Source organism: Athene cunicularia, assembly GCF_003259725.1.
Source record: "Athene cunicularia isolate RWA chromosome 19 unlocalized genomic scaffold, athCun1 chr19_part1, whole genome shotgun sequence".
Lineage (NCBI taxonomy): Eukaryota > Metazoa > Chordata > Aves > Strigiformes > Strigidae > Athene > Athene cunicularia.
In genome coordinates, this window is record NW_020799124.1 from 1,045,701 (window position 1) to 1,115,775 (window position 70,075).

At 47.8% G+C, this 70,075-nt stretch overlaps 2 protein-coding genes across 8 annotated transcripts; one reads left to right on the plus strand and one right to left on the minus strand.

The window, feature by feature from the left end:
• The first annotated feature begins 371 nt into the window (after positions 1-371).
• Positions 372-19,641, plus strand: NOS2 (nitric oxide synthase 2). Of its 2 annotated transcripts, XM_026861699.1 has the most exons (27): positions 372-418; positions 1,832-2,007; positions 3,092-3,188; positions 3,774-3,896; positions 3,998-4,146; positions 6,164-6,326; positions 6,774-6,865; positions 7,266-7,407; positions 7,820-7,959; positions 8,535-8,709; positions 9,448-9,549; positions 10,194-10,388; positions 10,640-10,722; positions 11,029-11,173; positions 11,393-11,497; positions 11,654-11,703; positions 11,794-11,968; positions 12,409-12,541; positions 12,948-13,026; positions 13,936-14,114; positions 14,755-14,918; positions 15,663-15,873; positions 16,186-16,273; positions 16,727-16,848; positions 17,782-17,930; positions 18,627-18,821; positions 19,493-19,641. In XM_026861699.1, exons 2-27 carry the CDS (start codon positions 1,901-1,903, stop codon positions 19,604-19,606), a joined length of 3,477 nt encoding a protein of 1,158 aa, XP_026717500.1. In that variant the 5' UTR covers positions 372-418; positions 1,832-1,900; the 3' UTR covers positions 19,607-19,641. The 2 variants fall into 2 exon arrangements, with proteins under 2 accessions (XP_026717500.1, XP_026717501.1); XM_026861700.1 differs by lacking the exons at positions 372-418; positions 1,832-2,007; positions 3,092-3,188; positions 3,774-3,896; positions 3,998-4,146 and adding an exon at positions 4,596-4,699.
• Positions 19,642-24,351: 4,710 nt separating this feature from the next.
• KSR1 (kinase suppressor of ras 1) lies at positions 24,352-57,184 on the minus strand. 6 transcript variants are annotated; one of them, XM_026861771.1, is made up of 19 exons: positions 57,044-57,184; positions 46,799-46,946; positions 44,249-44,498; positions 42,869-42,873; positions 40,921-40,981; positions 40,364-40,447; positions 39,708-39,769; positions 39,494-39,600; positions 39,013-39,181; positions 37,713-37,754; positions 36,749-36,803; positions 36,006-36,051; positions 34,724-35,103; positions 33,713-33,809; positions 32,928-33,061; positions 32,388-32,519; positions 31,965-32,100; positions 31,510-31,643; positions 24,352-27,461 (listed from the first exon to the last, which is right to left on the minus strand). In XM_026861771.1, the coding sequence occupies exons 2-19, from the start codon at positions 46,905-46,907 to the stop codon at positions 27,383-27,385; spliced, it is 2,082 nt and encodes a 693-aa protein (XP_026717572.1). In that variant the 5' UTR covers positions 46,908-46,946; positions 57,044-57,184; the 3' UTR covers positions 24,352-27,382. The 6 variants fall into 6 exon arrangements, with proteins under 6 accessions (XP_026717572.1, XP_026717567.1, XP_026717569.1 ...); XM_026861766.1 differs by having other exon boundaries at positions 44,249-44,708; XM_026861768.1 differs by having other exon boundaries at positions 24,352-28,754; positions 44,249-44,708.
• Between the last annotated feature and the right edge of the window lie 12,891 nt (positions 57,185-70,075).

Here is a 70,075-nt window from a genome sequence, read left to right on the forward strand (position 1 = left end):
TGGGATGGGGATAGGGATGGGGACGTGGCTGGGGCTGAGGATGTCGGGAACATCAGGGCGAGTCCCCGCGCTTCCCCCGCCGCCCAGCCCTGGGTGACACCGCCCAGCCTTGGGTAACGGCAGTGACATGTTGAAAGTCCCGTTTTCCCCGCGTTCCTGCGGTTATAAAGCTCGGGCCGAGCCGCAGGGACCCAGAGCCGCGGGTCAGGGAAAGCTGAGCGGAGGAGCCGCGCCTCCCGCAGGGGCATCACGGCGACGCGGAGTTGCCGTTTTCTGCGTGTTTGTTTATTTTATTTTTTTTCACTTGGAGAATTAGAGAAGCAGCTTGGAATCAGTCTGCTGCTCTCCCTCCGGGCTGTTCCGCTGCTCCGAAAGCTTGCTCCCCCTCTGCGCGGGTCTGGAGGCTGGTGCCGCACAGGTAACGCTGGGAGGGATTTCGCGAAGTCGTGTGGACAAAATCCGGAGCGAGTCTGTGCTCGGAGTGCCAGCGAAAGGAAAAGGTGTCTTCTCTCTCCTCCCTTTTCTTCTTCTTATTCTTTTTTATTTTTTTACTTTTTATACTTTTTATTTTTAATCTTCTAATTTTTCTTTGTACTTTTTTTCTTTTTGTGTTATTGTTTCTCCATTTGTTTTTTTTTTGTTTGTTTTTTTTTTTTTTCTGGTTTGTCTTTGCTTTTTCCTTTTTCTTTCTCATTATAATTGTTTTTCTCTCTCTCTTTCTTTTAAACTTTCTCCTTTTCTTTCTTTCTCTCTCCCTATCATTTCCTTCGCACTCTTCCCCCTATTTTACAAAAATTTATAGTCACACTGCATCATTTTTTAATTGAAGAATAGTAATTTAGATCTGTTCATATTTTGTAGCTGGAGAGAAACACTTATTGCACACTATTTCCTTTACGTGAGTTACAGACAAGTCCTAACACCTTACAGTTTCTGTGTGCATTTATTTTCCTGCAGACAGCATCTTGGAAGCCCAGCAATATAAATTTTATTTCTACTGAAAAAATGTAAATAACAAAATAATAGATAATTTACATCAGGACTATGTGGTAATGTATATTTTTTTTCTTTATTTTTTGGAAACGTCTGGGTTTGATTTCTGTTATGAATCATATTCAAACGCTGAGGCTGATTCTGCTTAACCTCACAATTTACGAGTTTGCTCTTTTTCTCCCATCACATCTCACCTGGCACAAAAATCCATTTTAGGGTCAGAAATTAGCAGAAAACGTATGTTCACGTGAATAGCATTCATAGCTTCTAATACACACGTTACATTCAAATACACCTTAGCAAACACAGAGTTCAGAATCTCAGAATTCCATTTGTCTCTGGCAGATGAATACATTGCAAAATGTTCTGATTAATTTGCAGGCTTTTTTATTATTTTTTTTATTACTGTGTGAATAACACAGCAACACTTCACATCTCTTTTCCTAGCTAGCACGTAGTGATGTGAATTAACATTTAGTAACACTTAACAAACTTTTGAAAACACAGGACTTAGAAAGAAGCAAGCGTGAAGGCATGCCTTTCACAGAACTGAAGCATGCATGTGTTTTTCTTAGATACTGATATTTGCTGGTTTATGCAGCTGGTGGACATCTGAAATTCTCTTGACAGGATTTTAAAAGAAGGCGTGGCCGCAGCATTACACTGACAAAGAGGACTGTTAATTTTAGCATCAACACTCTGAGTCAAGTAACTTTTCCTTTTTTAAACAGGAGGTTAATGAGGTCAGATCAGTTAGTCTGGCGAGCTTCCGAGCCCTTTTGAAGGGAGTTACCTTCTTAGTCAAAAACCGACCTTGTTGTTTTTCTTCTCTTCTTAGGAGTGTTCCCACATTACGCAAAACGAGATTTCAGCACCGTGAACTGAAGCAATAAATAAAGCATAGAAAATGTTGTGCGCGTGGCAGTTCGCCTTCAGACCTCGTGCTGCTAAGAACCAGTCCCCTGAAGAGAAGGATATCAATAATAACGTGGAGAAAAACAGGGAGATCCATGGGTAAGATGCTTCAGTTCATAGCTCGCAGCTTCATAGTTTGTCTCTCATTTGCAAATGAAGTGGGATGGGTTCTAGAGAACCCTGTCGTGTGTTTCCAAAGCAGTAATATTAACCAAAGAGCACTTGTCCCCGGGGGTCACTGGGTGGTGTTGATTTGTTAAGGTACGTTTAAGTTTTTGTGACTAAGTTATACAACCATCGAGGAAGGAAAGCATCTTGCTTTCTCTTTCATAGTTCCGAATGTATTAGGTGTGCTGTAACAGTTCCACGTTAAGAGGCAGGTGTATGCTATAAAAAATAGCAAAGTGATTATGAATGCTGTAATTGGTGAAGTATTTCTGTGATATGATTTATACAAGACAATGTATAAAATAAGTTGCACGTGCATGTTAAATTTCTCAGTTTTCAGGCTGCTACTTTTTTCCATTTCCTATTGCAAACTGTCCCTTTCTCTGCCCGTTCCCTACCCTTTCCTGTCATTGCTCAAAGGAGTTTATATTCAGATGTGGAGATCTGTGAAGCTGGCCAGTGCTCTGCTCCCTAAAACACATCACTGCCCTCTCCAAACTGAGGCTGCTGTTTGGAGTTCGTGGTCCGGATGCCTCTTGGGTGTTTTTGAACATCTTCTGAAACCTGATACCCAAGTTAAACAGTAGGAGTTCAGAAAGTAAGACAATGCAGAAAGCAAAGGAAGTTAGTATAAAAGTTTGTTGTTCACTTAATAAGCTGGAGACTAGACCTAGCTGAAATTTTCACACATACTCCCTAAAGATTTCAACCTCTGAGTATTTTCTGGCCGGACCATAACTGCACAGCTGTCCTTTGTTTAGCTTACAGCAGTGATACTCAGCCTTTACCTCTGCGGGCCGTATCTGTTGTTTTCATTCCCACACACTGAGCTGGAAAGGGCGACTGTAGCGTTAGTATCGACTTGGAGCCCGCTCCACCCCCCGCGCTGCTGTGCATGGTTGGCTTGTTGGCTCAGCGCATCTTTCAGAGACAGCTCTGAGCATCTCCCTGCTATGCTCAAGGTAAAACTAAGTGCGTGGCGTTATGCTGAATTGTTTATCTCTCTTTTTTAAAGCTTTGAAAAGGACGATGCCGTATTCTACGAGCTGAGCAAGCAGCAGGTGGAGATGCCGCCCATCGTAACTTCAGCCAAGGCCGGCGACGGCAGAGAGGTCAGGGTCTAGTGTCCGTGTTTGGTACTAACAGGTCACACGGGTTCTGCTCACTGCTCAGAACTTCTCAGAGTTCTCTTGTGAGGCCTAACTGTGCTTACGTGAGGTTAGGGCTGCTGTGAGACCTTCGGGTGAAAGATCTTTTCTGAGCAAAAAGGAGCTTTGGTAAGACTTGAGAGAAGGAGGTGACCCAGTGGGGTTGGAGCGCCGGGTTCCTCTATTCACCTCTGAAAACCCAGCCGTTAGTAGCAGGCCTGTCCTTCCTCTAAAATTGTCTGGTTCACTGTTTTCCTGAGACTAACCGTTATGTTAAGAGGCCTTATTGAAATTTAAAAGGTGATTGCAGTGGCAGATATTGTTTGATTAGTACAAAAATACTTTTTTCCCATTTCAGATCAAACTGTGGATTAGGCCAATAGTTTTGTACTCGAATAAATAAATACTCCTGTTGGAGAAGATCACATTTATACCTAGTTTCTTGAATTTAATTTGTAGCATTTTAATGGTCAAATAAAATACAAATGAAGCTTTAAGATATTTAATAGTTCTGAAGGCAGCGTGTATTTCTATCTTCTCTCTGTCCAGAACCCTCCCCAAAACGGTATCAAAGCTTCAAACCAAGTATCCAGATGTCCAAGACACATGAAAATAAGAAACTTGGCAAATGGATCCAGCTTTCTCGACACGCTACACTTGACAGCAAAGGAGGTAAGATATGGAAACCTGAACAGTGACTTTTCATACTCACTCTGTACCTTTGAAAAGGCACAGAGTGCAGCATTGTTTTTTCATATTTTATTGTTTTTCAGGTTATCAACTGCCGGACCAAAGCCTGCCAAGGGTCACTCATGACCCCGAAGGGCCTGGTGAGAGGTACTAGAGATGGGCCAGTTCCACCTGCAGAGCTTTTACCTCAGGCCATAGATTTTATCAAGCAGTACTACAGCTCATTTAAAGAGTAAGCCAACTTTACCTTCATTTTCAGGACAAAAGTCCTCTCCCTACCTGCTTGGCTGTGAGACTATAGGAGTGTTTGGTTTCCTCACAGCTCTTGGTAACTTTGCATAGCGCGCGTTCAAAAAACAGATAAGGCCTGTTGGAAAAGGTAAATAGAACTGGTACTGCACTTCATAAGCTCTGCATGCCAGTCCCAGGCCTTGGGATACAGAAACGGGCTCTGTGCGGTGCCGGCCTCAGCCCGTCCCTCTCGGAGCGCGGTACGCTCCGGTACGTTTGGTGTAAGGAGCGTGGCTGGGGCTCTCCCAGGATGCTGCCTCCTGTTCTCTGAGCTGATGGGATTAGCTTCTGCTCAGATCAACCTTGGATGTGAATAATGGGGATAATTGTGCTGTTCCAAGTATCTTCTCTGCATTCTTTTGTTTTCTGTTTTGACTCTCAAGGCTTTAGCCAAAGATTGGAAGGCCGCTCTTGCTTCTCAGCCTTGGTCTGTGCTATCATCAACATAAGCTTGCTGGGCATGCTGAGAGGGGTGCTCTAGCTGCAGAAACAAGGTCTGGTTCTCACAGAAATGGACGTGGGGCAGAGACCTCTTGTTGCAGGAAAAGCTGGAACACCTGGTTGAGGTCCAAGAGTCTGCAGTGACCAAGTTTTCACATGCCAGGCTTTCAAGTGACAGTTCAGTGTTTGCTCATCCCATTATAAAACATTATCAGACTTTCAAAGGGACTCAGCCACATAATGGCTACTTCTTCAGACACTTTGAACTCCTCTACAAAGCTTTCTCCCATCTGAATCTTTCCGAAAGTCCCTGTCTTACACACAGGCTGTACTCACTTGCCAGCATTATTACATTTGCACTTCTCTGTGTTTCTGCTCGTGGCTATTTGATCACACTGATTTACACTATCTTACATGCTTGCCCTTGATCTTTCATCTTGCTGAAAATGTGAAAACTCTTAGACAGTGCAGGCTATTTTCATTCTGTCTGTAAGGCAACAAAACAATTTTTGTCTGTGCTGTGATAAATATTTCCTACTGTTTTGACTGCATTCTCTGTTATCAAACTAAAGAATTTTAGAGTTGGTTTCCCTGACAAAGGAGTTGCTCAGCACTTCCTATTAGGAATGAAAATCCCACTTGCCTTGTTCAGAAGAGCTGTGTCCCTGTGAAAATAAAAGAACTTTTAAGACGACAGTCACTATAATCCTAGCTGAAGCTAGCCTGTTCTCTAATTTTCATTTGCTTGTGATTTGACAATTTTTTGCAAACTCATTTAGAAAATCCGGAGTTCAACTGAAAACATACACAGAACAGCTCGTGATGGATCCACGTGTGTGTTGGGTGGCGGAAGGGTGGTGTTGCCACTTAGATTTCTAGTGTGTCAGTGTCTTCATTAGGCTAGTGAGCTCTGTCGCTTGCACTCAGTGAGGACAGTTCCGAAACTCTGAAGCCAGGAAAAACTCCCCAGCGGTCCTCAGGCCGAGTCCTGTGTACTTAACCCTCTACCTAGAACACCCTCTGCTTTTGGACAAAGGTCTGGGCCCCTGGGCTGCTGCGGGAGGTTACAGCTGTGCTCGGGGGACCAGAGTGTGATGCAGTAGAGGGGAGGTGGGGAACAGATGACGGTGATTTCTCATGCCTGAAGCACAGCGAAATCGCTGACTTCGTGATGTAACGGGTGTTTTCATCAAGAATATTTTATATTGACCCACATCCGGAGAGGGCAGATTTATAACGGGAACAGGTTTCGCAGTGTTTCTCCAAACTTGCCATATCTCAACCTCTGTAGATGCTGATTCCCTGCCTGGAAAATTACTCTACCTACATTCTGTCAGATAAAACCAGCAATGTAGGTAGAAGTCGTCTTGTGGAAAAGGATGCTCAGGAGCTTTATGGCTTCAGCAGTGTCTGTGCTCCTCTTGACCCAGAACACACGGAGAATATCTGCAGTTTAAATCAGTTCGAAGTAATGAAATTCTCATTGTTTCTTTTCATGGCTCTTTCCTGCTCAAAAGGCCAAAAATAGAAGAACACCTGGTCCGACTGGAAACCGTGACCAAGGAGATAGAAACAACAGGAACCTACCATCTGACAAAGGATGAGCTGATCTTTGCTGCCAAACAGGCCTGGAGGAACGCGCCGAGGTGTATTGGGAGGATCCAGTGGTCCAATCTACAGGTAACCTGCGAGTCTGCGCGGTGTGGGCCCCGGAGTCGCCCGCTGTAAATCAGAATAATGTCCTTTCCTTCGGGGAAATGTGCCAGTTGCTTCAACCGAGGACCACTCCCTCCTCTACGTATCACAAGATCAACTTTTTTCTGTAGATCTCTACTTCAGAGCTGAAGGAAAACCTGTAGAAGTGCTAGTGTAGGAGCCAGCTGTTGTGGAACCAGGTGCATGTCTTGGTCCTTGGAGGATTGTTACGTGTGGAAATGATGCATATAAGAACAACAAAAATGAGCCTCTCCTAGGGGCCCTGCAGTTAAATAGAGAAATACTGATTTTTTCATTTCACTTTTTTTCACCTTAATCTTTAATTTCCTTAAACGCATAAGAAAAATAACGAGCTTACATTACTGTTTCAAAATCAGTTCTCTTCTTTACGTTTGTTTTGGACACGTACAGGTGTTCGATGCACGTGATTGTAAAACAGCAAAGGAGATGTTTGACCATATCTGTCGTCACATTCAGTATGCCACAAACAATGGAAATATAAGGTAGGTCTCTTTAATTTTAATTGTAAACAACAAAAATCCCAGCCGATTCTGGATTCAGAACTCTACTTAAGACCCGAAATGGTCTGTCTAAATATTTTGACAGCTTGTCTCCGCTCTTACTTCTCCTCGTACTTACATGTTCCTCTCATGTGTACTGTCAACTGTTTAGAAATTCTGTAACCTTCATGGCTGGTGTTGCAAAATCTTTTGTAATTCTTGGGGAAAAGTGATGGTTTGAAGATTCAGGGAGGTGGGTAGAGAGGATGAATGATTTTATTTCTACTGATATTTATTTTAGAAACAAACAAGAATTGCTGTTGGTAACGATTTATGTCTTAATAATTAGAAGGTGTTTGGTGTGCTGCTGTGGTGTAACGGGGTTTGCTGTCTCGCTGGGCAGGTCAGCCATCACTCTCTTCCCCCAGCGGACGGACGGGAAGCACGATTTCCGTGTTTGGAACAGCCAGCTCATCCGATACGCCGGTTACCAAATGCCAGATGGGTCTGTCTTGGGAGACCCTGCCAGCGTGGAGTTCACACAGGTACCCTTCTAATCACACGCCTGACACCTCCTCTGACCCATCTGGCTTGTTTTTTTTTTTTTTCTTGCCTGTTTGTTTTATGCAGAGTGGGAGGGAAGTGTGGTGGTAAGGAGTGAATGGGATGTTCTGCCCCACAGGCTTTCGGTGCAGGCTGGAGCAAGAATTTCTTACAGTCTTGCTATAAAAATACAGTCCTCCATCTCAGGACAGGGTGAGCTAATGCTCCCCCGAAGTCAGGGACACAGTCAGTACTTGAACAACGTGTCCCAGCATTGTTTGAATGGGAAAGATAACCTTTATCATTAGAACTTACCTCAGCAGGTTTTAGAGGGTTAACATCCTTTTGTCTTCAAATCCAGGGGGGAGAAACCTAAAAAAAAGAAAACCCCAAATGTACTTTCTTTATTTACAGTTGTGCATTGAGCTTGGGTGGAAGCCGAAATATGGCCGCTTTGATGTAGTTCCACTCGTTCTCCAAGCAAACGGCCAAGACCCAGAAATATTTGAATTCCCTCCAGAAATTGTCCTCGAAGTGCCAATGGAGCATCCAAAGTAAGCACGCAAGATTTAGATAATTGCATTTTTGCCTCTGCCTCACCTTGGCAGGTTGTTAGCCTGTGCCTGTGGCAGTCATTTTATGAGTTCTTTGTTAGGGTGAGATTATAGTAAATTGTCCTGAAAGATAAAATGCCTGTCAGAACAATGAAATGAGATTTAAATTAAGGAAGGCAGTAGCAATTTTGTTGGAAATCTTTTTTTTTCCCAATCTACATTTCAATCGTACTCGGAATTTAAAAAAAAAAAAAAATCATTTCTTCTGCCAGTGTAACACACATGTAAAATATGTCTGCACTCATAACAAAATGTTTATTCCCTTCCTCTCTTTGTTTTTGTTTTCATGTTTTCTGTGGGACTGGCCTGCAGATTGCAGAACTCTCTAACACTGTTCTGCAGTTCCTTTAGCAAGCAGTTCCCAGGAGAGGAAAACTGCCCCCGGCTTTTGCAGACCATGCTTCACGGGTCATTCCTCCTAGAGACAGTACTCTTCCTCTCCCTGGGCTTTTCTGGTTATCGCCTAAAGGAGGAGAAGACACATAAAATCATAAATCAGAATGCTTGTTTAACAGGTACGGATGGTTTAAGGAGTTGGATCTGAAGTGGTACGCGCTGCCTGCCGTGGCCAACATGCTGCTTGAGGTGGGAGGCCTGGAGTTCCCTGGGTGTCCCTTCAACGGCTGGTACATGGGCACGGAGATCGGAGTGCGAGACTTCTGTGACGTGCAGCGATACAATATCCTGAAGGTAATCTGTGCAGGTGGAGACGCGTTGATCTGCAAAGAGAACCCGGTGGGTGATGGGGTTTTGAAAAAGAGACGCTGTCGGGGGTTGCTGGGATGGGTGTTGTGCTCACATCACACCAACGCTTCCGTGCTAATCTGACGCGGTATCCCGACTCTTGTGGGACATCCTGGATTGCTGCCAGGATGACGACTGCCAGACTCTGTGACTGGTTTTGCAGAGCTCTGGTAGTATCTGCTCCAAATAGCTGGATAGAACGGTGAAACTGCAACTGGGAGAAACAATAGCGCAAATGGTGTCCAAGGGAATTCTTCCCCTATTTTATCCCAGGTCCTGCTGATTCAGTACTTCTGGCCTCTGCCTGTACGTTTCTCAGAGGTTCCAGCTGCTGTTGACAAGGCGGTGGAGTCCTGGTGGTTGGCCACAGGCCTTGGGCCCCTTACCAGTCCAAAGTAACTGGTTTGTAACCAGTTGCTGCCACTGTGTAAACCATTTAGTCCAGGAGAGCCACTCCCTGCTTTGCCAAACTGGAATAGCCTCAAGAACCAGAACTCCCTAATTCAAGCTTAATGAACCTAATCTCAAGTTCTGCTGCCATCACTTCCCCCAGCGTAAGACTGGCTCTTCCCCCTTCTACAATACTTTCTCCTGCGTGTGATGTGATGAGGTAGAGAAATCATGAGGTCCAAGTCCCACACCATAAATTTGCTTTTCTCTTTTCTCTCTCTTTCTCACGTGCAGGAGGTAGGGAGAAGAATGGGACTGGAGACAAACAACCCGTCATCGTTATGGAAAGATCGAGCTGTTGTAGAGATAAACGTGGCCGTGCTTTACAGCTTCCAAGTAAGTCGGCGAGTGTGGCGTCTGGGGAGACACTGGATTCCGAGTGCCCCTTCTTCCTTTCACGTAGAGCAGCTCCGTACAAATGCAGTGCCATGGCCGGTGCTCGGGGGAGGTTGTCAGAGTGATTCCAATCGAGTTATTCTTGATTTACACCCGGGAAAGCAGAGGAATCCCTGTTTCCTATTGCTGCCAGAAAAAGATCTCAGGTGAAGGCAGAGGGAAGAGAAAAAGAAAGGGAAGTTAAGGGCAGGATTGTTTATCCTTTTAACACTTATGTCCAAGTGTCAACATCTATGTAAAGCCATTTGATTCATTCATCTTCTATTTACAATTACAGCTTATTTGACGTATCACAACGATGTGAAAGATGGGTAAAAATGAATCAGAGGCTTTTCAACATGCACTCACGGTGCTGGAGGGGTAAAATGCTGATGTTAAAAAAAAAAAAAAAAAAAAAAAAAGACGTAAGAGTCCTTAATCAAAGGTCAACCTTGATCTGTATCTGTACAACAGTTGCAGTTATATCCCAGCACTGAATAAAGTCCTTGAAATAATACCAAAAGCAAAAGGATTACTTCAGCTACATGGGGAAGAAGAGCAGAATGGCCTTTCTGATATCCGTCTTCCTTTTGCAATTATTCTAGAAACAAAATGTGACTATCATGGATCACCACTCCGCTGCCGAGTCCTTCATGAAATACATGCAGAACGAGTACCGCGTGCGAGGGGGCTGCCCCGCCGACTGGGTGTGGATCGTGCCGCCCATGTCCGGGAGCATAACTCCGGTCTTCCACCAGGAGATGCTGAACTATGTCCTCACTCCCTTCTATTACTACCAGGTACACTTAGCCAAGAAATCTGATTCTAGGAGCCAGCTTCAGCAGTGCAGATGATAATATGGGACCTGAAGAAGTCTGAATGAAAAGCCGCAGTTAGTGAAAGTGCTGCGGAGACCGATCCCGTATTTGTCCGCAGTGGATTGTGTCTACAGAGTCTGTTTAATCTGGCCCTTTCAAAGACGTACAAATTGTGTGTTTGTCATTTTACATTTCTTACCCAAAGCTTAACTGGTTTGGGTTTTTTTTTAAAGGTGGATGCATGGAAAACACATGTCTGGCATGATGAGACCCGGAGGCCAAAGAAAAAAGAAATAAAGTTCAGCATCCTGGCAAAGTAAGTTGTTCAAATAAAAGTCCTCATGCTTTTGCCCAGCTATTCTGTCCTTGTCATGTTTCTGTTCCACCTTTTTTTTTTTTTTTTTAAGAGTTATTACAGTGGGTACCACTTGATTTGTTTGAATTGACTTACCTGTCCTCAGTCATATCTAAGATTCTCATTCGGGGCTATTTATAGTCTTGCTTCTGACCAATCTTCCAAGGAAAACCCGTGCTCAAGATCAGTCTTGCCTAGCTTGTTTGGGGATCAGTCTGAATTACCGTGTAGCTATATGAAAAGCGATGTGATGATGTTTTTCCCCAGGGCTGTACTCTTTGCATCTTCACTCATGCGACAAACGAGGGCAGCCAGGCCCAAGGTCACTGTAATCTACGCGACAGAGACTGGCAAATCTGAAACGCTCGCCAACGGTCTGCACAGCTTGTTCAACTGCGCCTTCGACACTAAGGTGAGGACGTAGAAATCATCCACGCTAAATGGAGAAAGGAGTTTGGCGAGTTACAGCAGCTCCTGCAAGCTTTTTAACTCTATAAACCTACGTTTTAGTAAATACAAGTTGGGCTAGAGCTTTTATTTTGTATTCGGTTTAGTATCTGACAATCACAGAGACAGCTAATGCTGGTTCTCATGTCTGCGAGCAGTTTCTCATGAGGTTTATACCTTCCAGATTCTGTGCATGGATGAGTACAACATTTGTGACCTGGAAAAAGAAACAATCCTTTTAGTGGTTACGAGCACTTTTGGAAATGGAGATTCCCCAAATAATGGAAAGGTAACATTCACCTCCAAAGTGGGTGAGGCTCAACTCAAAGCCTGAGACTAAAGACAACCCTTTCACTTGTCCCATCTACTTGAGTAAGATAGATATGGACCAGGGTCTTATACTCTGATTTTTCTAACCTTAAGTATTTTATTAATTTTTATACAGACCTTGAAGAACTCCTTGCTCACCCTGAAATTGCTGAGAAAAAAAATTAGGTAAAAATGTTGTTTGGTTTGCTTGTGACTGAGTCCCTTTGCACTTCATTTAGCATAACATAGCAATCTTATTTTCATCTCCTTCTGCAGATACGCTGTGTTTGGTTTGGGGTCCAGCATGTATCCGGAGTTCTGTGCCTTTGCTCATGCCATTGACCAGAAACTGGCCCAACTAGGGGCTTCTCCGCTCACTCCAGTAGGTGAAGGGGATGAACTCAACGGGCAGGAGGAAGCCTTTCGCACGTGGGCAGTCAGCACATTCAAGGTGACTCTACGAATAGTGACCCCGTCTTTGAGTTCATTCATTCTCTTCGGGATTTACTAGCATCGCATAAAAATGGGGGGAAATGAAGGAAAAGAAACATGGATTTATATCTGAATTTCAAAGTCCCCTCTCTTCTACTGCTTGCCTAAACTGCAGAGGGAACTGGGCCCCTTTTCTATTATTTTTTAATATTCACATAATGTTCCACGAAACCTTCTGGATAATGGAATGCTCAGTATGAACATCACAATTTTTTGAAGTAGATCATTTTTTTAACTGTACTGCTATAGAAGTGGAACCTTACTGAACTCACTGCACCACTGAACTCACAGAATCAATAAAAACCAGCAATCTGTGAAATTGATATCCCCTCACTGGGATTAGGACAACGCTAAGAATATTTTAACTATGTAAGAGCTGTATTTTTTTCTTTTTTCTAGACTGCCTGTGACATTTTTAACATCCGTGGGAAAAACAGTATTCAGTTGCCCGAGATGTATACCTCTGATGACAGCTGGGATCCTAAGAACTACAGGATAGTGCGTGACTCTCAAACCATGGACGTGGCTAAAGGTATCACCTCCCAGCCTCGCTTCCTCTGTCCGTTCTGCTTCGATAGGTCTGAACCGTAAAGGTTTTCTAGAAGTTATACCGGTCCTGCTAGATGATAGAACACCTACAGTAAGGTACAGCGGTCAGAGAAAAAAAAGATATTGGTTTATACTGCATAAATCATTATCTTTTGCCGCGCAGTAACATCAGACCACCAGAACTGGTGTACGTTTTGACAGCCCTGGAAGAATGGAAGCTGAGAGACACTACTTTTAGCCAGGGAAGGCGTACAGGACACACAACTGCCTAGAAGTATATCACATTCTAGGGCAAGCGTGGTTCGGTTCTTTCCTGCTTATGATTTGAAGACGTTTTAAACAAACGTAATCACAAAACTGCCATGAGTCATGTCCTCTTTTCTCAACAGCCCTTGCAAAAGTTCACGCCAAGGATATAATTCCCATGAAGCTGAAATTCAGACAGAACCTTCAAAGTTTAAAATCCAGGTACGATACCTCGCTCTTTTGAATGTCGCAATACTACACTTTAAACTCTTAAACATCTGACATGCCTGGTTATAAACAACTTCCCCCGCAGTTATTAAGAAATATATTAATATATATTAAGAAATCTATATGAATTTTGTACCATTGTTAGAAGTAAATAATTATCACAAGACCACAAGAATACGTGGAGTCTTCCCTCTGGTTTAGATAGGAGCTGATACCCAGCAGGGTCTCTTGGAGCGTAGGGAAATAAATAACTTTGTGATACGGCCCGTGGATACCTACTAAATGGGGAAGATCAGGTGTATGGTCCCTCTCCCTTGCTTGGTGTGTTACATGCCAGGCAAAGTTTTGTTTCATTTAGGGGGAAAAAGTGTCCCTTAGCAGAAAAAAAAAAAAAAAAAAAAAAGGAAAAAGTGTAGTGCAAGAAGCTGCTGCGTTCAGCCGCACTGCAAAGCAAGCTGAGACGAGACAACAGATAAAGAAATACGAGAGGGAGTCAGTGCTAACGTCTGTCTGAGAAGTGGCGTCTCTGAATGGCTCCGCCGGTCTCCCCCAGCCCTCTTCTACACGCAGTCCTGCGGGAGATGCTGAGCCGCTTTAAGATGCGAGCTGCGCAGCTGCCAGGAGAGCTGCGTTTCCTTTCATTGCCTGGTTACGGGCACGTTTATCCTGTACTGGACAGACAGACAGCACTTCAGCGTCTTGTTTTGATACAAGGACTTCACATTTCTGGACTATTATTTACTTAAATCTCTGTCAAGTGCTAAGCTGGTCTGATAGTTTGTAATGAACACAAGTAAGCCCTTGCCAGCTGCCACTTCAGATTTATTCCTTTTCTGCGCAATTCAAGGGAAATCCTGTCAACGTAACCAAGATCTGTCTGGTCTCTTTTTTTCCTATATCTAGTCGTGTTACCATCCTAGCTAAGCTTTCCTGTGAGACCAATCAGGAAGTGCACTACCTGCCCGGAGAACATATCGGGATTTTCCCAGGCAACCAGCCAGATCTAGTCCGTGGCCTCATCGCACACGTCAGGGATGCTCCTCCCGCTGATCAGACTATCAGACTTGAAACCTGCGCCGATGGTAAACTGCTTCTCTTTAGATAAAATAACAGAGGAGGTTTGACAGGTTTCTTTGAAATTCCTGAGAATTATTGTAGAGTGAATTTGATTCCATTATACTTTTCCTAAGTTTCAGGAGTATTTCGACGATGCTTTTAGTTAGTCGTGTAATTCTGGGTTCTGGTTCTGTGCACTCTGGCAGCCCGCGGTAACCTCACCAGCGTTCACAGAGTTATCCTGGGTTGACACGGTAATTCAGTTGCTGAATTGGCCATTGACTACCATGAAAATAATCAGCGGCGTTCGTTTATTGCTGCTACGTATCAGAGTCCTAAAACAGATTTACACGTCACGGCCATTGTTTCCACCTCGGTAGGAACAATCTGCTAATTCATAGTATTCTGACACACAGGAAGGTGATTTCCTCCAATGAAAGGCTTTTTGGTTTAAAGTGGTGTTTTGTTATCATGCAGTTCTCTGCATCAGATCCTCCCCTTACAAAAAGTTTGAACCCCCCCATTACCCTCTTCTTGGAAGGGTGTGGTCTAGACCTGCTCCAACCTAGTCTGAGATATTCTGAAGGACACTCAGTTTTGCAGAGCCCTGCAGCTGCCCGATGTTGTGGGAATTGCCAAGTGTTCCTTTATTTCCCTCATTTCCAGGTGGCTACTGGACAAGTGACAAAAAGATCCCAGCTTGCACGCTCCCTGAGGCTTTGACATACTTGCTTGATATCACTACTCCACCCTCCCAGCAACTGCTAAAAAAACTCTCCCAGCTGGTAACAGCGGAAGGAGACAAACAGAGACTGGAAGTTTTGTGCCAGGTGAGCCTTAGGGCCGGGTTTATTTTATGTATGCTGGGCCTTCTGATGCCCTTTTGCTGTGTAGAAGAAGCTTAAGAAACTTTTGTCGTGTTGGTGCTTGATTTTTACCCCTGTTACACATCCTGGGTGCTTGTGAAGCCAACCACAGCGGGAGGAAGGGTGCTCTTGTGGCTCAGCTTGGGCGTGGGAATCGAGAGATGCTTCCTGTGTGGTTCTGGGTGGGTCATTTTGCCCGCCTGTCTCTTGCCTGCCCATGGTGGTTGCTGTTAAGACACCATTAAAAAACCCTTACAGTTTGCAGGTGAAGGGGCTGGAGGGGAGCTGGGGGATGTTTTTGTCACAGAATTTGGTACTGTGAGAGTAGGGGGTGTCTCACAGGTGTAGTAGGTGCTTGCTTCTCCTGCTGGGTTCAGTGGGCTCAGTATCAGGACCTGGGCCCGTGGAGCTTTGTGGGCATTCCGTGGCAGGGGGCCGAGAAACAGATTCTGCTTCGTTTTCTGCATCCTCACCGAGAGCGGGCGCCCGAGAAAATGATAGCAGATATTCTGCTGAATAGCTGAAACAGTTTCTTAGGAAACTCAGTATTGTTCTCAGCAAAGTTTTGCAGATTCTCTGCTGATTTGCCTGCATGTTTAATTGGATGTAAAGCAGGAATCTGATTTATAAGTGACATTTCAAATATTCCCTGCTCTCATGAACTCGGCATGACCTGGTAACGTTGTGATGGTGGCCTTTGGCTTTCAGAGCACAGAAGAGTACAATAAATGGAAGTTTTACAACAGCCCAAACATCCTGGAGGTCCTGGAGGAGTTCCCTTCTGCTGAGGTCTCCACAGCTTTCTTACTGACTCAGCTGCCGCTGCTGAAGCCCAGGTACTACTCTGTCAGCTCCTCCTGTGACATGACACCCGGAGAGATTCATCTGACAGTTGCAGTTGTAAACTACAGGACGAGAGGTAATCAACTGTAGTCTTCATTTCTCTCTTAATTAAATGATCTTTAGGCTGCACTGTGGTTCAGAAGAATTGTGTCTGCCATGTAGCGCGAAGCGTATCTGTTGGGATAAATGCAGAATGGTGCAGTGCAGATGTTCATACTGTGCCAGGATTTCCTAAAATCCTGCATCATCATCGGTGTATCCTCGTTTTAGAGATCATTACTAGGGATACACTTACTTAAAAAACATAATTTTAAGTATAAACTGTGCTTTTTTTAGAAACAGACATCTTTTAAATACTGACAGAGATGGTTTTCTTTGCTCTGCTTAGACGGACAAGGGCCTTTGCACCACGGAGTCTGCAGCACGTGGCTGAACACAATAGCTCTCAATGAAATAGTTCCGTGTTTTATACGCAGGTGAGTGTGTGACAGAGAAGAAAGAAAAGAAAAAAAAAAACCCAAACCCAGCGGTTCTTAGTTCAGCTTCTTCAGTGTTGTTGTTTTTGGTTTTTTTTTACATTGCCTGTGTATGATTTTCAAGTGACTGGTGAGTGCAAGTTGGAATATCTGAGTTTGAGAAGAGAGGGAACTCCCTGTCTTCCAGAGATGAGATCCTTTACTGCATCTTATGTTGAGTGAAGTCATAGATCATTAGAAAATTTTGAAAGAATTCTATTCATATGGCACCATCCCCACTGTCAACATATCCACTACCGAGCGAGTAAAGCGAAGGAACAAGGAGCAGCCATCACCACGTTAGGGCCCGCTGCTGTTTGATTGGTAACTCAGGCGATGCTGCTCAAAATCGTTCAGGACACCGACACGTCAGTCATAAACCAGTTACCTAATTAACCTGTTTTTGCATTTCAGTGCTAATGAATTCCAGCTCCCAAAGGAGCCGGCCAAGCCCTGCATTCTGATCGGCCCAGGAACAGGAATTGCTCCCTTCAGAAGTTTCTGGCAGCAGCGTCTCTATGACCTGGAAAAGAGAGGTACTTGTGGGGGGTGCCACAGGATGGAGGCTGTCACTCCTCCAAACACAGACTCTACAGATGAGACACCCAGAAACATCAGCCAAGTAAACCCCCTAGAGATTTGTCATCCTGAGACTGGCTGGACGCTGCACTGGAAGAGCTCATCCAGCCCACTGGAGACCATTCAGGAGAAGCTGTTGCACACACACACACACACACACACACACACACTCCTCGGGTGTTCAGTGAGAAAGGCAAAGTAGAAAATCATAGAATCGCAGAACACAGGGCTCGAAGGCACCTCAGGGACCTCCTGGCCCAACCTCTCCTGGCAACAGCCCTGCCCAGACAAGATGGCCCAGTCCCCTGTCCAGCCGAATCTTAACAGTGCCCGGTGTTGGCGAACCCACCGCTTCCCTGGGGAGATTATTCCAGTGGCTGATTGTTCTCAGCTGAGAAATTTTCCTCCTGTGTCCAATCAGAATCTCCCCAGGAGTAACTTGTACCTGTGACCCCTCACCTTCTCCGTGGGACTCCCTGTCAAAAGGGGTCTCCATCTTCTTTGCAGCCGCTGTTTAAACACTGGAACATGGTGGCGAGGTCTCCCCTAAGCCTTCTCTCCTCTCGGGGCTGAACAAACCCAGTCTCTCAGCCTTTCCTCATGCGACAGGCTGCCTGGTCCCTTGATCATCTTTGTGGCCCTCTTCTTGAGTTCATCCTTCCCTCTATCACTCTTTGCATCCATTAACTTAACTATTGATCATCTCTGTGGCCCTTCTCTGGTCCCTCTCCAGCTTGGCCACATCTTTTTGGTATAGGGGGGCCAAGACTGAACACCGTGTTCCAGGTGTGGAGCAGACAGCTGCACACAGCTAGTTACTCTATGGGAACAGCCCTAAGGGATGACAGGCCTCACCAGGAAAGACAAAACCCTTCCGATGTTGGTTTCAGGTGTCAGAGGTGGTGACATGACACTGCTGTTCGGCTGCCGGCAGCCAGACCTGGATCACATCTACAAAGAAGAGACTGAGGAAATGAAGAGGAAAGGAGTTCTGAAAGAGGTCTACACAGCCTACTCCAGGCAACCTGGCCAAGCTAAAGTAAGGCTGGCTCCTTTGTTCTTTAAAGGGTTGGCTCCTTCCAGAATGGTCCCTCAGGTTAAGATCTGGGCTGTGTTTAACGGTGTTCTTGAAAAGAAATGTTAGCGTTTTGCTTCAGTGTGTTGTGAACACCTGACAAAGGCCTCACTCCTTCAAAAGAAAGGGTGCGCCTCGGTACAGACAGTAAGTGTAAAACTCACTGCTGTATGAGTGCAAACAGCCTTTGAAGCTAGAAACAGGAACATTTTCAGAAATCTTAAATTTTGCAGGATTTGATTAGCCCGTGAATTAGAAATGAGTTGGTTCTGGCCATTTGTCACCATTTCAGTGACACAGTGACCTTGGAAATTAATTTTACTTAGATGAAATCCTCACTGGAGGGAACAGCAGCACTTAAGCTGTCCTCTCTTTAACTATCCTACTCTCCTGGCAAGTTAGGAGACTTTGGCAGTTGGAACCGATTCTAAAAAAGAACAGTCTTAGTCTGCTCTAGTTTAACCAGGAGACAGGCCTAGCCTGCAGGTCGGGGTTTGGTAAGACAGCATGAAGACATTTTTGTTCTCCTTTGCTGCGGTGTGGGCATGTAGACAGGGCACGTAGAACCTCCCTGCATAGACCCGCACTGAATTTGGGAAAACCAGTGGCCAAAGCAGCACTTAAGAAACCTCGTCCAGTGATGCTTTTTCTCTTGCTCAGGTCTACGTTCAAGACATTCTTCAGAGCAAGCTGGAGACCGAAGTGTGCAACCTCTTGCATAAGGAGGAAGGGCATGTGTACGTCTGTGGGGACGTACACATGGCCAAGGACGTTGCCCAGACTTTGAAGGGGATCCTTGCAAGCCACCTGAGCCTCAGTGAGCAGCAGGCAGAGGAGTATTTCTTCCGGCTAAAGGTACGCTGTGATGCACAAGGCCCCCCCCCAGTCAGCCCGTTTTCCCGGGTGGGTCACAGAAGGCTTCAAAGTCACACTCAAGGTCTTGCGGGCTGCTCTGAGCTTCTCTTCAGCAGAATGCACAAGGGAAAAAGCTTTAAGTGATCAGCTTAGTCCGCCCCCCAGGACTGAGAACGCAGTTGCTGTTGGTTAGGGTGTTAGGTTAGTTCAGTTGCTGTTGGTTAGGGTGTTAGGTTAGTTTAGTTGCTGTTGGTTAGGGTGTTAGGTTAGTTCAGTTGCTGTTGGTTAGGGTGTTAGGTTAGTTCAGTTGCTGTTGGTTAGGGTGACACGGGATGTTCTCTCACATCGACCGTGCTCCCAGTGTCGCGCTTTGGGTCCCGCACATCGGCGTTGCAGCGGGTCTGGAACAAGAGTCTGAGACTTTATTGTACCAGCAGAGGAAAGTGAGTTTAAGAAATGAGCCAGCCCATCACTGAGAACACCGTGCCTGGGTCTGGGGGCTTCTCAGGACCCTTCTGTTACCAGACCTTGTCCTGGAACGGGGCCTGGGACTCAGGCTCCTCCTGACGGTACAAAGTCCCCGATCCCAGCCCTACCAGCCACTTGTCCCTTAGGTAAGGAGGAGCTAGCAGCAGTTCATTCACCTCTGGGGTTTCCTTTCCTTTTTGCAGAGCCAGAAGCGATACCATGAAGATATCTTCGGGGCTGCATTCCCGCATGAAGTCAAAAGAGGTGTAAGAGCTTTGCAACCCACCAGTCCGAGAACAAATCAACCTATGTTTTAGGCAATACTTTTGCACATTTGTTGTTATTTTCAAAAGACAAGGGGTCAAATCCTCTTATACGTGTTAAATCATACGCATGTATACAATTGTAGGATTTGGCTTTTAAACCTCAGCCTTAATTAAGAAAAGTACTAAATTTAACTTTTATGGATATTTATTCTGAGACTTCTTTTAATGGATTAATAGTGAAAACGCAAATTATTTTTTTAATACTGTCTGCGCTAGCGTAAATCTGATATTTTTGCAAACGCAAAGAAGATTTAGTGTTTTTTATTATGCAAGCTAGAACCCGATCTCTTTCAGAAGTGTACCATTTACCTCTGTGAATTTATTTATATCAGATGGTTTTACTGTGTATATTATCTTCACTTTAAAGCAAGTAAATTGTTTTGTCCCTTGGAAATGTATAGTCCCACGCCTGGCTGAATCTGAAGCAATATTTGCAAACGCGATGATAATATAATGGTTTGTGAGTGGGAATACCTGCTGCTTGCACTTCAGACGTGCGTAGGTGAGGAGGTAGTAGCTTTGAGTTCTCCTTTGTCGTTCAGGTACTTGAACCTGAATTGCTGTTGTCACAGAGGTTATGGCAGTAAGGTTCAGAAAATTCAGAAGCACTTTGTACGTTTGGATTCTACGCTCTGATTCACTTGATTTGTTTTGTAATAAAAATGTCTTTATATTGAGACAAGCAAGTTGGCGTGGATTAAACGTACCTCTTTCTGCTGTTGTCTTCAGCCTATAAAACCGAGTTTGTTCTCGGGGTCTGGTGGTGTGGGCTTGGGCTCCAGCCAGCACTGCTTCCACAAGGAGCCCGGCCCAGGAGTGACGCAGTCTGCCCAGGATCACTTGTGGAGGTTTGTTACTGCCAGGGAGGTGTGAGTTTTCACCACAGGTTGTGAGACTGGCTTGCAAACGGCAAGAATATAAAATAGTAATGAGAGCAGATATGTTTTGCCCTAGTTATATTTTGACTTGGCTCCTCCAATGCCTGGCGGTTATGTCAGAGCTCTTAGTTCTTTCTCTAAAATTACCAGGCCTATATGATCATAATAAAAAAGCCTAAGGTGAGATTTTCCTGTCGTCCCTTGTCTCCAGGAGCTGGAACCTGAGGAATGAGGAGACTCAGCAGTGCCGTGTGTGTACAGTGTGTTTCACATGTGCCCCGGGACAGCCTTAGACATGAGATCAAAAGTGCAGCGTAGAGAGAGTGTGGACAGGGATGGCAGAGGACGGGACGTACCCCAGAGCGAGTAAAGCACAGAGGAGCTCCTGGCAGGTGTGGAGTCCTGATGGGCACCGGTATGGGCACTCCCTCAGGGTTATGTCCTGCTATTGCTTAACCGATGTTTTCTGATTTTAGATTTTCGGGGTGGGATGGAAATGGAACAGGGGAATTGCACTGCCCATTAAGGAAGTTCTCCATAAGCCCGGGGCTCACCAAGCCCTAGACTTCACATGAGGCCAACCAAAGTAGGAAGGACAAGTAAATTCCAGACTTCAGAGTGCGAATACGCTCTGTGCCCTTTTGGGAGGCACGTCACTGCACAAGCAGGTGAACTTTCCGTGCCCAAGTAGGTGACTTGCCCTGCCAGAATGCTTGCTTTGTGCCTCAGGTGCCTTTTTGGTATTGCTGAAATCTAAGAATATGATCGGAGCTGGAGGAGTGCACTGTCTTGTATAAATCAGAGGCTAACAAGTGTTTTTAGGCTTTCAGCAGGAGACGGGTATTTAAGTTTTTTCTAACAAAATGTGCTTTAGGCTGCCTAGATGGCTGCTAATGTTTGGTGATGCCTTACTGACGTATAATGGCTTGTCAAGCTGCGTGTGGGATCTTGTCTCTGAACCGGAGCCCGGGGCAGGGCAACACCTCCTCCGACCTCGGGGAGCCCGCGGGTGGGCGCCCCCCCGGGCTGTCCCCTCCCGGCCACCCCGAAGCTCGGGGCATCGCGGTGGATCCAAATCCTTAAACTGGGCAGGAGCAGCAGGAGTGCCGCAGCAGATCCGGGTGGGGGAAGCGGAGATGTAACAGGGGAAGCAAGTCGTCGTCCCCCGAGGGTTTCAGCAAGTGCTACTGCCTGTGGTTTTCTGCCCAAACCCTGGGTTTCTGGGGAGAGCAATGTCCTGCCTTCAGCCTGACAAGGAGTCTAAACCCCAGAGACGCAAAATCCTCGTGGCAGAGCAAGTAAGGCCAATGTTTGCTGCAAGCCCTTGGTGGGAATGAAGGTGGTGAGGGGACGTGGGAGGCATCGTGTGGTTATTTTGGTGTGAAGGAGAACCTTTTTCTGACGGAAGGTGTCAGGGTGACTCGCCACATGCTGCTCGTGATCTCCGGGGCGCTGTCAGATGCCACTTGTCTCTGCAGACTCTGTGCACGCAGCGACGGGATTAAAGTGTCTCTTGATCCCAGAGCAGAGCAGTTGTGCAGGGAGAGGCTTCCCCCGGGGCGGGCGCTGCCCCTGGGCCCGCTGGCCGCTGGCCTTTGCCCCGGCTGAGCTGCTGCTCCGCGGAGGAGGGGAGGCACCGGGCTGCGTCGGTGCAGCCGCCAGCTGGGCTGCGAGTGCCGGGCTGTAACTACGGCCGGGCAGATGGCACAGTCAGACGGGTTTGGGTTGGGAGGGACCTTACAGCCCACCCAGCGCCACCCCCTGCCCCGCGCAGGGCCACCTTCCCCCAGCCCAGGGTGCCCAAAGCCCCGTCCAACCTGGCCTTGAGCCCTTCCAGGGAGGGGGCACCACAGCTTCTCTGGGCAGCCTGTGCCAGGGCCTCACCCCCCTCACAGGGGAGAATTTCTGCCTCAGATCTGATCTGAATCTCCTCTCTGTCAGTTTAAAACCATCACCAAACTGTTTTATCAAACTGTTCTAGTTACCAAACCGTCAACTAGAACGTTACCAAACCGTCTAGTTCACAGCTGGGGGAATATAACCTTTATACTTGAGGATGTTGGGTTTTTTTAAAAACCCCTTGCCCTTCAAGTTTGAGAGTGAAATTCATTATTTCTTATTCTTTATGAAAGACAACAAAGCTCAACTTATCTTAAGCTTTTTATTGGTTGCATATGAAAGATCTAGATAAGATGGATGAAATGTAAAATTGTGGTTTTATGAAGCCATGGCCTTTTCCCTGCCGGCAGCACAATGCTGCCGTTATGTTCAGCATGAAGCCGTTTGGCAGCAGCGAAACGTTCCTGGGATTAATTAACGTGCCGCGATGCCACCGGGGAGGGCGAAGGGGCCTCGGTGTGTGCGAGTGCCAAGGCGGTGGCAGGACCCGCCGGGCCCCAGGTGCCACCGGTGGCTCTGGCCAGGGCCCGGGCACGTGCCCAGCTCCTGGTAGTCACACGAGGCCGCGGCTGCGTCTCCCAGCAGAGCCAACAGCCCTGAGTGGGGACGGGATCCCCACGAGGCAGGAGGACCTGGCCAGGCCCGGTTTAAGGCTAGGCCAGGACTAACCCGTGTGTAGAGGCCTGCTGTGGGCGCTGGTGGGACACAGAGCAAGGGGGGGACAGCGATGGGGGTCTGAGGAGCACCCCGGGGGGCGTGTGGGTGGGAGGCAGCACCTCAGTGTGGCTCAGCGCTTCGAGAAAACTCACTGATGGTGTCGGCAGCCCCGGAGCGAAAACTTTGAGACCCGTGAATGGATTCAAGGTCTTCAACTGGCTTCGTCCACTGGGGTGAGGGGCTGTGGGGGGCGGCTGCAGGCAGGGCAGTAGCCACGAGGAGGCCATCAAAGCCCAGGGAAGGGTTTGTGCGGGGCGGCAGGGACCGACCGGCCCTCCCCTCCTTTTGCGGTTTGCTGCGGAACGCTTGTGCGGGGCAGAGACCACGCCGGGGGTGTCGGGGAACAGAACGGCAGGAGAGCAAACGGGCTCAAAGGCCGCAACTTGGGGTCAGTCTGGTGGAAGCGCGCTGTGAGCCCCGCGAGGGCTCGGGGGAAGCCGTAACGCTCCTTAGTTCTTTTTTCTTACATGAGCTGAACCCGAGACCTGTCCCCCTTTGCTTCAGCACCTCATCCAAGAGCTTCTCTGTTGCAACAGGATTTCTAGAAACAGGAATCGTCTTCCGACAGCTGCTGGCTCCGGCCCGATTCAGAGACGGGTTTTAACCACGCGGTTGCTTCCCCGCCGGCTCTGCCGAGCTCGGCACAGGGCAGGGTGGCTTCGGCACAGCCCCGGCGGTGCCACGGAGGGGGCTGATCCCGGGGCTGCCCCGGCCCCTCGTGGGGTCCCCGCTCCGGCCATTGACTCCCCAAAGGCCGCCCCGGCCGCTCTGCATCGCCCCAGCCCGTCCGGCTCGTGTGTGGCAAAGGAAACGGGAAAACCCCTCGGACTGCTCTGCTGGGGACAGCGAGGGGAGGGAGAGGGCGCAGAGGGATGGGCCAAGTGACACTGGAGCCGGTGACAGGGCAGCTGGGCTGTTGGCTGGGTCTGTCCCCTCTTCTCCTACACCCCCCTCCCCATTTTCTAGTCGCGGCTTCGAACCGCGGAGCCTGTTCCGCTGCCGAGCGAGTTCCCCTGGGCGTCAGGCCATCGTCTGCCCGGGGGTGGCCACCAGCAGGGCCAGAGGGAGCCAAAGGGCACCGAGCGCGTCTGTTGGGTCTCTCGGGTGTGAACTCGCGGGACCTGGCGCCGCCAGCTGCAAGGCTGCCCCGTCCCGCCGGGCTCCGGCGCTGCGCTCGGTGCCGCGCATTCACGCGGGAAATCTGCTTGTAGATGGGGGGAAAAACGTGAAACCACAGTTCTGTGCCACTTGCTTTATCCAGAGCAAAGGTTTATTCACTGAAAAGATTCCTACATATCCAGAATTTCATTAGCATAGAGTGTTTTTTTTTTTTTTTTTTTTTTTTTTTTTTTTTTGCTGGTTGCATAAACTAATACAGAAACTGTTGTTAATACTAACAATTTTTAATTAATTTAATAGCAATTCTGGAAGACACTCAGTTGATAGAAAATATAAAAAAAAATTTTTTTACTGTACAAAGTTTACATCACATTTGAAAAGAAAACGTGTCCATTTTCACCGTATTACAGACTCCATTTACATTCACTACTGACGTGTGGCTTTGTAGCAGCATTGTACAGCCAGCTTCACATTTACAACTCGGGGGGCGCGGCCTTCCCGCCCCTCCCGCCCTGGCACCCGCACCCCGGGGACGGGACAATGCCCCCGACACCTGCTGCTCTGTTTGCCACCTGCCGAGGGCCGGGGGGCTCCGCGCCCGTGGCAGCCGCACCACGCCGCGCGTCTTACACCAGCAGATTAAAACAAAAATTATCCCAGAGACGGGCATCAGTCTCTCAGATAGGCCGGGCCCAGGGGCTGCGTTTTGCTTCTGAGAGCAGTTTACGAGTGTGAGACACAAAACCAAGGTCAGGCTGAATTAGAACCCCGAATCTCGGGATTAAAGCAGGTTTTGCCGCCCCTCCTGCTCCCAGGGCAGCGCTCAGCTGGGACGCGTCTCCCCGGCACGCTCTGACGCGCAGCACGCGGGGGCAGGAGGGTCCAGGCAAGTGCTGGACCCGGGGCCCTGGCAGAGCCGGGGCTGGGCAGACGGTGTTGGTGTCACAGCCGAGGGCAGGCAGGGGAAGGATAATGGCAATGAGGTTTTTTTTGTTGTTTTTTTGTATTATTTTGTTTTAATCTGTCTGGTCATCCCGTGCTGGCTGTCCTTCTCCTAGCCAGTCGTCATCTTAGAAAATAATCTGGAATCGATTGATACATTGCTTCCCCAGCGCTGGCCCCAGCTCTGCCCCGCGGAGCCCGGGGGGTTGGCACCCGCCTGACGCGCAGGTGGCAGAAATAGAGAGCGCGGTGAGGAGCGAGGCTGCTGCCCCCAGAGCCGGGGGCGAAGGGCTGGGGGGAGCCGCCGGCTGCGTGGCCACGACCCGCCCCCAGCAGCCGCTGCCTCCAAGGTGCGTTTTGGCCGCGGGTGCGTGACGGTACCGGTGGGCAGCAGCACGTTTCGCCCCGCCTTAGGTGGGTGCTGTGCTGTTCTTTAGGCAGGACTTGCTGGGGAAAATACTTATGCTTAAAACTGCCGACGCACCAAATTATTGTGAGAGAACAAACAGTAGCATCTTGAAGAGAACCAAGTGGTGTAGGTTAAGTACGTGGTAGAGCGGGAGGGGATTTATTTGCTTTATAAAGGTGGGGAGAGGAAGGTCAAGAGTACCGCAGTGCCACGCCTGGCTACCACCAAACCCAGCTGTGCTTTTCTGTCTGACACGCATTTTGTAAGTGACTCTGAAAATATTTATAAGAGAATGTAACTGACTTGCGCCCAGGAGGAGCGAAGCACTCTGCTCAACAGAACTCGGGCAGGATTTTTGCCCCTTAATTCCCCACAGAAGTTGCTCAGGCACCCGCAGGGAGCCAAAGTGTGGGTCTGTCCCTCTGCCTGAGGGGACGCCAGCGCGACCCTCTCGTCAGACCCTTGGGAAAGGTGTAGGGGGTGCAACCTCCTGGTGCTGCTGGAGAAATGGAACTGGGCGACTTCCAGGGAGCTGTAACCGAGCGAAGGCCCTGGATGCTCACGGGTAGCGGGGCTCCCGCGCTGCCCAGCTGGCAGGAAGGAGCCTCTGCCAAGGCTGCTGCGGGCAATTCGTCCCCGGGGAGAGGGAGTTGTCTTCAAGTTAACCTCTGAAACTGGGCTGAGCTGATGGGCTGAGTCGGGTCCTCTAGAACAAGTTACAACTTTCCCAGTTGCAAGATTTCTGTCATTCTTAGTTTTCCCCAGAATAACTGCTTTAGTCCTTAATTTTTAAAAACAGCTTGCAAACTTAAATGTGACCAGCAGCAGGAGCCAGCACTCTGTGTGGGGAACGACTCTGAGTCTCTTAGGGAGCTCGGTGCATCCAGACCTGATTCAAAGCACTTTTTAGGGATGGTCGTTTCCCTTGTCCTCTCCTGCCTCGCCCTGCAGCTCTGGAAAAGGTCTTGTCTTCTACAAGTGAAATGGAGATGGGGCAGTAGGAGTCGGGGCTGGTTGGCCAGCACTGTGTTTCCAGAAATGGCACTAGTTTAGGGGACCGGAACTTGTCGTGCCTAAATCTTCAAAGAATTTGGCCCCTGTGCACAGAGCTGCAAGTCATGGCTTTGTTTCTTTAAAGGGCAACAAGGCTTAAGCTTCGTACAGGATTGTATGAGAACAAGAGCTTTTACTGTGAGTTCTGTGTAGAAGAGCACTTGAGTCTTCAAGGGAGACACACACTCAGACACTCTGCTCCCGGGAGCTGATCTGTACCAGCATAACCCGGCGCCTGCCCGACCCTGCCGAGCTCAGCGCTCGCTCTGGGCAAGTCACCGCCACAGATCGGAGGTTTTACCTTAACGAAAGAAAACTGCACTCGGGAGCACTCGGGCCCTTGCACCTGAAGCATTTCCACTCTGCAACAAGCCTGTTCCACTTCTCTCGGGGAAAACAAATTCTCTGAAGGCAGGAGATAGCTCCTATTTACCACAGACACAAAGAGGAACTAGAAATAGGTTTGTTTTTTTTTTCAGTGCTATTTGAGAATGGCTGTAGTTAAACTCGATTCACCGTTTATTATGTTTAAAAAAATATAGTTCACACAAAAGTATCATGTAAACATTCTTTAAATAATTGCTGGTGCTCAGGCGGAATTGAGACTTTACAAGGACACGGGACTGAGCGGACGGTCGCGCGGCTTTCGGCGGGGGCTGCACCAGTTTGAGCTCGGGAGGTTCAGTGGAGGTTTCTGACGCTTTGTGTAAGCGGGCAGACAACACGAGCACACGCCAATCACACACCACGCTATAGCTTTTGATTACTTGGTTCCAGGATTCCCAAGCCAAATCTTTCAAAACGCAGAACAACTTTGCTACTGTTAATGCTGAAAAGAGTGGGGAGGGAGAGGAGAAGGGAGGGGGGAAAGAGTTATTTATTTTTAATTTTTCTCACAAAGCTACAGCCCTATAAAAGGAACCAAAATGGGTTAGATTCTGATCTCATACAACTTCACCCAGAAAAGAGGCTTAATGAAGCAGCAAACACATGAACTTATTCATGCGAACCTCATCAGTGAAAACAAACAGCACAAATCTGATTTGCCTCAAATGGGAGAAAGAGGAGGTTTCCCGAAGTTCCTAAGGCAGGTAAAGCCCAACACTTGTTTTCAACAGGCACTGGGTTTCTTTGGAGTAGAAGGGAAGGAAAAAATTTACTTACAGAATTCTCTTTTTAAGAGAAAGGGGTGTTTTGACAAGGTACACCAGTTGGTTCAAAGTACCCCAAACCCCCTTGCTCCTCTCTCTAGAGGCTGTAGTAAGCGTGTAACGTCTCTCCTTCACCCTTAAACTCTGCGGAGCTGGAAGCGTTTTTGCCTCCGCGTCTCCCCCCGCACGCCCGCGGGTGCCACAGCGACCCCAACAGCTCTTGCAGGAGATTCTGGGAGAATGAACTGGGGGGGTGGTTTGTCCTCACTGACAGCAGAAACCTCCCTGGCTCTTGGTGCGTATTCCCCTCTGGTCCTGCCCTCTCCCCTCCCAAACAAGGTATTTTTTCAAACTGATGAATTGGTAAAGAATGAAAACAAGACCTTTTCTGAAAGGCACATATTTGCTGTGTTACCTACAATTCCACAAAGCCCCTAACGTTACGTCAGACATTTTGCTGAACAGGGGATGTAAACAGAAGCGAATCGTGAAGTTCAAAGCACTGGATTTGCAAGGGGGGGAGGAACACCAACAACTGGAGGGTGCTCTTGCCTTCCTCCTCTTCTGCAGGCCCCGGCTGAGCCCCGGCAGGGCCAGCACCACCCTTCCCTCCACCCCAGACGCCCCGACCCCGCGGCTGGGAGCGGCCCCCGGCAGCAGGAGCGGCGCCCGCAGCCCCGTCCCCGCGCTGGGAGGGTCCGAGCCCACCGAGCCGCTGCAGGAGCAAAGATGGGCACGCTGTTAGACAGGAACTTCTTGCAGACAGGAGTTGTTATTCAAGCTAACAGCCCACACCAAGCAGAAAAAGGCAGAAAAGGAGAATTCAGATAAAGTGTTGATTATGTCCATGGGTTAATTTCGTGGTTTGTTTTTGCTTTTTTGAATGGAAGGTGATTGTCCAAGTTGCCGGTTAGGATACAACACATGGAAGCATGCAAGGTGGAGCCCGTTATTGCACCAGTAGCTACAACCTACAGAGAAATACAGGAGGGAAAGGAAAAAGACACCGTGAGAGTTAGTTTTCAGTTATTTCAAGCAAGCCCTTGAGAACTACACATTCTAAAGCGTACACCAGAACAAAGCACGGGGTTAGTGCAGTGTTTCTCAAAGGCTTTGTCAGAGGGGACGGGAGGGTGTCCTGAGGGGGGCTCTGCCTGGTGGGGGACGGACACCTGAGCTGCCCGAGGCAGGTCATTCACAGGGACACTTCAAGTCCTTCTCCCCTGTTAAATGCTTTAAGCAGTGATGTACACAGACCAGCAGGAACCGCTTGTGGGGCTGGAGGGGGGGGTCACTATCTACCCAGGCAAAACAATTCAGGTGGCTACTACCTGAGACAGCGTGCTGCAGTCCACAAGCTGGTCAGGAGTATCTCCCTACGGAAACACTAATCCAAAATAATCCCTTGGCCCGCTGCTCTGGAACTGAGCGCTCTCGTGGCCTGACTGCCCGAAGGGGAAGGGTTACTTGAAATTCATCTCCAGCGTGATGTCAGAGGATGGCACCTGTGCCTGTCTGCACGGGAAGGCGTAGGGAGCCTGGGCTCTCCATCTGCTCTGCAGCGTTGGCTCAGGAGGTGACGAGATGTCACATCAGTCAGAGCTAATGAGCCAACGCAAGTGGATCCCACTGCACAGAGAAACGGGGGCATGAAAGCGTTGACACAGAACCATAGCGCTGGAGTACAGCGTGGTTCTGTAAAAGGGAAAAATATTACCAAAGGGCACGGCTGTAGCATGCAAATCTCCTGACAAATAACTGCTGTCTTCGTAACAACGCGATCTTCTTCTGAGGCAATGGAAGATTAGTTCTAAAAAAATAGGAGGAAGTGTCGCAAGTGAAGCTGGATGACTTGAAGGAATGGACAGTGGCAAAGCACGTACTCGGGGTAGGGCTCTGGTGTGCTTTAGGCCAGGAGAGGAAAAGAACTGTTTCTCTTAAATTCTGACTAAAGGACAGGTAAGAAGCACTAATTACATGCAGGTCCATTTTTTAGCTCAGATTTGTTGGTTTCTCCTTAAATTTTTCTTTTAAAAAAATCTAAACAATTGAAATCACTGGGACCGAAGTGGAGCTGTGACAGCTCTGCGGGAGGAGCGAGCGCTTGGGGTGCAGGAGGACGCCCCGGCCCCCACCCGGGTGCCACAGCAGAGCCACTCACCAACGACGCAGAGAACGGCCCAGCCCAAGGCGCTCTCAACCCTTTCTGGGACCTTTTTGAAACGAGTGCCGAGACACACGTGTACTGGTCTAGTGTGAGGCAAAAATACCAGATAGTTCTCAGGAGGGGTAGCGAGCGTTTGGTCTTTGCTGAGAATAGTGTCCTCCTGTGTAAGGCTGAGGCCGTGCTCTTGGAGAGGCATTTCGCATTTTAAAGCTGTTGGACATCATCATGTCTCGGGGACCCAGTACAAGTGTTGGGGAAATTGCACAAGAGACAAATGGTGAAATTTTCACCCCAAACCCACCACACCCCCCAGCGCACAAAGTGCCGTGGCAGTCACTGTATAAGCACCAGAAGCGTTCGGTTATTTATGCTAAGGTACTGCAGGAAGATCGTGAAGGGTTACGGGGAAGAAAGGGGTAGATTAAACATTCAGAAAAGGAGAAAAAAGAAAATAAAATATTAGAGGTTTAGTAGGTTAAAATAAGTACTGAGTAAATGGGCACTGGGCACAAACATGAGACTTAAAACACTGGTCACCAAAACGTAACTCTGAGCGTGTTCCTGGCTCCGTCACCATCAGACAACTGACAGAAAACTGCTCTGGCCTGGGGGGTTTCAGTCTCTTGGCTCCACAAATTGTGTCTGCTTTGTTTCCACTTGATTTTGGTAGAACTGGGAGCTGTCCTTCTCAGTGACAGGTTATTTGTGAGAAGGGAGACTGACAGTTTTAGGCCTTGTGGCTTTATGCTCATCCAGTCTGAGCTGGGATGAGTTTTATATTTCGGTTTAAGGATGCCTGATCGCGCGAGACCTTCCTTCCCCAGCTGCAGCACGGAAACTGCCTTTGACAGGATCACGATCTGACGGGGATTGATGCTGACTTCTCATGGTTTATCTTCCCTTGGTTCAGATCTTGACTTAATTCTAACTTAGAGATTCTGTCCGAACACTGCCACTCGTTCCTAGCTGTCAGTTTACAGCCTCTTCAGGATTTCTGAATCACTCGACACAGGATTACCCCCTACTTTGGTTTGTTTCCCCAGAAGTCAACTACTCAGAGTCAGGGCTAATGCTCCATTCCTTTACCTGCCTGTGCAAGTTGGGCACTTGCCCATCAAGAGGAGGGGGGGTGCTGGGTTTTTGCCCACATGCTCCTTGAGGAAGGCCACAAACTCAGGACTCTTCTGAAATTTGTCGGTTCACTTTCAAAGGGCAGCAGTGGCACATTCTTTGGTCCTTCCTTTCCTCAGCGAGTACCAGCCACAACAGGGGAAATTCTGACTGCTCTGCGGTCAGCGTGGGCCCTGCCCAGCACTGGTGGTAGATGTGCTCTGAAACCAGAGCTAAAGCTGGATAAGGTAGCTGCTGAAGGAGGGAGGTGGGCGCGTTAAGTACGAAATTAACTGCCTGAAGCACAGGAGCTTAATTGCATCATTTCCTATTAACTAGAAAAGCAGAACAGCACACTGTTACTGCCCCATCGAGGTCTGACAGCGCCCAGGAAGGCAAAATAAAGCACAGAATGGTCAGTCAGTGACTTCTGAGCAGCAGATACTCACTCAGCAGACTTCCAGAAATGCCCTGGGTGGGAGAGCCGGCGGTTCAGTTTTGGCAGTTTTTCCAGCATATCCATGAGGACCGTGAAGCTGGGTCTCTCGCTGAGATCAAATGACCAGCACGCTGAGAGGATTTCCTGCAAAGGACAGTGGGAGCTCTTACTGCCCTTGGTTCCCAGGGCAGCTGTGCAGACCAAGCGGCTGGCTGGGCACGGTCGTTTGTGCCAGCCCGGGCAGATGCTGTTCACGAGGGGTCTCGGGCGTTCCTCGTGCCGGTGGCTGCCATACGGCAGTTATGGGCAGGGGCTGCGTATCTCACCTGCTGTCCCCTTCTAGCCTCTTTTCTCTCCTGCCCTGTGTCTTTCAAGTTACAATAGAAACAAATTTCCTCTTTAAGCAGCTCCCTCTTTTCCTGATAAATAGCTATACAGAAGGATTCTTGCAACTGAGGTACTTACGTTGACTTCTTTCCCCAAACTAACAGTCGCAAGGACTTGTTTCACTCCTTCACCACTCCCAATCTGCCAGATGAGCGCCTCTGCGGGCTGGTTCTTGAAAGGCCATTCTCTTGCTTGGAGCTCATACCACACAGTCCTGCAAACCAACAGACAAATCAGGCCTCGGCCTGCTCCGAAGAGAAAGATGCAAAACCCTGACACTGTCCCAATCTTTGCGGATAAGGTCCAGAAGGTGTGTAAGGCTGCGCAGCAAACACCTCCCACCCCTCCCAGCCCCAGCCCACGGCCTCTGCAGTTGGTGAGAACAACGTGTCCTGGCGGGAGTCCCGTGCCCAGAGGAGAGGGTCGCTGGCCCCCGAGGTCAGGGCTGTAACGCAGCTCGGTCAGCAAGCTCCCATGGTACTCGGGGGTGCTCCTACTCACCCAAAGGCGTAGATATCCGCAGCTTTGGAGAAGGGCAGCTTGTCTTCATCTTTCCCAGGGGCCATCTCACGAACAATTTCAGGGGCCAGGTAGCACAACCAGTCATGAGGCAGCTTCAGTTCGTTCTCCCGCCTGAGTTCAACAGAAGGAAGTGGCACTGAAACACTTCTGCTTCAGCCAGCAGCAGCGGACGGGCTGCACCTGAGCTTCACCCCGTGCCTCGGCTTTATTTACTCAAATGCTTTTGCTGACATTTCCTTTCTAATTTTCTTGCCATGTTAAAACACACGTGTGTTAGCCTGACTCTCCAGCTCATTCTTGGGCTTAAGAGTTTTCTGTGTTCTGAGTCTTACTCCATACATAACTTCCTAGCAGCGTGCTATGGGAACCATAGAGAGAACTCAAAAAAACCAAAGTACATATTCCAAAGATGTGTGTATGTACTAAAGCACTCGCACTGCGTCATGCATCAAAACGTTTCCCTATTTGATCACTACTTATCACTCTAGAAGAGGACCAAGCATTGAAACCTCCACTTACCTTCCTTCCTGAACCACACCTGAAATTCCAAACAATCCAAAATCAGTGATCACCACTTTCCCATTGTCGTAGAAAACGTTCTTGGATTTCAGATCCTTATGCACAATGCCCTTTGCGTGAAGATACCCCATGCCCTGGGAAATACATGCAGAGTTGTAAACTTTATTTTTATTATTTACAAGCCTCTCACTCTGGGCATGCTTTCCTTTCTAATACCCATTTCCTCTCATTACTCCAGCATAAATGATTAATTGTAAATGGGGACCCAGCAGCTGACTTGCGCAGGAAGGGCACATCTGCCCAGGAGCAGATCTTGGTTGAGGGCTCCTCGTCCTCCGCATGGCGGGGCCGCTGGAGGGGCACCCTTAGCTGCAGACCCCTCAGTTCTGAAAAGTCCCTATGTGTAAGAACTACAAACAACTGGTGCAAGTTTGCTCACTAAATTCACAGGATAATTCTGCCTCCTCAATTGAGAAATACTGAAAGCACAGAAAACAGAGCAAATGTGGGAGAAGATGCCAACTCCTTCAGAATGCACGGAGCTGCAGATACCAGTAGGGAGAAGAGACTGGGAAGGAAACCTGTCCTGCATGTCCTTCCCCGTTTATCTAAATTCTCCCTCCTCAGCCCCTGCTGACACGCACAAGGTCTGTTTCTCCTGTACAACTTACTGCCCACTAAACCAGCACTTTGCTTCAGCCAGCTTCGATGAGTCCCGGGCTGCCAGGCCCCGTCAGGCGGAGGGGTTCAGGCTCTAAGTCTCTGTGAGCGTAATGTACTCTTACCTTAATGATCTCCTGTGCTATCTGCCTGGTTTTGTTAATATCCAGGGATATCTTGGGGTCCCTTACAAACGAGTGGAGTGTTCTTCCTTTGCAGAAGCTACAGGGAAGAGGAACAACAATCCTTAAAAAGGTCTCTGAAATACGGGAGGGAATTAAGAATGTAATACCGGATGTTCAGCTGGCTTTCTTATCGTGCTGACAGAATCCCAGCCTTCGCCACTGCTGAGAAACACCATTTGGAAGGACTTTAAGGACCCAACTGATTTACATCGGTGTGGGTGTACACACGTACAACATGCTCAGGTGTATGCAACAAAAGCTTACGTACTCCGCCAGAGGAGGAGCGGCTGTTGTCGTTACACTGCTCTGACACCTAAGTCCAGTTTTCCAAATGTGAGCAGCAGCTGGTGCTGCTGGTCACTTGAGCAGGAAACTTTCTTTTGGACCCGGCAGTCAGAAATGAGGGAGAACCTCCCTGCTGGGCTATGAGCACGGCACGGCCCTGCCCTTACTGGAACTCAGCCTGCACACGAACAGCCCAAAAAGCTGTTATTTAGAGGCTAAAACATCCTCATCTCAACTAAAGACTGAAAATGGGAGAGGGGAGGAAAACAGTGACATTTCTGCCTAATCAGCAAGTGTCCCTAACAGGAACAGAAGAGAAGAGGTAACTGTTGCATTACCAGCCTCACACGTTGGTTTACTGTCACTTTGCTGAACTGGAACCATCTGGAAGTAGATGGCAGAGGAACTGCCTGTTCCAGATTTATTTTTCTCCTGTTTTTTTTAATTTTATTACTTAAGAATTCCAAAAGAAAATTGCCAGGAAATATTGTATGTTGCCTAAAAGCAGACCACCCTACTATCCAGAACTCTGAGCAACACTGACTGCATTCATGTCTGCCCACCTCCTGACTGCAGTGAGAGGTTTATTTTCATATACGAGATCAATATTCTGTATCTATATGATATGTATATATTAAAACCAACACCAGGATGCTAGATCCTTACCTGGTAATGATTGCTAAATGAGGAGGGTTCATGCACGCTCCCATGAAGAGTACCACATTCTCGTGCCGGGTCTGTCTGTAGTTCATCACCTCCTTTTTGAAGAGCTTGAGGTGATCCTGATTGTTCCCGTCTATCTCCAGCAGCCGGATGGCCACTTCCCCGTGCCACTTGCCCTTGTACACCTTCCCCCACCGCCCCTGGCCGATGGGATCCCCCAGTTCGATCTGTTCAAAGGGAATGTCCCATTCTTGCAGGTAGACGCTGGTCTGGCTAGGCTTGCGATAAATCATCCCTTGCAAGTGTGGCCGTCTGTTTGGCAAATCTTCCACCTCGTCCTCATCATCTTCAGGCTCTGATTTAGTAGTCTCCGGTTCTTCCGCCTGTTCACAAAAAGAGAAGGTGGCTCTGGAAATAAACCTCCCGGGACAAAGTCATCTCACAAGGCTACAGAAGGTCTTCTGTGTGTCAGCACGTGTGGGCAGAGACAAGAACAGCTCTGTCCCATAGAGAGTTAAATTTGTAGAACCAGCACTAACATCGGGGCGCTCAGCATCCCTCAGGACTTGGCTGCTGGTGTGGGGCAAAGTGCTACAGATTGTTCTAAAAGGAAGGGTCAAGAACCCCTCTGTTCATCAAATAAATGTGGGTGCAGATTTTTTGAGATTACTAACATTCTCCTATTAGAGATAAATGCTCCAAATATCAACAAGCTTGATTCGAACCCCGATAATTTCTGCTGAAATCACTATCTCTATGGGTTTACTCATCCCTGCGGAAACCCAGGTCAGCATCTGCGCTACCAGAACCACAGACTCAGGAATAGGTATGGGAAGGCTTTCCTAGGCAAAACATAAGCCCATGCTTACAGCCTTTGCTTTGCAGGATCTACCACGAGCTAATCTGACCATAGGGAGTACCTACACAGCCAGGACTTAGACAGGCAGGACTGGCAGATTTGAGGTCTGCAGAGCATTTAGACCTCATAACTTCAGGAGCAGGCCTGCTGCTCTCACATAAAAACAGCTGTGCCAAACTGAGCCGTAAGTTTGAAAAATATCTTAGCCTGATTAGAAAACGCTAAATATTGTTACAAGTACTTAATTGTTTCAGCCAAGCTACAGAAACCATAAATTTTCAGTTGAGATCTTTGCAGTACAAACAGCTCAGTGGAGCTGGGGTACGGCACAGCCTGTCTACACTCGTAATTCCAGGGCCACAGCTTTTCACTGCACTTTCACCAGGGCATTTCTGATTGTACAGAAGGGCAAACCAGAAAACCTACCTCAGCTTCACGTTCAACTCCATCTGTGTCTGGCTGATGATCAGCACTAACAAGAGAAGACAGGTTTACAGTGAAAATAATGTTTGTGCATCCACCCGAGTTAGCAACGCGGGCTGCAACCTGTGCCGTCAGCGGAGGGGAAGGAAGCAAATAGAGAACAGAGCTTGAGAGCGTTACAGCAGGGCAGAGAAAAATACAATTACTGCACCACTTAACAGATGAGGACTTTCTACACTTACTTTAGCAAATGAGGGACAAAGACTTTGGAGTGGTTTTCACTGATGAAGTGGCAGGAATTGATCTGGCAGTGGCACGGCTGCGTTATTACAGTGTGTTCCAGTAACAGCTACTCCCGTTCCCACTCCCGACCCCCCCCAGTGGGGAAGCAAGTGGGAGTGCTGGCAACAGAGGCTCAAATCTGTTCCCTGCCCTACAGTTCAGATCCTTGAAAAGATGTTGCCTGTAGCTAAATGTGCCACATGCTTTTAACTGTAAAACCCCGCAACTTCTACTTCCTCAGACCTTCCTGACCTCGGGAACGCACGCTTCCTACTGTCCCATTTAAAGTAAGTATCATATTCAGCTTTATAGAACTGGGAATACCAGTATCACCTCTGCTGGCTGAAGCTACCCTGGGAGTTCTCAGATGCAAGTTCAGTTTTGGTCATGACGTAGCGCTTTCAGGCTGGTCTGAAGATTATCAGGTAAACACCATGCAAAGAACAGAATTTACAACTACTTACTTAGTGTCTGCAGCTGTTTCTGGAGGCTGTGCTGTTTGTGCAGGACTGGGAATTTCTGGGAAAGCAGAAACATGATACATTTTTTACACTTTAATCTCTTATAGATTGGAAGTTTTAACAGTGCAATAGTGATTATTTACTTCTTGTTCAGGAATTATAAAGTAAACTCAACCACAGACAATATGATTTTATACTTCTGCTCATTTAAAACTGTGCTCATCTCTCCTGGTACTTACATGCCTGTATACTGACCAAGCCAGTCTTCTCCCCATTCACCTACTTCCCTGTAATGTCCTGCAAGGTCAGTCCTTGTCTGTGAACTGCTCACATGCCTTCAAGTGGCCTTGGACAACCAGAAATACTCAAATCCTCACAGAACCAGAACATTTGAATTCATCTGTACTGCAGGTCACGTATTCCAAATGCACCTGGTTTGTCCAGTGTCACCAGTGCACAGGAAATTCAGCTTGGGCTGCAAATCCTTCCAAAATTCAGAATAATTTCTCTGTACCTGGCATCCAGCTGTTTCTAAGAGTTTGTGAGCAGTTGACAGAGAAGTTTGTATGTGCAAGCCCACAGTGTGGCACCACGGTTAAATCCCGTAGGCAGTTTGTGAAGGTGAGCTCAGTGCTCCTGAACGGGCCGTGTCCCTCACAGAGGGCAGGTACATAACCCTCAGAGCAAGCCTTTGCAAGGAACAAACAATTATAGAATCCTGCACAGAAAGCTCCTGTTTTACAAGTGAACATTCAAAGTTTCACCTTACTATGTGAATCACATCACTGCCTCGTATTAGGAGGGAGAGGCCTGAAATATATACTGAGGTAAGGCAAAGTTTCAACTGTTTTAGATACCTTTTCTTTTTAAAAGCAGTATTATTATTCTTGGGCAGCATGCAGAATTTTACAAACAAATTATTTTGGGCAGCAGAAGCTGGTTAGTAGAATTAAAACAATCAACTCACCTGGGAAGATAAACTGTTGTCTATGCTGAATGTAGTAGGCAGCTTTTTTTTTTAATTGTTTTGTTTAAAAAAAAAAAGAACAGCAAAAAAATTACCAGGAGAAAGAAAAAAAAAAAACCAAAACAAACACAAACAAGTTAGAGGATCATCAGTACATGCCCCATATGCATTCAATGAGTTAGTCTCAACTGACTGTTGGGCAACAGATTAGTAGATTATCAGCCTGTTGGAGGGGGTGAATTTCAGCACATGCATTTTTGGAAGGCTCTGACAGGTGATACTTATTGAGATGAAAGCTGGGTTACCATAAGCAAACAGTCTGGTGGGAAAACACATTCAGAATTCAAGTGGCAGAAGCAAATTTCGAGACCCCAGGGAGGCCAAAAGGCCCACACGAAGGCTGCTGCTTCGATGCTCTCCTATGTCTTCAGCTTTTCAGAGATGCACCCAGAGAAGCTGAAGCTCATGAGCCATCTGCAAGCTTTTTTTTTTTATTTCAGTGAATTTGAGCAGTATGTCCTAATACAAAGTAGTTGCAGTAGAATCCTTGTGCTAAACTGGCTCTGCTTCTGCTCCTTTTGAGTCAGCTAAACCAGCAACTTGATGCAAAAGCCTGATGCAAAATACAGCACTGCTGAAGGCTCGATGCAGCACCTATCGAGCAGTGGGTGACTTCATTGCCAGATCAAAGGAATTAAAATTTATTCTCACTCGGTAAATCTTTGCCCTTGCCAGGGATTTTTGCCTCTGTCGACACTGGTGAAGGCTGCACATTTGGGTTCTTAATCTGTAAAGTACGTAGGGTAAATTCTCTTCTGGTTTAAAAATGACTGTTGACTGTTGGTTATCTCTTGGAAGGGACTGGTCAAGTAATTCGGTCCAGTTCTCATTTTTGTGTCTTGCTCTAGCAAACTACTTGCTCATGAGTTAAAGCGACTGGTGCCCTAACACAGCAGGCAGCATGCGTTTTACAATACAAGGAGAAAAGGGAGGAGAAAGAATGTTGGGGTTTTTTTTTACCGTAGTCCCTTTCAAAAAAGGAGAAAATAGAAGAATCAAATCGTTTAAGAAAGGTGCCAACATTCCTCCATAACCTGTCTCCTGCAAAGGTATCTTGCTGATACTACTTAAAACCTTGTAAGAACAGACCATTTTCTTTTGTCAGGTAACAAGACACACCTTCACACCTTGCTTAAGACACAGCCACATATTCAGAAACCTGCACCACCTAAGAACTCTCAGTCAGCCTCCGCTGAGCCTTTCTGATCTCAGCAGAGGTCTCTGGAAAAGCCAAGTGTACCTGGGAAGTTAAACCGTCCGTCCCTCTGGCCCATGGGAGATGGGTTTGGGGGAGGTGTTGCACTGGGAGGGTTGGAAGACTGGAAAGGTGCTGGAGAAGACGGTGTGGATGAGGTTGTAGAAGAAGGATTACTGCTAGAGTCCAGATGATTTATTGCTGGTGGATGCTCCTGCAAAGCAAGGGAAGTCACTCGTGAGAAAACAGTAAAAAGAAAGAGAGAAAGAGAGAAAGAGTTCCCTTTACTGAACAACAGCGAAAGGAAAGCTGTCCCCGGCCTCAGTCATGGCACCGGTTTTCTAAGGGAGTGGGCAGCCAGAGCTGTGCCCAACGGGGGTTTACAAGCAGAAAATGTCACACAGCAAAGTCTCTTTGCAAAGTGAAAGCTGCAGGAGCCATTCTCGCTCCAGCCAGGGATGCAGCCACCTCTCCTCAGTGCAGCTCCCCAGTGACTCGCAGCCACACTCGCCCAGTCACCGTGTACCTTTTTAGTTAGTGCTTTGGGAAGGGTGCCAAACTGGGGTTCTGCTGGTCTGTCGACTGGATTGTTGATATCAGAAGGGACAGACTCTGTTCTTCTTATTTTTGTTACTGAAAAACAGGTTGGAGACGGGAGAGAAAAGCTTTAATCAGACTTTTTATTCCTTTGATATCATCAATTACATAGAAATGCTAAGAATGTGTAGAAAATTACTTACTGGGAAGAAAGGATATTCTACAAGCAGGTGCCTCTTTAGTACATTTGTTGTGACATTTTAATCTGAAAGAGAAACATTACATGTTAATAGCAACTTGTTCTTTCCCCAAAAAAAGGAAGCCTACTCCTAATTTGTAATTCTTATGCTAATCTCAGAAGGAGTTCTAGAATGCTCCAGGCCCCAGAGCAGCAAGCATTCATATGAAAAATCCTATTATGTGTGTCATTAGGCTAATGACAGCCATATACATATCTTAGCATCTGATGCATCTGATTTATTTTTAATATAGCTACCTTCCCTGACTCTCAGCCAGCGCCCAGTGAAGCACTAAAATCTCAGTGCTCCGGACTAACAACCCAGAGAGAAGCAAAAACTAAACTCCTCGCTGTTATTTGGGTGCCCGGCTCCCACGACACGATTTGCCCATGATCAGGTAGGAAGCTTGTGGGCAGGGAAATAAATTTGGTTCATCCACGTGTCAGGCTGTCAGCCTAAAGTGTCAGTTGTGGCAAAGCATCCCTCTGCCAGCTCAGGAGCTGACGGAAAAAACGATTCCACTGCCAAGAGTGCAGCACATCAAGAGATACGTGTTACTGGCGAACTCCAATGAATAAAATGCAAAGTTCTTCTGAAAAAGATCATCACTGTGTGCTCACCTGCAGTATTTACACTTCACCCCGAACATCATGCTCTTCTGACAGACTTGGCATATCTGAGATAACCAAGACTTTGTAGAGAACCTAAGCAGAGACAAGAGGGGGAAAATTACATTAACTGCCTAAAGGAAAACTAACGTTTGTAGGTAGTCACAGACAGGCTCTAATTCTTTAGCTCTTTCTGCAAAGAGCAAGGGGTGTTGTGGAAAAGCCTTCTCGCTTTTCTGGTCAAAAGCAGCTGAAAGAAGGCTGGCCCCCACTCTGCTGGCCCCTTGCTAGTCCTGCACTCTTGGAACAGAGCTGAGCAGCGCCCAGGTGTCCCACAGGGAGACAGGGGGTGTGTGAACAGAACACACCTCTAGAAGGTCCCCAGAGCTGCAGCTCCGCAGTTACAGACCTGAAGCCTCGTGCAGTCAGAGACACCCAACTGAGAGAACATCGCGTCTCCACAGAAAACCCCGCAAACTGGGATTGAGCTCTGGGGGGCAGCAGCCAGCCCAGGCTCCACACACACACTGTCTGTCTCCTCTGTGGCTCCTGCAGCACGTGTGGCTCACCTGTGTGTGACAGCCAAGCCAAAGTCTCTTCGTACCGTTTGAGGGGATCCTTGGGAGAGCTCTGGTGGAGAACAAAAGGATGTCTGAGGGAGGCATTACTGAGAAACGTGCTTACCAGTCTAGACAGAAACAAAGCGATCCCTGTCGCAGATGAGGGCCCGTGGCCCAGCTGAGGTCAGTTTGCCTTCTGCTGGGAAGCCGCACCCAGATACTGCTCTTTTATTTGCTTTCGCACAGAAGCAATGTAAGATAAGATTTGGTGGTGGAATCGTGATTCTTCCTTCTTTTTGTTAAATCATTATGTTTTACGTTTAGGGATTACAAAAACTCATCTGTTTAGGTCTAGACCATTCTTAAAACAAAGTGGGAAGTCAGACTTTACTCCCAACTGTTTACCATGAACACCATCACCCAGGTTTTGTGCAGCATCAGCAGACTTCAGAATAGTCTTTTACACTGAAAATTATAATCTCTTTTTTATAGACAGGGCCAGTGTGACCCAGAAGCATAGAAAGATTTCTGTGAGATCACTTAGCTAGCTGATAAGTGCAGAAAGGGAGACCTGGACTTCAAAACGCCAGGCCAGCACTCCAGTGGTTATACCACACGGCTTCCTAAAACCTCTCCAATACTAAGATTCTGGCATATTTCCTGAATTAAATCTACAGTCATATCGCAAATCTGGAGAAAATTCAAATCTGCAAGTATCAACACAGCCTCAAGGCTGGACACGGTCAGTGCTCACAAAAAAAGTCAGTCTCTCTGTTTGACCCTAGATGGCACCAAATTCTTTTTTATCATTATTGTAGTCAACTTTTAAAGGCATGTGTGGCCTTCAGCATCTTAGAACAGGCTGGAATGACGAGCTGCTGTTCCACAGAACACTGCTGATGTAGTGTGGCCATCCAAACGCACAGTCATCGCCATTAATCCCAACACAACAGTTAAGATGGCTGTTAACACCAGCTAAAATGGCGAAATCCTTACTGAAGAGTCCGAATGAATAGAAAAAAATTTGGGATTGAATGGGACTTAAGAGACCCTACGGTATAAATTTTAAAACAGACAATATGACTACATGCACAGGAGCACCAAAATTCTTCATTTCTGTTTGAATTTATTCTAATGCCTTTTTTTATTTATTGTATAAATTCCACCACTCACCACAAAGAAACGCTCAGCTTTCTGCTTGCATTCTCATTTTACAATTTTCCTTCTATGCCTTTTCATTTCTGAAAGTAATTCCTGGGATTTTGGTTTTAAAGGGCGTTAGATACATGTGTGGTGCTATAATGTCCTCGACGGACCTTTTGACTTTACAGAAAGGTGAGACACTTTCCAGGATGCCCATCTCTCTGCGTTAGCCTCCACGGTTACGGGCTGTGTCCCAGTCACTGCAGGAGAGCCACAGCCCTCAACAGCACTCATACGTTACTGGGTGAACACCCAAGTCCTAATCCCGTAAACCCTGAAACACGTGAACAGACTCATCGACACCAGAGGGAACGTTCCACATTTAAGCACGTGCTGAAGCGTTTCTCAGAAGGTTGCACTCAACTGCCCGATTGCATTACAGATACCTGGCAACGAATATCCAAAGGTACTAAATGGTTGGATATGAAGTTACTTCTAGTACCAAGAGGCGTCAGTAACAGCTGTCTGAGGTGACAGACAAGCAATTACACCCAAACCCCTTTAACCCTTTAAACACCAGCATTCCTTTTCCTTGCTTTCGTCATCTGAAGAAATACCAGGTACAAGAAAAACCGTATAAGCATCCTGCAGTTCTCCAGTAGGCCAAGCTCCTCTTAAAGTCAACCGAAACATGGGGATAGAAGGCCCTGCTGAGGGCCTCCAGGGGCTGCACAGGGATGATCAACTGATAGTTGACAAAGACAGGTTCTTCTCTCAGCAATGAAACGTAGACAGCCCTGTAAAAATCTCTTACCGAACCTAAAGAGAAAAAAGAGAAATAATTTTTTTTAGACATTCATATTCATGTGACGGGATACACACTTTGCTAGAGCAGAAACTCCTCCCTGCAGTGTTTGACGTCATGTTTACAAACATCTGTGATTTTGCACAGGCTCCTGGAGTTGCTGCATGCCCAGTATTTTCCTGCCTACAAACAGGAGCTCTTGCTGGGCAGAGCTCCAGCTCCAGCCTGCGAGGGAAGCGCACAGGAGTGCACCTGAGTTCTGGCTTGTGGAGAGAAGCGTTAAGGGGGCTGGGCCAGGCAGCCACCCCGCAGGCTCCGTGGAAATGCCTGGATCACAGCAACGAGACATTCTGCCTGTCAGGCTTAATCAATAGGACCTGGATCACAGCAGAACCAGGTTCTTGCCACTGAATTTCAAACCAAAGCTGCGCACTGGCCACAGGTGCTTGCTTGCTGCACCTGGATGTTCAGCGATTTGCAGGTTTTCGTGGGTGCTTCCCCTGCCCTGGCCGGGTGGAAGAACACTGCACCGAGTACAGGGCGGCACACTGACAACAAACTCCTTCACCTCAACCCGCAGCCACACAGCACTGCAGCACCAAAAGTTAATGCTCACACCCAACAGCTCAACTCCATTCTGAGCTGTTTCCCTTATATAAAAACCCAATTTTGGCAGAAAGGTCCTGAGTAGAACAGGCTCTCTGAACTCTTCCAGGGGGTCAGAGAGTCTAAGTTGTAACAATCCAGCGCCTGCTGCAGCACTCAGATGCTGCTCTCAGTCTCTGTGATGCTGAGGGGTAGCCTGTCTTTGGAACACACGTCTCTTTCCCAGTTTCAGCTATTAGTTAAACACTAGATTAATACCTTCCATCCTACCCACACAAAAATGTACCTCTCGAAGCCTGGATCAGTCCAAAAAAAAAAAGGTGTAGCCTAAGACCATTTGTCTTGTTGTAGAGCTATAGTTGTCTATACTGGAATAAATGCGTTTTAAAGCTCACACTAGCAGCTAAAATACATCTTAAAATAAAAACATAAAGAGATACCAACACCTGAACTGTGAGGAACATTTGGGACAGAAGAAAATTCTAGTATGTGAAATTGGCTACTAGATGCTTGAGGAAAACCGGTTGGGGCCCTTTAATAGCAGCAGCCATCCCAAATTCCCCAGCAGGTGCCATTTCAAATAAACTTCAAGTACACTATTAACAAGCAGGTTTTGTGGTTGTATTAGAATATCCCAGTGATAGAGATTCTCAGACTCCAGTGAAACCATGAGGAGGCAGCTGGACACCAGCTCTTCCACAGCCAGAACTGGGGCATGGATTGCCCTCTGGCATGAGCACAGCCCGCCAGTGGCCCTGGGGAAGGAGGAAGTGTCGTGCTTACTTTATTGGAGGGACTTCATCTATCCTGTTTCCCAACTGTGATTCGTGGGACTTGCTCCTCGTGAGGGTTGGGAAGTTCGGTAGCAGCTGAAAAACCTTCCGGCAAGGGGGAGGAGGAGTCCGTGGTGGCTTCAACTTATGCCGCCTCTTGGCTTGCGGAGTGGTGGGTGGAGTGATGGTGATGCTGTGAGGAGTCCTTGGCGTTAACCTTCCGCTGTGTGCGGGGAATGCAAAAGGGTCCAGGAGGTTTTCTGCATAGATAGAAGGTCCGTGACTTGAGGCAAGCGAATCAGCAGATGGGATTGTAGATACGGAGACGGAGCGTGGCTGCTGGCTGCTGCCCCTGGGGAGGTGCAGGGCGGCAGGTGCCCACGAGCAGGGCGGTTCCGCGGCGGTCGCAGGGCTGTTCTCTCGCCGTGCCTCAGAAAGAGTCACCAGCACGTCATCTTTTAACTCCCCCCCTGTTCGCCAACCGTAGAAACGTTAGTGACTGATTAGAAAGAAAAGCCAATGCATACTCACACGCCCCATCGTGCTGCTTTGGGCTGTAGGGTGGGTTTTTCCCTGCTTTGCACCTAGCCAGGGTGCAAGGCTCACTTCTCCTCCCCTGACATCCACCAGCTAAATCACCTTTACAATGAGAATGGCAGTAACTACCCTTCGTTCCTGTCTGTAGCTCTGTAGCTAAAATCGGGTCCTATGTTCTAAGATGGGCTGAGTTTTAACAGATTGGCTGAAGAACGTGGGATATACGTACCTACGTGAAACAGGCGCCCACATCCCACCGCAAACCCACGTGGATTTGGTGCCAATCTGTTTAGACAGCTCTGTACATCCAGCCTGGCACCCTGTCTGCTTTAAGGCTGCTCCTTGGTGAAAAGAAGAAACTATTTTCTCTTAGCCAACGGAACTGCTAAACACCACTTAAACCGAGACAGGCCATTCCATTGGAAACAGGGACTATCTAGGAGCTCCTGATACTCCTGTGGTCACTTTTCTCTCTCGGCACGTAACCAGTGCCTGGAGCCCCCCTGGCACCCGGAGCGCCGGGCGCTGCTGTTCTGCTCCAGGCGGCAGCGCTCGGCACAGAGCTGCTGCGTTTGTTCAGACAGTGCTGGCTAGAGCTGCCCCAGGGACAGACGCTGGACAAAGAGGAACCACCACATCCTGCTGCAATGCCTGGCACTGCAGCTCCAAAAGGTCCAGCACTGCCTGTAGACCAATTCTGGGTATAAACATGGGGAAAAAAGTACAAAGGACTACAGGCAGCAAAGCGGGAATACACAGATTATTGGGATAATTTCAGAGGTTTAACGCATCAGGATAACGCCCTGGCTTAATTATAAGTACGTCCTCAATGACTTAAATCAAGGTGAAAAGTCAAAGCTTCAGGGCCTGATGTCCTGTTGATCAGTGAGTGGTTGAAAAAAGATCATATACCTAGATTTTTAAAAATGCCATTTCTTTTTAATAAGTGGATGTCATGACTTCTGAACAATGGCTGGTTTTGCCACAGTATGGCTGGTAAATATTTGACAAGCCAGGACAAGAAAGATTAGAAAAAAGGAAATATCAAACTGAGCTGTCTGCTGACTTTTCCATTAACTAATCTTTATGATTTGCAAATGGTGTGAACTGTCATAATACCAACAGGAAACATCACCTTTCAGGGCCAGATTGATAATTGCTACAAAGAAAGATCTGATGCACGTTAGTACCAGTGTGCTGCGAGAAACATTCTGGCACAAGCAGATTGTGCAGTGCCTCTGCGAGCAGCCTGGGGAGGATGGGAATCCTGAGCTTGACTGATCTTAAACAACTTGGTCAGATCCATGTGCATGCTGAACACACGCATTTCTAATTCCACAGTACCCTTGTTTCCGTAAATTCAAGGTAAATCAGGGCTCTTTCTAGCTCTTGAATCTGCTGTTGGATGTGGCTAATGATTCGATGGGTCCTAGCAGTCCAAGGGAAGCAGCAGGAGGCGAGTGGTTTTAAAGAGCAGTGAATGAGCTGGCACGCCACGAGCTAGGCAGCGATGGAGGGTTGATAGAGCAATGCTCTCCTCTTCCAAAGCACCGAGCCGAGCGACACTCGGGCTTCCGGGCAAAGTAATGCCAACCAGAATTACACCTTCTCTCTCAGCTGGTAATATCTGGGGAGGGGATTACCTCCAAGAAACCTGGTTGGATTTGTTAGGTCACAGCTATGGGTATTGGATGATGGAGGATTAACTGGAGCACTAGACACAACTCTGAACAGCGAGGGAATCAGGATATATTCTGATGAGCAGGAGAGAGATTTCTACAAACATTCATTTCCATCCATTTATTTGACGTGCCGTCAAAAGCAAATCCAATCCCCAGCTCTAGATGCGTTTGATCACTGCAACTTCACATACATCCAAGAGCCACAACCTGACCCTGGTTACAGAATACACCCAAAGACATTCTCTAGTGGCTTTTGCAGATTGTCTCATATGAAAGGAAGCAGGATGGGGGCCGGGTTGCCCAGAAACTAGTTTTGCACAGAACAACAAGGCAGCCCGTACCTGATGCAGTCACCTTCCGTAAGCAGCTCAGGGCCCCATTGAGCCTGGAGCACTCCTCATCTCTGGCACCACATCTCTTCATCGTTTCTTTCACCTTGGACTCATTCATTTCTAGTAAGGCATCTAAGGTTAGCTCCTCTGGTATTCTCTGCAGAAAAACAAGATGATAATTTTTTTTTAATAAACATATATAAATAAGACCGTCACTAGTTATTCTGACGTACTTTAAATAGCACCACTGACTCACTGCCTGGTCTGACCCATGATTTACTCGTCTTGGTGGTGCATCTCTCCAGAATCACTGGGTCAGGAACGGCCACGCGGCAGATTCCGGCAGCGCTCCGCAGCTGCTCTCCCTCCCCACATCAGGGGAGAGCAGGCGTAGGCTCGGCCGTGCTCGCTGTCACTAGGACGTTAGGGTTGTTCTCCGGTATTTAAGTTAGGATTACAGGGGACTGAAATATTCTTCTCCCCTTGTGGAAAGTTTTCACTCAGTGTTTTTGAAAAGTTACTAATGAAAGCTTAACTTCTAAATTAAAAATAGCACTCAGAAAGAAAACAGGCCTAAACCTGAAAAAATGTCAGATAAAGATGTTTGGCTTTTCAGTCGGGAAGTGAAAAGTAAAAACAGTGAGGAAAATTACATCTTTTGTGGAAAAAAATAAATGTTTTGACAAAGAGATAGCAACCTCCTCCTCAAGTAATTTTTCCTTCATTAGAGAACCAGCCTTGCCTGTATCTTGCTTGAAAAGCTATTTGTGCAGAACTCCTCGTGTGTTTTAATACACCAAAGCCCCCAAAGTGATAAGGTTTAGATCAGGCAGACACAAAAGATACAAGAGACTGGAAAGCATGAAATGATCTGGTATTTCCTGACACAGAATTGAGCTGTGGCATTTCTCTCCCCCATTCAAATGTTTCCAGTGTAAGCCTGCAGCAATTGCGGTTAATAAACAAAACCAGGATATTTAGCCCAGATACCCAGGAATTTCCCTGAAAGTTTTGCCTAAGCAAACCTTACTGCTGCCTACTCTCACAATGAGATCACAAATTTCACAATATTTGGCCTCTTTCCTAAAGTACTGACTCCTTGAATCAAACTATAGGAAAGGGTTTCAACTTTTATTTGAAGGGGAAACTCAGAAGCGTGTCTCACTGTTTAGAGAAACAAAAACCTTGAAATCCTCTAGATTCTTAAATCCCACTTCCGACTCTAAATCAAACTGGAATGTTGCTGAATGTCCTTTAACAATGGCATCTTTCTTAATCCAGACTCATGCCTTTGAGGTCTGACGCATGACTTTTGATTTTAGCTGTGACGGTGCTAGAAGCAGCCCCAACCTTTGGAGCTTTGTAGGTGGTACCACAAAGAGTAAGCACATAGTTTCCATTTTTAGTAACTGTTGCATGGAGCAAAGAAAAAGAATAAATTAAGAAAGGGCAGATGTCTAAGAAATGCATCCTGCATCTTCTGTCACATGCCCGGAACCGGGTGAAACACAAAACACAGCTGACTCAAGGAGCGGCCAAGAATTTAAATGAGCAGTAAGCACAAAGCAGGTCCATAGTAGAGCCAGAGTTTAATGAAGTTTGGGTAAATTTTCCTGTTCTTCTATTATTAATGTTAGCAGAATAACAAAAGCACAGAAATCCCAGCCGATGCTGGGTATTAGCAGCCATTTTTCTGCACACCTGCACCACCAAGACATGGGAGTAAGACTGCCCCAAAAAGCTTGTTCCGGAACGATCTCCCCTTGGATAAACGCCAGAAGCACAAAGACCCCAGTGAAAAGAGATCTGCCCTCCTGGGGCTCCCAACCTGATCCTGGGCCCCGAAGGACAGAAAACCCAGGGCTTCAGATCATCCGCGCTGAAACCGGAATGGGTTTCTACAGCTCAAACAGTCCATCTCGAAGGTGGTACAGGTTTGCCCAAAGAGCCCCAGCCAAACTGGGCTGGTAACAGCAGAACCAAACCAAGTCTTTCGTATCGTCCGTGATCTCCTCAGCACCCCCTGAACTCCCCTCCCCTGCCGCAGCTCACAGAAGCAGCTCTGTTCGGCACTGTCACAAGGGCACTCTGCCACGCGCGCAGCTCTGAAAGGGACAGCGACTGGGGGCAGACGTGGGGTCCGTTTTAGCGGAACACGGAAGGAAGTTTTGCTTTCTTTTGCTCCAGTTTTCCCTGAAGCAGGGAAGTTAATGTTTCCCCACTGAGCATAAAGGAAAGCCAATGTCTCTTACTAAAACATTTATCCCATTTCATGCTTTTACATGGTTTTAAGAGTAAGCGGGATTACAGCGATGCCATTCTTGAATTATCTTGAAACATTTCCTCACCCCCACCACTCCCCACTAAGAAAACATCCCCGATTACACAGCCCCTGTTCTAAGCAGCAGCGTCATTCCAGATCCCAGTATAAGCCAAGAAGTCACGTTCCCCAGTATCACCTCCCTTCCCTATCCATCCCATGACACCAGTGTAACCAGTAACTTATTAGTGCTATTAGTAGGTCAATCAGTGAAGTGGAAGGGATGGAGATTTCCTCGGGAAAGCAAAGCTTTCCCACCACAGCCAGTTCCGTAGCCCTGACTTCAAATGGCCAGTGCAAGCAGCTGGAATGCTCAAACTTTCCAACCCCTGCAAGCAGGAATCCCCAGCTTTCACTTCTTATTTTCAAGTCTTCCTGGTTGCAGAGAGAAACCTTGAAAACGATTTTTTAAAAAATTACAAAACATTCCAAACAACTGATCTTTTTAGAAGCATTAGGGCATTTTTTCCTTCATCTCCTTCACCTCCAGGACCCAGTCCCCACGGAGGGCTTGCTCACCCCTAGGCTGACTGGTTTCACTCCCTCAGGCAGGCCCGTGCTCCGCACCTCAACGGCAGAACCGCTGCAGCGGCTCACACAGGGCCCAGCTGAGCACCAAGGGCAGCCCCAGCTCTTCGCTGCCAGCCTGGCTCTGCAGCCCTGGCCCGGTCGCACGCAGACACGCACCCTGACAAAGGGTCCAGCCTGCTGCTTGCTTGTTCCCTTCCCAGGCGTGCACGTAAAGTCCCTTTTGCTCAATAGTTTAATTTTAGAAGGACAGAATAGCAAGTTGTAGGAAAGTCTAAGCACAGAAAAGGAGATTATATTTAAACAATCCCAGTGACCTTGAGCTGGGAGAGCTCAGACTTTCTGAACCTGCTGCCAGCCCCCATGACACGCGACAAAAGAAATAAGCCTTCAAAGCGGGGGGAGGGAGGGAAAGTAAGAGGCTTTCTTTAAACAGCCACTCATGTGCTGCACATATGTGGTGGCTTAATATAAAACTGGTCAACCTGATCCCTGTAAGGCTGGCCTGGTATGATTCAGCCCCCAGCCAGTGTGATGGTGATGAGGGTCACTAGTTCAAGATGGCTCTTAGAACAGGTTCAGTTGCTGGCGATGCTCTGGCTCAGCTGTTGAGCTGGGGGATCGCTGGCCCCCGCCAAGCACCCTCACCATATCCGTCTCAGAGGAGCACGTGGTGGGCTCCAACCCCCTCGGTGCAAGTGCAGTCTGGGCCCTTGCAAAGGGGTTACTCTGTCTTCAGCACTGAGGGTGAGAGATGTCGGTCCAACAGACCTCTCTACTTGCTTCTTTGTCAGTGATGTGGCTTTAAGGAAGTACAGCTTAAAAAAGTGCAGATTAAAGACTTGCATTAGGGACAAGCTAAATACCATCCCTGGGCACACCTTGCCTTGACTACAGAATGACAGGGGAAGCTGCAAGATAGTCAGATACTACTCTAATAATAAAGTCAGATTAAAAAGAGCGGGAGACAGAACCTGCTGTCAGTCTTTCAGCACCTCAAAGCTGCCAGCAAAATCGAAAGCCTTACTCACCACACATTGCTCAGCAGAAGTGATGCTAAAAAGCCCAAACCAGGAAATTATTCCTCTTGTCTATAGCTTGAGGACTTCTGTACAAAGCCCTCCTGCTTATCAGACAGACAGACCGTGCACTTCGAGGTACACGTGTTTAGAAGAGAGAAAAGTAAATCACAGTGTATCCAAGAAGCCATCCAAAGGTTAGTCTCAATTAGTCAGGGTGAAGAGTTCACAGCAGTCTTTAATCTTGTCTGGTGTCCAACTTAAATCCCTGAAACATGGCAAAAACGCTGCTATCTAACACAACGGATGGGTTATTTTCGGTAAAGATTCCTCCCTGCAGATAAGCCCTACAGAGCTAATGCTGCTGCTGCACTCTGCAAAATCAGCCTGACCTGCTCCTCCAGTAGACGTGACTCTTCCTAGGAAGCCGGGCGGTTGTCAAAGCCCCAGAAACCCCCTCTTCAGCCAATACCTCCCCTCCCCAGTCATCCTCCTGCACAGCGGCAGATGCTAGAGGAGAAAGCCCATTACATAAGGTGCTTAAATTCCCACTGATAGCTCTAAGCAAAGCACGTAAGGATGCTCTTAAGAACATCTTGTGCCTGCTCGTTGTTATTTTGCTCAGGTCTTCTGGCGTTTAGTGAAGAAGGTACTGAAAAATTGTTTTATTATTGAATTTCTGGAGATTTATGGGCATTCTGGAAAGCCTCTCACATGAACTCTCTAGATTGCATTCAGCTGTGAGTATACACAGGCCATGGTTTCACGTAACATCTCCCCCTTCACTGTCTCACCTCTCACACAACGGGTGGGCTGAGAGGAGCTGACAGTCTCGGGGCGCTCCCACTCCGTTTGCTCCCTGTGGACAGGAGAGCTGCTGTTACTTGGCACTTTTCTATGGGAAGGCAGACGTAGGGTTTCACTGCAGATCCCGAGGGGTAGCGTGAGTCTCGTGCTGCCCTCGAGCCATGACCCATTCCCAGAGAACACGGCTGCAAGGGGCACCTGGACCCCTGGCAGGGGAAGGGAAACCTGGCAGTAATAAAGAGTATTTTCCAAGAGCTATTTAGACTGGGGAGGGGCCTTCAGCTGGAACATAGAGATGGAGTTTTAGATCCCGGAAGCCTGCAGGACAGAGGTAATTTGCATGCACACAATTAGCACATTCAGGATCTCTGCTATCTGGCAGTCCAGCCTGAGCTTCTGCTGCCAGACCCATGGAAATCCCCCGCCAACAGCCGAAGTCCTCAGTCTGCTCAGGCAGATATGCTGACAGAAAAAGATGAGAGGATACAGCTGTGGAAACCCGATAGGTTTAGGCAGACCTGTCTCTTCTGCTCCCCCGACCAAAGTGAGGATCCGCACACGTAAACCTCAGACTTCTCCAGCGGCTGACGAGCACGATCTGCTACAAGCCAGATCCCCGTCCGTGCAAGCACAACCATCTGCCGTGGTCTCCCAGCATCAGCCCTGTGCCAACGTCTCATCCTCTGCACATTTCCACAGGGGCAGCAGGAGAGTCTTGGCAGACAATTCCTACTCAAGGCACGAGCCTTTCCCGCTCTGTTCCCGTGTGCCAAGCGCTGTCCCTGCCTTGCTCAGGAACCACCCTTGACTACTTGCTAAAAAAGTAGGTCTGTGGCATAAATGCCACATGGGGAACGAGACAAGTTTCACAAGCAAACCAGAGGTATTACCAAAAAAAATACACATTAGGAGTCAAATACATTCCCCAAATGGAAGAGCTGTAAACCAGACCCCAGCACTGTTTCACCTGCCCCCCCAGAGTCTCCCTGGTGGCAAAGTTCTGCTCACAGGCAGCAATCACGGGGGCAGGATCTGCCCCTCCCTGTGCCTGACAGTTATCTACTCTAAAAACAGCTTTCCAAACTTGACTGACTGGAACCCCTGCCACATGGTGAGCGGGGCTGGTTCAGACATGTTTCAGGAGATGATAAGGAGATAACTATGTTCTTATGTTACTTTTTACGATGGTGACAGGTTGTACATGGGAACAAATACAATCCTTAGGTTTCTGGGAAGAACAACGTTAAAGGCAGAGAGGAATTTTTTTTTCTGCAGTAAAGAAAATAAGTGAATAGATATTCTTTTAATCTCTTCTTTTTGTTAGACATGCCCCAAGCCCAGAAGCCAGTAAGTAGCTCTCCAAGAGACCTCTTCCATCAGCCTGAGCGGGGACAGCGCTCTGCTCACACCCTCCTTCCCTCCCGCTCCCCCCTCAGCTCTGCACTCGGACTCTCAAGGGGAGCAGGACAACCCAGATCAGTATATTTTTCTAGGTCCATTTTCAGAGCAACTTTTACCCACCGCAGACCACAACACAGCTTAAACGTATCTTCTGTCTGCATGGCTCCTTGTCCTGTCTTTTCCAGTTCTCAGTCCAAGTATATCTTTTCCCCGTTTCAATCCACCATATTTAACCATTTATCCATCATTCTTGGTATTAAACTACACATACACAACCAATCTCCAGGACTCCTAGCCAAAACCAAGGACTCCAGCACTTCATAGAAAAAATATTTTTAAAGTTACAGAGCAGTATTAGCCCAGCTCCAAAGCAGAGCCTGTCCACACTAGCCACCGTTTTCTGTAATAAAAATCCGTCTGGCAACTGATTAGAGGAACAATAACAAAGAAACAGAAATAGCCCAAGTTGGGGTGGGGGTTCAGAGTTTCCTTACCCCTCAGAATTGTGTACTGACAGAGAGCAAACAGGACCACAGACTCAAAGCCGATATTCCCCACCTACCTCCAAGCCTGCTAGGTCCACACAGAGCAGCCCTTTCACTCCACGCAGCACCACCGGCTGACTGTTACCCATGTTCACAGGAGTTTTAGCTGTTGCCCAGCGCCATAAACAGTGCATTGTTATTACTATAATCTCTTCCAGAACTAAAGGATTTTACAAGCAGTCATTATTCCTGCTTTAAATATAGGTTTTCAAAGAAAGAAAGGAGCCCGACAACAAGACAGCAATTACAACAGCAAGAGCTTTCAAGCTTCACAATGTCTAGAGCAAGTCACTGAGCAAAAATAGTCTTCACTCTGGACTGGAGGAGTCAGCAGATATTCTAAATTAGAGCTGGTGCTCTATTTCTGACAGGAGAGCCTGGGAGCTTCTGTGCTTCCCTGCATGGCAGCTTTATTTGGGAGAGGACTGGGGGAGAGAGAGGGGAGGGGAAGAGAGGGGGAGAAAAAGAGCATTGTTTCTCTACTGAGCTAAAAAACCTCGTGCAATTAGGCTGTTTTTCAAAGGTGTTATGTCACAGATTAGCACAAACTTGAAATACTCCCTCCAGCAGCAAGGTTAGAAATCCAAATGGAATCAGAACCATTTAAAAAAGCAAAAAACCATGAAGTGCGGCATCTCTCCAGGTTTGCTCCTGACAAGCAGGAGAGCCCTGATCCCGCACACACCTCCTGTGTCCTACCTGCCCTTTCTGTTTCCATCTCCGAGCGGCCCAGGAAAGGGCCCTGCTGCAGCTGGCCCAGACTCTACGGCTGCTTGGCAACTTCTCCAACTAGTTTCAGAGCCTAAAGGTCTCAAGAAGAGAGAGGGCTGTGTGCTGAGCAGGAACACACGATCACAACAGTTGTGAGGTTTTCCTTCTCGCTGTGGCGCTTTTTGGAAGCATTAAGAAGGAAACCCAGTATGACAATTTCAGTTTTACAGTGAGCTGATGCTGTCTTAGAGATAAGCCGTGCACCCTGTACACCAGCCACAGAGCCAGGCAGGGCACTCGCGTGGCCCCGCTGTCACCGTCTGCCCGACTCAGCCACCTCTCTGCAGGCTCCCCCACCACCTCCCTCCCCAGTCCTGGCGCAGGCAGCGCGCGTAAAGCTAAGGGAAACCATTATGTACTTCTTAATAACTAACCTATTAAAGCTCCTTCTGTCAGTGATTTCCATTTGGAAAGCATTCAGCCGAAATCAAGTTTACATGCTGTATGAAATCTAAGCACCAGCAGGAACGATCCCATGATACCTGTCACATTGCTGAAAGACAATTCACCACAGCCAAACATCTCCCCTGCACTGTCTGCTGATGCCCGTGCCACAGACACCAGCAGTGGCTGCACTGCTATTTTCTAAGCAGTGAAATACCAGGGGAAAAAAAAAAAAAAATCACTGCAAGAAGAGAGCAATTAGTTTATTAGCCCAGCTATTTCCATTTCCCCCAGATGACAGCCTGTTCCAGCATGCCTACTCAAAAATAATTTTAACGACCCAACAGGTGTTGTTGCAGTTCTCCTGTCCAGCTAATATAAATGCTACAGAAGCTGTCTGCAGCTGCATGAAATGGATGCACAACTTTTAAAAAACACCCATACACTCGGAATCACAGCGGAATTTAAATGTTTTGTACACCTCTCACATTTCTGTCACAGAGAACAGAAGGAACACAGCTCATTACACTGGTCGGTGCTTGGGAGGGGGCAGCAAGAGAAAACGAATAAAAAAAATAAACAGCTGGAAAATGTTCTCTTCCTGCCTTAGACCAAAATCTAATTTGTTCACCCTTTTTAGTGACCACACATACAGGAGGGCAGTCTCAACCCTCTTTGCTCCCTGAATTAGCGGGATGTGGCAAATTTGAACTGTCCGCCTCCCTCCCCCCTTCCTCCACCCCTTCTCTTCACCTCTTCCCTTCCCCCAGTTCTGCAGGCATCACAAAGGATTTTAAAAAAAGAGCTACAAAGACATTCTTTTAGGCTCAGGCAATTCCAGTAACCTTAGAAACCAACAATAGTTGGGAGCCTGGCAGTTTGGCCACAGCAACAGGCTGCTTTTCTGTTCTCTTATTGTCACCGCTGCACCTTTAGCTGCTACCCACAACCCTGCTGGAAGGCGAGAGCCAGCAGCCCATTCGAAACAAACAGTAGTGAATAAAAGGAACAACTCGGTCCTGAACTCATCCTATTTCACCAGAGTCTGCTTAGCTACATCAGGACCAAGTTGAAATAACTTCCATGAAAATTTGCTGATTTTTTCACTCAGGCAGATTCCTGCTGAAGTCAAAGAAAATTTTTGCTTGTGTAAGGATCAAAGGAAACTGAACTGAGAATGCTGTGATCTGGCCCGCAGAGCCAAAAACGAGAAAAAGAATGGAAAAAGCCTTTTCTGCTCTGTTTAGCCATCAACGGACTGAGCTCTACTTCTGTTGCCATTAACATTACCCTGAACTCGTGTCCCCAGTACAGAACAGCATGGGGGAGCCACCACCCTCCAGACCCAAGGGAACAATCTGCTGTCAGTGCCCTGGAGTTCCCAGTAACCACCTAAACTTTTTTAGTTTAAGAGGATTTCAGGCTCCTCTTCAAAAAAAACCCCAAAAGCCAACAACAAAAAAAATCCCCAAAAGAGGTGTCAGAGACAGGAGCAGGGGGCCTTGGCTTATGGTCGTTTCTGATTCCAGCAGAAATGTCAGATTATTCTGTGCACTGAAGAGGCTTCCAGCGATCTGCATGTTAAGAATTAAACTGTAAAGATCAGAAGGAGCCACGGTCTGCGAGCATGAACAGCTGATGCTGACCACCACAGAGAGACCCCAGGAGAGTTACTCATTCCATTCTTTTACACTGATGCAATGCGCTTTCCTATCAGTTTGAACCACAGACTTTACACTTATGGGGGTGTATAATATGAAAAAAAACCTCTCCTGTTTCTGAGCAAAGGCTCCCAGCCAGTAAAAACCCAGATCAAAATCCCCCTGGCCCATTACTGGGTTTCAGTCCACGTGATTTTAGTCTAAATGCTGTGTGAGGTTACAGTATCAAAACCATCAGTCTGGGACAAGCTTGTAAACCCTGACCCCTTCTGCTAGTCTAAGTTTAGAGGGACACAGTGCTACTGGCTATTTTTGGATCTCCACTACTTCATAATTATGGTGTGCATGCTTTTAGAAATAAATAGGCTGTAACAACTCAACGTTTTTGTCCATTTGTTGGATATGTCAGTGCATGGAACTGCAACTCTTGTTGCTTTTGTGGCTAGTACAGGACAGAGAATAGAGTCGGGAGCAGTGGTGTTACTCTCTAAAGGCCGTCGGGGTCAAGTTACTGTGCCATTCTCAGACCTGGCAGGCAGGAGAGGTGTCCTGGTAAGGCAGGACCTTTGTCTGTGTTTGCTCTGGATGCCCTTAGGAGAAGATCCCCCCTAACTCTGGGAGGAGCACAAAGGGAAGGGAGTGGTTCAGCACTCCCGCTGGGTGAGGGGAAGCACCCTGGCACCAAAGGCCCCTCTGAGGACACACCCACTCCCACCTTGCCGGAAAGTAAGTTCAGGAAACCAACTTAAACCCAGCAGGCAGCGGGAGCGAAGTGAAAGGGCGGGAAGGTTCTGTGCTGAGGGTTGTCTTGCCCTTACCTGTACAACTTCCTTCCTGACGTTGACAATGTCCAGCCAGTCATTGAACCTCGGGTAGCTGTTGAGCTCTGCCGTGCGGTCGCTCAGGGGCACGCTCAGCTTGCACTGCCGCTGTCTGTGGATGTAGTCAATCAGCTTCACCTGTTGGGATTCAGAAAGCAAACTGGTAAGTTCCTGGGGATGCCTGTCACCTTCCCAGGCAATGCTTGTACAGCACCTGGCCAAGGGGATGCTGGCTTGTTTGATTGTTTGGGCTCTTGCATGATATAAAAATGCCAGACTCTTACAAGCACCCAGGGAAACCCATCCAGGGAAGCGTTTCCCTCACAGCCAGCACCTTTCCTCTTCAACATTTCAGCAGAAGGCAGGACCCTGCAGGGCGCATCCCTGCAGGACTCTCTCTAAACCCCTATCAACAGAAGTTCTGCGCAGAGGCTGGGTGTCATGCCAACACACCACCACAGGGCATCCAAACCACTCCCAACCATGAATTACACTCAGCTGAAAGGCACGGCACGTGCACACGCAACCTCATCCTGCCTTGCTGTGGTACTGCCTCTCTAACCCGCAGGACAATCCGCCCGCTCGTCCACCGGCCCCGCGTGTTTGTTGTATTCTTTCACATCTGTCCTTCATTTGGGATAGATGATCAGAGAGGCAGGAATAGCCAACGTACCCAAAGACTCTGGGGACCGTTATCTGATGGGCATTTCTATTACAAAATCAACATTAAAAACGATGATCTTAAAAGAACAAAAATTCAGGCAGTTGGACTAGATGATTGTTGTAAGTCTTCTAGTCTGTTCTGAAGTTTTATTCCGAAGCTTTTACCTCCTGGCCACCTCATGCCAAACACACTACACAGAAATCTTTACTTTAGGTTACTGAGTAGTGCACAGAAAAACAAAATTACAAGAAGGAGCATTATTTGTGCCTTATGTTTGCTTATCAAAAAGAAAATATTCTCAACAGATTTTTTACTATGTCACACATTCCCATGGGGCAGACTTAAGCTTCAAAACCTTCCTAACAAAACAATGCCTCAAAGCAAGTGAGTTGATCCATGATTTAGAAAGCGAAACATCTTCTTAGTCAACAAATTTTAGCATTTGGGACAAGATCAGACTACACATGTAAAGGAAAAAAACAAACACAGATTCTCTGACTGCTATAGTATCTACCTGCTCATTTCTGGTCGATGTATCTTAATGATGCTATACATGACTTGGATGCACAACCTCAGTCACACACGGGAGAGTTAGATCCTCCTCCCTCCCCAGAGAAAGGATATGTCAGGTTTTATAGGGAAAACAGACAGTGCATTTGATCTCAACCAAATGACCTCCATATAGAGCATAATGCTTCTGGCCTGCTTAGCAGTTTGGGAAAGCTACTACTTTGTAGTAACTGTCCTAGAACAAATGCAAAGTCTTCCTTGGCAGTACAGGGGAACCACTTGTCTTGTTTTAAGGGGGAAATTCTTTCTACCTCTCGTTTACTGTGACCCAGTCCTGCAAAAGTACAACCATGAGGTTGATCGATGCGCTCGTACACATCATCCTGTTAAATCAGCAAGGCTCTGCGAGGGATAAAACACAGGCAACTATAAACCAGCACTAAGCAGGAGCTCCTGTACTTGCACAGGGGAGCTACGCTCTGACATTGCTAATACCATGCTTTTCAAATGGCTGATGAGACCCTGTTTCTAGCCACAGTCACAATTTCTTGGGACTGGAGCTGCTGTGGGGCTGGTTTTGCATATGGCCAGAGATGGGTCGTCAGGAGCGGGGAAGGCCCCGCAGGCCACCCTTGGGATGGCAACGTCTGAGTAAGTGACCCCACCTCAGTGCTGGAGTCCAGCACCTCCAGTTGGCTGTTTGTGGCTGAAACTTCCCAACTAAGCTATTTCCAGGGGAACGGAATGAGCACACAGAGCACTTGTGCTGCAGCCCCCAAGCAAGCCCCAGGCTGGGTGTTTCCTGTGGCTGCGCTCCCGCAGCAGAGCCGCCCGTTCTGTGCGACGCAGAGGGCCGGCAGCCCTTGATAAGGCATTTCCAGCCTGCGCTTCCCTGTGAAGTTAGCCAAGGGCTTTGTTTTATGAGCCATCTGACGCCTCACAACTATCAGGTGTAACAAGTCTGTCTCTGCCCACACACTTCTGAATCCAGACAGCAGTGCCATGAAGTTTGAGATTTATCAAGAAGTGGGTTAATACAAGGGTTCAAACTCTTCATGTGATGAACACAGAAAGGCCCAGCAGTGCCACTCTTGGGAGGGGCAGTTGTGCAGTCAAAGGACTGCCACGTCCTGGAAGACATCAGCCATCCCTCAGCATTTACACTCTGACCCCCAGCTGAAACCAGAGGAACCTTTCACCTGTAACTTCCTAACATGGCTTTGGAGCATAAAACCTAAAAGAAATTACCTTGGAAATCCCAGTCAGTCGTTCTCAGTCTCAGTACCTCTTTCTATAAAAAGGGGAGGATAGTGCTTCCTTTTTTCCACCCTCGGGCTGCTCTCTCCTGCCAGAGGCGGGCTGCAGAGCAGCACAGGGCAGGCGGGTCCACCGCAGCCCGCCGGGCTCCCAGGAGCTGGGATGGGCTCGGCCGAGGCCTGGGCACCCCCGACGGTCCTGGGGCTGTGCTCTGTGCCAACGAGAGACAAGCCAGCTCGCTCCCTCAGCTTAGCGCCATATGCTAGTGGGACTATGTGACTTTAACCACTGCTGCAGCTTGTTCTGCTTGTACCCCTGCTCTTAAACTTGCTGTCAGCTGTGCTCTCCTACACAGTTGCACCTTCAGTTGTGCACACCCCTAAACTGAGATGTCTCTGGAGTGCACGTGCTCTGTCCCCTCCGAGGGAGCTCAGCACAGGCAAGAGGCCCATCTGATGTCACTGCCTGGCTTGGTCATGACCTTCTGCTTTCTCACTGCTGTACGTATTTTCCCATAACAGCCCATCCAGTGAGCTTTCCTCTTCACAATCGGGCCAGAAATGAGCTTGGAGATGATGTTCCAAGAACCTTCCTGCTAAGTGCTTGGCTTAAGTTTTCTCTGCTTCTCACTGTGCTCCTTCCCCGCCTCACGGCGTGGCGTTCTCCACCGTGTACATCCTGACACGGGCTGGCCGGCCCACAGGAGACATGGTGGGACACTGCAGATCCACCGCCCGTTACAAACAAGTCTGTGCACAGCGGGGGGAGCTCCTGCATTAGGGGGGTGGGCTGAAACACCATCTCCTACAGCTAAAGCCACTGTTCCACAGCTTAGACTGAATGCTACCAGGGATCTTGACTGTGGCTTTTGCCTACCCATCCTAAAACTCCTTTTCTAGGAGGAAAGGCCTCCATTCTCATCAATAGGGTTTCATCCCACTCCAAATACTTGGTTCTCATTGCTTCCAAACATATCATGTTTGCATCCTGACTTTTTCCCTCAAAACACGTTAGGGAGGAAGAGGTTAGAATGAGAAGAAGGGACTTTGCTGGGGGTAAAGACAGAATAGTCAAAGCCCTGACAGAAGTGAGGGGAGCATTCTCCTTCTCCTGAAAGAAGAGGGGATCTTGGCAACCCACAGGTAGACTGAGGCTAACCAAGAACAGGGGTTGGGAACAGAGACAACAGGAGCAATGAAGAACTGGTATGAAGAGAGGGGGAAGGTCCCCCCGTAAGAGGCAGAAGGACCAGGCTGCAGGAAGTCTAAGGACTGCTCAATACCCCCCGGTATGCCAGAAGTCAGCCTACATAAATCAAAAGTATCTTCCCAGCTCTGCAATAGATATGTCCTGGAAAGAAGGAATACTGAAATCATCCAAGCCTTCTCTTTTTTCTGGAGGCCATTCCAAGCAAGGTTCAGTGACGATCTGCACTTTGATATACAAACTGCAACCACAAAATCCAGCCAAAGGCAAACAAGTCACCTGCGCATTTGTAAGCCGCGGTATGTGGAGTTCCCAGGGCGCTGTGGTGTGTTACTGCTTCTTCCCGCGGGTCACCTCACCCCTTCCCCATTCCTGGGCATACCTCAAGGCTGCTGCACACCCACGGAAAGAAGCGAGATTGCACAGCGATTGGAAACTGGTACAGCCAGCTGTGACAGGCCTATGGGTAAAGGTTGCAGCTCGGCTCCTCAGTCGGACAGTAAGCTGTTAGTTTAGTGTAGGACCTCCTATCAGGCAAGATTTATTTTCCTGGAAGAAGGATGAGATATCAGCTACTCGCTAAAGCTCCACACTTAGTTACATGAAACACTAAAGATATGCAAATGCCTTAAAAGTAGCACATGACCTAGTATAAAGAAGGGAGCTGCAAGCACAGACCATGGTAAGAAAATGTGTGGGAATCTGTTTGAAAAATCACAGTTGAAGGCAAGAAGGACTTAGCATCTATTTACGAACAAAACAAAACAAAAAAAATCACATATTAAGTAAAAGAAATTACATAAAAAATGTATGTCCCACATTTTCCCATTACAATCTGCAGCACCAGGACAGCATGCTGCCTTGAGGAAGGATATTCCTGAGGTAGAGCCACTGTTCCTGTATTCCCCACAGAAGTTCTCCTCATCAATCTCAATGCAGCACCAGAAGCATCACATTTAATGAGCAAGAGAACGGACCTCGTCTCCAGGGAGTGGACTCCACTCCTAGCTCTGCCGCTGACCTCCTGTCTGACCATGAGCAAATCAAATCATCTGTCTCCCATCCTGATTGTGGCTCTGCCTGCCCGTACTGCATAAACTCCCTGGAGCAGACACTGTCTTCAACTATTTTCGTGCTGCTTAAAAAAATAAGGGTTCAAATATTTTCACTTGACAAGTCTCATCCATAGCATAAACTCCTGAAAGGATACCGCTGGAAGGTACGTTATGCAGCACAGATTTCAATGTCAAACTTTTCTTCTTCACTGGGATGTAACGAAAATATAATTCTCAAAAATGGAAAAGCAATCTGACAGCACTGATCTGAGTAGCTTAGATCACCAAGTCTGGTTTTCCCATGATAAGTCCTTCACATTTGCTCTTCAAGTCGAAATTTGTTTTCCCCTAGTCCTATAAATAGTATATTTGCATTCTCTTCCCACCCTACATGCACCACACTTCTCCCCTAGGATGAATTTAATTTTGTTATTTCCTGCTCAGACTTAACTAAACTGCATGGTTTGGCTTTAATAGCTGAGCTGTTGCAAAACCCTTTTCTGAGAATATAATAAAACTTCTGAGTTCAGTGACGCACATGAAAACCCACAAACAACATGCAGGTCTCCAACCACAAACTAGACAGAGAGATAAAGCCAATAGTAAGCTGTTCACTGCCTGCTTGCCAAACAGCACATCCTACTCATCACAAATGGCAAACCCCACAACAGAAGCAGCGATACTCCAACTGCCTGAAACCCACAGAGATGGGGAGGAACGGGAACAGAGACAGGACAGGGAGCAGCTGGAGCAAACGCCTGCTGGCGGGGCGTGCTGCAGGACAGGACAGCCCTCCTTCCTTCCCTCTGCCTGGGGGAGCTGAGGGCCAGGACACCCAGTTCCCGTTTGCTCCAAGAACTGCAAGGTATGCTCCTGGATGCACATCTGCCTCCTCCTGACAGCGCTTTTAAAATTAATATCCCTTTACAGCATATGTGAGAATCAGGCCCAAGATGTTTAGGAAAAAACTGCCAAGCTTGTACTTTTTTATTTGTTTATATAAAATAAACAGCAGATCTCCTGAGATACAAGTTTGCCTGTATCCATGACCTCAAGCCAGCAGTTGGGAGTTTAAAAGATGATAAACAAAAAACAAAGACCCACAAGTTCTTCGGCTCCACTTCTGCAGACCTGGCACAAGAAAGCAATGGCATCTGTAAAACTAGTCCACTGACATCAGGCTGCAAAATTCAGCAGTCCTTGGCAAGCAAGGAGACATTGCGAGGATGAACTGGAAGAATTCCGTATCCAGACTGCGACCCAAATATTTCTGGCCTCTGGTTATTGATTAGAAATCACATTCTAACTTAATTTGTAAGAGAATGTTAATAGTTATGGTCCCTAATCAAAGAATTTCGTTTCATGCATTTGGGGGGTCAACTATCTCTCAGCTTCTTGTCAATTATGTTTTATTCATGTTTAGAAAAGTGGCATCTTATTCCAAAAGTCGTTAAAAGGCAAATACATTAAACCTAATGCACCTTTGCACTTGGCCAAAACCCAGTCAGGCTGAATTCCATACAAGTGATCCAAATAAACGGGGGGAAGGAAGCAGAGAGAAGAGTTTGCATTTTTCTGAAGTCTTCCCTAGCTTATGCTCATGCTTTTTATCCACATATCTTGGAATACCCTATAAACGCAGCAAGAATATTTTCCGTTCACAAAAGAGGGAAACTGAGGCACAGAATAGAAATTGTACATGAAACAATTCGGGGCCAGCCAGAGGGACTCTGACAGGAACTACCAAAGTGCCAGCCAAGATGTCTTCAGAATATCAACAGTTGGAAACCAAGTTGGATTCAGTCCTACATTTCACAACGAAATGCCATGTTTTCACACTTCCACACAACTTAGAATGCTCTGCTCACTGATGCCTGCAGCTTTTCTTGATGACTTGAAACATATGCAATGTTTAGAAGAGGGATTTTTTGCAATACCCAAAACAAACAATTGTCATTATTTAATCAACAAATCAAGCACATGTTCAAAAGTAGATCATCTTTCTCCTGTCCCAGGAGATAAAATCTCATGGAGTCTGGCAGCACTTGAAAAGATGATAAATATGAGCTTACACCAGTACTTCCAAGCCTACAACCACTTACTGCCTTGCAGTTTAACAAGCTGGTGGCTGAAGTTTTAAAAGGATCAGATCAATGTATGACCCAGCTCTTACATGTGGCTAAGAGAAATGCAAATCATCTATCTTCCTTCAGACAGGAATTAATCAGGAAGGAACTCCTCTATTAACCTCCTGCCAAGAACAGGACCCAGAGGGCAAGGGTGCGCTCTCTGAAGCGCCAGACAATCGCTGCTGCTGCAGCAGGACACGGCACCAGCTGGATCGGCATCTCAAACAGCGCCCGGTTCTGCACTTCTGCCTCCCGAAACAGAGGCAGAACTTCTGAACCCAGTTTGTCTGCATGGGACACTGGGGAAAGTAAGATGAGTCATTTCAAGGCATCCAGTGAAAGTGGATTCACTTCACACCTTTAGCTGACTCTTAACTATTTTCCCCAGTGCCATTAGATAGACAAACCCTAAGTCAGACCAAAAAAAAAAAATATCTTGAGCAACCTGAGCGCTGAAGAACATAGAAAGGTCAGAATCTGACTTGCCAAATTTGTCTCTGAAGTCATGCTCGGCAACCACTGAGAAACTGATACAGATCTCAGCAACCACTTGGAGACCAGCAGCAATGTGAGTGTACTTCAGGACACCTTTTTCAAAGTCATCTGAGTTAAAAAAAACGTGAAACTGAGTTGATCCATGCAAAGGGAAGAACTAGTATTTCTTTTTTATATGGCAAGCTATTCTGTAGGCAAGGCTGCCCGCTTTGAGGTAAGCAAGCTGAGAGTTGGGGAAGAGGCTCTGATCGGAACGAAGCTCAGCCAGCCCCGGCGCAGATGGGGGCACAAGGGAACACCTCCCTGACCTCGCTGGCACAAGGCACGCGCGGCGGCTCGCTCCTAAGCGCGGCCCAGCAGCGAGGGGAACTGCCTGGCACCCCTGAGATGCGGCTGTCACCCCCCGCTCCGACTCGGGTCCCTGTCCCTGCAACAGCCGTCGGGGCAGACCTTCTTCCACGGGTTTGGAAGACGAGCACGCCAGAGCTAGTAAGGCACCCGGACGCCACAGTAAGAGGCAGGAATACCGAACTGGCGGGCAGGAGCAAACACCAAAGCGGCAGAGGGCTGCTGGGTGTCTCCAGTTAGGACTGACAGGCAGCAGTGCTTGGTGTGTCCAGAGCTGAACCTTCCCTGCTGCACAGTCCTCACGGCAATGACAGCTCGTGAGCAACACACTGCTGAGCCTGAACGCTCACCTGGGGACGGAGGAGACCCAGAGAAACACACCAGGCCGAAGTGCCCAACCAGAGGAGATAGTAAGGCCAAAGAATCCTTCCGCAGAAATAGCGCAGAGGTTGGTCTGCCCTGCAGACTGCACAGCGCCAGGAGCAGACGGGTGGAGGGTCACAAGACACAGCTTCTAGGCTCAGCTCTGCAGACACGGGACAAACCCCTTCACCCGCGCCGCCGCTGTTCGGTCAACCCTCCTAAACAGTTCTGATTCAAAGTAACGGGCTGCAATACCCTGCAGCTAACACCAAATCAACTGTCTTTGCAACTCCTGTAAGCCACACAACCCAACTCTGAGCTGCGCCTTTTGTGAGCTTAGGCTTTAAGCAGCTGACTCATGCGAATGCCCCCCAGCTATCTAATTGTTATCATCGTCTGATCACAGCAGCAACTAAGTCGCAGAAACCCTCATTCCCCCCCCCATGTTCAGAGAACTAGCTGTTTGTGCGTGTAGGTGTAAAGGTACCTCACACCAATGCGGGCTGTTCCCTTTCCAGTACAGGGAGAGCCAAACCAATGCCTGAGTGTGACTGGTTTAAAACCAAATCTGCCTGCTGAAACGGAGAGTGGGTCTGTACCCTTTTAACATGACATATGCTCATGCTGCAGTGAAAACTCATCCAAACCTGTTCACAGAACATTTCGTTCGACCATACAGAAACCCATCTGTGCTTTCATTAGAACACTCTGACGATGCAGGATTCAGCTGGAGAATCTTGTAATCTCACAAGCTTCAAAGCTACCTTGAATCCATCATGGAATTCACACAGCTCTTTTCAAGGCGAGCACAAGAGCTGCACAGGAGCAAAATGCACAACTCCAAATAAGAAGAAAAGATGCACAAAACATTTCAACAAATTATTTGTATCCCAGAAAATGAGATCGTTCAATTTCTCACCCACGTGGCTTTGCCCTCAAAACCAAGATAACTGGGTCCACTAAAGGATGATATTTTGACAAGTATGTTCACCAGCCATACAAGTAAGGCCAAGCTAGCAGATAAAACATCACAAAGAAATACCTGGTAACAGATTCATTTGTTTATTTGAGATGGTATCTGAGAAGAGGAGCTCGCACACCTGTCAGACACTGGCCTGCTGTCTGTGGAGCTCACCTGCTCTTACCCGAACCCAGCAGGGAAGCGTGGCGGAGCGAGCAGGACTCCTGCCCGAGATGGGAGCCCTGGCTTCTAGTTCTAGCTCTGCTAAAACGGCAGCCGGAGTACTCGCCTCCTTGGCCTGTTTCCTACCCACCTCCCCATGGATTACCCAAGTGCATTCAGGTACGTGGGGTACTGCTGCCTGGGACCACAGGCACAGGCCCCTTTGAAGAGGACAGCTTGTACAACAGTGCCACTGCTTGGAATGCCAAAACCCACTTAGGAACGTTAACACACAAGACCCCACATGGTAGCACCTTACTCAAAAAGAGGAAGGATTAAAAATAATTTACACAAAGTGAGGAAGCAGTTCTAGAAACACATCACAAAAGACCTAACTTTTAGTGCTCTGACCTGACCCCTAGATCACGGCAGCACTGACTGCGATGGGGCTTCGGAAAAGCAAAGGAGATGGGAGCGATGAGGCGGGCAGGAACAAGTACCAGGGGGTGCCCCCACGCAGGCTGCGACGTGCCCCCACGGGGACTCGGCTCGGCCCAGGGCCCGTGCGTGGAGGGTCGATGCCAGCCTGACTGGCAGCAGCCTCCGCACTGAAACGCTGCCAGCCTGCAGAACCCGCCTGCTGGGGCTGACTTAAGGACTTTTGGGTTTGCCTGCAAAAGAAAAGGAAATAGTTTCTCAATGCATTGCTAAACAAAGCCCTGCAAAACAGGACCCAGCACAAAAGTGTACAGGCAAGGTGTGCTCTGGGGGAGGGGGGAGGAAAAAAGCCTTAAGAGAAATTAGTAAATAAAAGCACAGAGAGGTAGAGGGACAGGGAGAGATGGAACACCAGATGGATGGGTTTTCCTTTGAACTTTCAGTCATGCTCGGGGCTGACACAATAGCCACTGCCCAAACACTACAGTATGTTATTTCTGCTTTGTCAGATGATGCAGACAGCATCATTTCTGGGTCACTTGGAGGCTGCATACCACCCCTTTTCTCTCCCTTCTTTTTCACAATCCCAGTGATCAAGAGCTGTAAACACCCAGTCGAGGCCTCCCCAGCTAAGGGTGGGGAGATGAACCTGCACAGTCAAGCGGTTCCCTGTGCCTGATAACAATTCTCTTCAAAGATTTCATCCTAGGAAGGCATCTGAGCCTAATGCAGCTACAGGAACAGTCCTCTGCTTAAATATCAAAGATTTCGCACCCACTGAACACTAAAAATGAAAGCCCTCCCCCTTCCTTTATAACCTGAGGACATGCAACTGCAACAGACTGACTGGGAGCGCTCTGCAAGACTAAGAACTGTACTTACCATTTGCTGAGGGCAGCCCCGCAGCTCAGCCCCCCTCGGCTCAGACTGCTCTCCTGCACCCAGCCAGCTTCTTTAGCTCAGCCATGCTTCATTAGGCCTAACTGTGTTTCCAGATGGAGCACAGGAAGACTAATGCTTCCTCTTGCACAGAGCGTATACCGAAGGATGTCATTACTCCAAGCTGGCCTACAGACCTGTTCAGGTTTCCCATCCAGTCATAAATGAGTGCATGTGCCACTCAGCAGGCTTACGGATTTACCCTGCTATGAAGAATCCTCTGTCCAAGCCCAGCACACCTCCTGTTCTCACTCATGTGAGATCTTCCACAGGGTCCCCACGTTCTGTATCGGTTCACACACTGCCAGATCTCAAACAGCTCACACAAACTGGGTGACCATCTGGAAGACTATCACCATCAGTCCGGAACCTGGTCCTGTGAAGCTAAGGCTTCACAAAGCCTAGCTCAGCAGAGCCTTGGCCCTCAACCAAGGTCTTTAACAATAAGTTCACAAGCATCTGTCAGAAATGGACTAGGCAGAGCGACTCGTGCCTTTGGCAAGAGCAGAAAGGATCTCCTGAGATCCCTTCCAGGGACTCCACACTGGCCAAGACACTGACCTGCATTGTAACAGCACTGAAAGAAACCTGGAGAGCCTCACGACATCCAAAACTGCCACCTCCCTGCTGCAAGCAAAGATCAGCCCTGAATAAATCTTTCTAGACAGTTGGGGAAACCTAGGCTCAGATCCTTCCTCCCCTTCCCACTTCTTACACACTCTAAGCAAGCCACTGCAGGCCAGATCCCTGCAGACTTCAACAGCCCGATGGTTCCGCATCTTCAAGGCTCAGTTCCTGGTTTGTTAGAGTGTACACAGTGCTACCCTACTTCACAGACTGGGAAAAGGGAAGAGTTTTTGAGGTGCTCAGATCCTACCACAGGCTTCTCAGAGTACTGCAGGGCAACAATTACCTGTCCAACTCATCTGCTGCAGCCTGCAGTTACACAGAGGTGAATGCAGCCAGAAGATAACACTAACACTATGCTTCTCCCTATAACTCTAATTGTTTAGTGTCTTGGCAAATCTGTTGTACCTCTCCTCCCATAAAGAAAACAACTACCCCACATCCCCTGCCGGTTTGACAGTGACAGGCAGCCAGAAAGCAGCAAGTGACAAGGAGAAAGATTACAAAAGGTTCATCATCTGGGGAGGAAACACCAGGTCATGTTTTGGGGACAGGGGCTGTGTTACAACTCGTGGACCTCTCTGTAAAATTCAAACCCGAAAGTGCCTTTAAAGGTAATATCCTCCATTATTTTTATGACTGCACTAATCATTCTTGCACATCTGTAAAAGAACCATAAAGTATATTTGACTGTATGGTGGTGGAGGTGGGACTAAAGAAACCAACCACCTGTGCATGTGCAAACCTGCAGCACAAAGAAAAAAGTAGAGTTTACAGCAGAAACGATAAAGCCAGGCATTTCCTTCAGCAAGGTCAGGAAGGGAATGACTAATTCTAGGTCCCCGTCACATTCTTGCACTTCCCCTTCCTCTTCATCGCAAGCCACATCCTGCGCGGTCCTGAGCCCCCACAGCTCTCGGGGACAGCGGGGGCCAAGGGGCAGCTCGCGTGGCCAGCCCCAGCGCTCCCGCCCGGCCTGGAGGCACCCAGAGCTCCTGTAATGAAGCAGTTCGCCACCCAGGATGCTGTCCCCAATCCCGAAGGGGTTTTCACATTTCTCTTCCTCTTGCCTTCCCAACCATCTCCCTTTCATCTCACACATTTCTATTTCTGTAGCCTCAATAAAATAAAATGCCTTCACAAACCTCCTGTCTCTTCCAGTCCCTCAGGTATTGGCTGGGGAATGAGACAGATTAGCAGCTTGTTCTCTGCAGCACTTGGACTTACTAGCAGACCAAGGGAAGGAAACAAAACACAACAAAATCAAATCCTCTGCTTGTTTGACTCAATTATTTGAGCTCTTCAAGAGTTCCACCTTCCCCTCCTCCCTCTGATACACACACTTCCCCAAACTGTTGCTGGGCTGGACTTTGAGGAAGAGATTTATACAGAAGTTGTTTAAGTCTGTGTATGAGCAGGTTGCAGGTCTTAGAGCTGAAGGTATTATGTCTCTGCACCCTGGGAAATCTTAGCTAAGAAACCTTATTCTGTGAAATGCTCCAAATTATTAGCTTTCCGCTAGAAAGAATGGAGCTATTTTGGCAAGGACTGGGGTCACATTTCTCTTTTCACAGACACTGCATGAGAAAGCTGCCATGGCTCACTGCTCACATTTTGTTTTTCCAAAAAAATCTCTCTGGGGCTCTGTCTTACTGGTTAACATTTGCCTACAGCAACCACCCGGGGTTTCAAACATTAGTTTAAGTACAAATACAGTATTTAGAGTGGAGACACCTGAATCCAGATTCCCACCCCACAAAAGAACATTTTTTACTTTGTGACCGAGACTTTCATCTAAACCATGTTGTGCTCACTTGGAAAGTGGAGGAAAATACAGTTGCTGACCTAGTAACAGCTGTATGAGGAAAAACACAC

Bases quoted from the DNA above. Each gene is read 5' to 3' on its own strand.
- NOS2 (XM_026861699.1), top strand. From the start codon at position 1,901: ATGTTGTGCGCGTGGCAGTTCGCCTTCAGACCTCGTGCTGCTAAGAAC. The intron at 2,008-3,091 runs GTAAGATGCTTC...TCTTTTTTAAAG, and splicing joins AAAAACAGGGAGATCCATGG to CTTTGAAAAGGACGATGCCG. The intron at 10,723-11,028 runs GTAAGTTGTTCA...GTTTTTCCCCAG, and splicing joins AAGTTCAGCATCCTGGCAAA to GGCTGTACTCTTTGCATCTT.
- KSR1 (XM_026861770.1), bottom strand. From the start codon at position 53,543: ATGCACTGTTTATGGCGCTGGGCAACAGCTAAAACTCCTGTGAACATG. The intron at 39,601-39,707 runs GTAAGTAATTTT...CCTGTTTTTCAG, and splicing joins TAGAATATCCTTTCTTCCCA to TAACAAAAATAAGAAGAACA. The intron at 32,101-32,387 runs GTGAGTAGGAGC...GTTGGTTTGCAG, and splicing joins GCGGATATCTACGCCTTTGG to GACTGTGTGGTATGAGCTCC.